The sequence below is a fragment of the Cherax quadricarinatus genome, chromosome 16 (assembly GCF_038502225.1).
Source record: "Cherax quadricarinatus isolate ZL_2023a chromosome 16, ASM3850222v1, whole genome shotgun sequence".
NCBI lineage: Eukaryota > Metazoa > Arthropoda > Malacostraca > Decapoda > Parastacidae > Cherax > Cherax quadricarinatus.
In genome coordinates, this window is record NC_091307.1 from 38,921,392 (window position 1) to 38,986,581 (window position 65,190).

Sequence of the window (65,190 nt, forward strand, 5' to 3'; positions counted from 1 at the left end):
GTCTCAGTGAAAGCCGCGAACATTGCCTTTGCCTCTGCAAGCAGTCCACGGATGAAAGGTATTTTGTTGTTTGTTGCTGGCTTTAGACCCTGTATATTTGCAAAGAAGAATGTCATTGGACTGGTTGTATTGTTGGTACTGGGGGGGGGGATTTTTTTTCCGGCATTAGTATCTGTATCTGTTGGTTTGGAGTGGAGGCCATCGACTGTGGTTCCACTCCAGGAATGACTGGATTTGGTGTACGATTTCTGCCATTTCCTGCCAGTTTTTTTTTCCTTCCTGGCACTAAAAAACCTCTCCCTCTTGAGTGGCTGTGGCTACCCAGGTTTTCCCATGACCTGGATGTTTTGTATCTTTTTGTCCCCTTTAGATGGTGTGCCTGGCAATTTAAGTTATAGCACAGTCTTTCCTGTACTGAAGAGGTACACATTTCAGGGTGAAAAAGCTTACAGGAAGGGAGTTTGCATTTTCCTGTTGTCATATGGGCACGGCATTTTCTAGGGTGGTCATAGTTGCACGTCCCGTCTGTTTTTCCAGATTTCCCATGTCTGCAGATACCAAGTGCATAGTATGTGCACAGGCTTGGTTTCCGTTTGCCTTGGGTTTCTGTGACTGTATTCCCTGTTGGTGCATGTTTACCTGTCTTATTCCTATCCTCCCTAGCACCAACAATGGAGCTCCCACCAGTTGTTTTTGGTAATATATCCTCACTATTGCTAGTGGAGTCCTCTTGTTTGCTATTTCCTGTGGTATTTCTAGTTTGCAATATTGGTTTTATCTTATCTTTGACTACACTTGTTTCCCCACTACGGCTCCTGTCCCCTATGAGGTTATTTATATGTATTCCTTCCTGCGTATAATTCCCGACTACCTGGACAAAATCTCCAGCTTCACCATTACTGTCTCCCAGGACAGCACCTCCAGTTTCACCATTACTATCTCCCAGGACAGCACCTCCAGCTTCACCATTACTGTTTCCCAGGACAGCACTATCGACCCCACATTTACTGACTACCAGGACATCACCTCCAGCCTTACAGTTTCTGACTACATGGCCAGTATCAAGGGCAGTACCATTCAGCCCAGACTTTTTATGTTCCCATCTGCTGTAGAAAGCTTCCAGGTTGTCTATGAAAGCAGCTTTGATGTTATCCTCTTTTAATACCCTTGTGATTTTAGTCCACAGATTTATTTCATTTGGGCATACCCAAAAACACTTCCCTGTTTTAATACTGCTTGTAGCTAGTTCTTGGATATCTGCACAAGGGGCATGACACCAATTTCCACAAAAATGACAATTTATCCATGTGGAAGCCCATTTGTTTGATTGACTGCAGACTACACAGAGCTTCATAATGATTTGAATGGTTGATTTACTGTAATTCTACTAGCAACCTCTTGAATACTCTATTAATAACCTCCTTAAATGAAGCTCTAGCTATTTGTATTTCTATTTCTAACTGTACTTGTATATTGGACAGCTTACCGTGTACATTCCTGATTTATATTTATTGTTTGTGTTTGATAAGGGCACCTACAACCCCATCCGTTTACAGTCTGCTTTATTGTCCAACGAATCTGTTTGAAACCAGTCAAGGGTTCAGACCAGTCAAGGGTTCAGACCAGTCGAGGGTTTGGACCAGTCGAGGGTTCGGAACCAGTCTGATCTGATCAGTGGGTCACTTATTTAAAACATACTGGTCGGTGATTTGGGCTAACACATGAAGGATCTACTGGAAATTATCTACCCGAGTAATATGTGATTTGATTGATACAAAAGTATAACTTGCGTGTTGAAGAACCGGTGATTTCTGGCAGCTCCTGCAATGACGAACGGTCGAGCCTCAACCCTTGTTTATCAGTCACTGTATCTAGCTTTTCTAGGTTTTTTTCGTCTCCACCACAATAAATGCTATATTATCACTATAGTTGACTGGTGGAAATTTTGGAGGAAGGTCGCTTTTTCTGTAGTAATAATTGCTTCTCGGTGTGTATATTGCGACCGCTGGTAACTACAGGTTATATGAAATTCACAGTATACGTCTGGTATTTCAAGAAAAAAGAAACTAATGAGAGTCACTCCACTCCACTAAGTACCATTATAATACTTGTTAGTTGCTACTACAACACTGTATTCTGCTATTCACTGGTATCACTAGATTATATGCGTGTACACTAGCAAGCCAGGAAGATTATTAAAACAGCTGACCAGTGTGGTAAGTTTCTGGCGACTTCTGGCACCTGCCTCTATAGGCTTATCACTTCATTTACAAATTCACCTGTTTTCAAATGACACTTTAGCCTTTATCATCTATATACTAGGGAGCCACTGTAGTATACACTATACACTGTGTATACACAGTGTTATCAGGGAGACTTTCTTTCCTCTGACAAAGAAAAGTTCTATTATTATTATTTTGCACACGGCAAGAGGATGTGAAAACTTAAATGAAATATTCATCTTGTTTAGAAATTTAAACACTAACTTAGTTACATTGATTAGTTTGGGTAAAGAAGAATACCTATTTATATCAATGGCTAAGAGAGGACAAATTATTGGAGCGGTGGTCACAGTAATTTCAACAGGAGCAATTATGCCTTTTGTACAGGCCAATTAGCTTTATTTACCAACCAGCTCGGTCCTTTAAACCATGATACAGCATTTACAAATTTAGCATAAGATAAACCTCGAGACAAGAAATCAGCTGGAGTCTCCTCACCAGGTATATGATAAAATGATAACATATGCTGACCCAAACTATTATACTTCTCTTGCATCTGATTAATTTCAGCGACTCTGTTTTGTATGTACACAATTTTACTGTTTCCATTACGAATCCATTGTAAGGATACCTCATTATCAGACCAAATTACAGTGTCGCTAATATTTATCTCCTGCAACTTATTTCTTATATAATTAGCTAATTTGACACCTACATAAATGGCTGTTAATTCCAACTGAGGCAAGGTACGTGATTTAATTGGAGACACTTTAGCCTTAGACATAACAAGAGAAATAACACTATTACATTGAAGGTAAGCAACTGCTCCATATGCCAGTTTTGAAGCATCACAAAAAAATGTGGAGTACATTTTTCCCATTTGGATTGGCCACCTGGCGTGGGAACTCCAACACTGGAATTTTCTCATAATCACCAATTAATTCATCCTACCTGTTAATGAATTCCTCAGGTAGAGTTTCATCCCAAGCACATTTAAGTTTCCATGCTTCCTCTTATAGTAAGGGGTGACACTAAACCTAGTGGATCAAAACATTTGGAAACTTCAGAAAGCAAAACTCTCTTAGTTAATTTATTGGGCATACTGTAATTATTAGGTTTTAACATTAACAAATCTCTCTCAGTATCCCAAGTTAATCCCAATACATTACTACATTTTGGCACTTCATCTCCAGGGTAATCTTTACTTATTTTGTTCTTCAATTTGGACGAATTACTATTCCATTCCCTCAGAGGCATATTTTCACTTTGCATTATTTTATTAGCCTCTCCATAAGTCATTAACAGTTCCTCTTCAGTTGACGTCACACCCAGGAAATTATCCACATAAAATTGTTTGTTCATTACTTTACTGAATGGACTTTCCATACGTTTAAGGTGTGCATTTATCGTCGCTTGAAGTAGGAACGGACTGGATGTAGCACTAAATAATACGCTCCTAAAGCGAAAGGTTTCCAGAAGGAAAAGCTTTACTTATGTCAGCCGTAGAGGCAAAATTCTTCACCCTAAAATTTAATAAGATATCTCCTAATTTTTCCGTCAACGACGGACCTGTCATCAAACAGTCATTTAAACTAGGTACATTTTTGTTACTCCTGGCACTACAATTAAACACAATCCTCAAAGGAGTGGTCTTAGAATCCTTCTTCACCCCGTGATGTGGTAAATAGTGACCATAAATTTTGGCTTGTTCAGGAGGTACCTCTTCTATAAATTTATTAATTAATTGTTCAGCAATTATATCATTGTAGGCAGTTAACAATTCTGGTGTCTTACTCAGTTCGCGGAGCTGAGCCTTTAACTGTCCATATGTCATTCTGTAATTAGTGGCCAATTCTGGATGGTTCAGTCTCCACGGAAGTCGTACCCAGTATTGTCCAGATTCAAATTTTACATCTCTCATGTATTGCTCCTGAGTAAAAGAATCGTCTGGACTTTCTTCACTTACATTTATTCCAATGCTGTCTAATTCCCACAATTTATGCACTAGCTCAACACCATCCTCTATGGAAGAATTATACTGGGGTACGATTTCATGAGTAAGACACACAGTTATGGTATTTGTAGTTTCCTCTAGTCATGAATTATTATTACGAGGAATCCTACCATACATTACATGGCCTCCTGCAGTCTTCAAAAGGGTGACACCACATTTCTTTACCATACCCTTTACAAAGGAGGCATAATAGTCACTACCTATCAAAATATTTATTGGGCCTACAGAATCATCACTTACATATCCGACATAGACAAGGATGTCAGCCACAGCACCGTGTCTTCCTTTGCAGATGACACCCGAATCTGCATGACAGTGTCTTCCATTGCAGACACTGCAAGGCTCCAGGCGGACATCAACCAAATCTTTCAGTGGGCTGCAGAAAACAATATGAAGTTCAACGATGAGAAATTTCAATTACTCAGATATGGTAAACATGAGGAAATTAAATCTTCATCAGAGTACAAAACAAATTCTGGCCACAAAATAGAGCGAAACACCAACGTCAAAGACCTGGGAGTGATTATGTCGGAGGATCTCACCTTCAAGGACCATAACATTGTATCAATCGCATCTGCTAGAAAAATGACAGGATGGATAATGAGAACCTTCAAAACTAGGGAGGCCAAGCCCATGATGACACTCTTCAGGTCACTTGTTCTATCTAGGCTGGAATATTGCTGCACTCTAACAGCACCTTTCAAGGCAGGTGAAATTGCCGACCTAGAAAATGTACAGAGAACTTTCACGGCGCGCATAACGGAGATAAAACACCTCAATTACTGGGAGCGCTTGAGGTTTCTAAACCTGTATTCCCTGGAACGCAGGAGGGAGAGATACATGATTATATACACCTGGAAAATCCTAGAGGGACTAGTACCGAACTTGCACACGAAAATCACTCACTACGAAAGCAAAAGACTTGGCAGACGATGCACCATCCCCCCAATGAAAAGCAGGGGTGTCACTAGCACGTTAAGAGACCATACAATAAGTGTCAGGGGACCGAGACTGTTCAACTGCCTCCCAGCACACATAAGGGGGATTACCAACAGACCCCTGGCAGTCTTCAAGCTGGCACTGGACAAGCACCTAAAGTCAGTTCCTGATCAGCCGGGCTGTGGCTCGTACGTTGGTTTGCGTGCAGCCAGCAGCAACAGCCTGGTTGATCAGGCGCTGATCCACCAGGAGGCCTGGTCACAGACCGGGCCGCGGGGGCGTTGACCCCCGAAACTCTCTCCAGGTAAACTCCAGGTAAACACCAGAAGGTGCTAAATTTACATTATGTGAAAGTCTTTCTGTAGCTTTACTAAGCCCTACTGTAGATATTTTCTCTGGAAGTCTATCTACAATTACTGCATTAACACGTTTTTTCTCATTGCCCAACCTGACAGTTACATAAACAGTGTCATACAATTGAGACCTTTTATCCGAGAGAAAACCAGATCATTTTAAAGTTGTGGGATCTCCCATCTGTACTTACATACCATCAAGACATTTACGTTTTATGAAAGTATGCTGGGATCCCTGGTCCAATAATGCAGTTACATTTTTTGATTTATGCCTTTTATCATCAATTTTTACCTGTAACACAGGTAAGGCTACTTCAGCAAAACCATCATTATTAATATTAGCAGCAATTTTTACACTAGCCACTGTTGTGTCAGGATTGTCAACATTATCATTATTATCAACATTATCATATAGACCTTTACACATGACTATATGGTGTCTTCCTTTGTGACATTGATAACAGTTGTTTAATTTGGCATGACAATCCTTTACATTGTGATTGCCTAAACACCTGATACATCTGTCAAGTTCCTCCAATCTTTCAACTTTATCATTCCATGAATTGTATGCATTGCAATTCTTAGAAAAATGAGTACCCTTGCAGAAAAGACAATCTCTCTTTTCTTTGACTGGTTTCTTATTAACTGGGCTACTCTTAGGAGGGTACTTATTCTTCTTACCTTGTTGAGAATCATTATTTCTGATTCTTGCTACTTGATATGCACCTATGCAACTATTTTTAGGAAATGAATTTTGATTATTACTATTGGGATAATTTTTCCCTTTGTGAAACTTGACAGATACCTCAGAGTTATCATGTGTTGTATCTTTAAAATGAGTTAGTTGGCTGGTTTGCAACTGAACAATTAATTCTTGTAGACCTAGTCTTATTTCCTCCAGTCCAAAATAACCCTTGTGATATTTGTTTGAGATCCATTCAAGTGTTTTACAGTTTAATTTATTCTGTACCATGGCACTCAATAACCAGTCTGATTCCTTCAGATTATATTTATTACTTAAAGTTTTGAGAGTGCTCTCCAGTTTAACTCTAAACTGCTGTAAACCTTTGTAAGTATGATCTGGAGATTTTAAACTAACAATGATATTCACTAGATCCAACCTACTTTGTTCTATATTATCATAAGTGACCTTCAACAAGTCAACTGCTTCCTTGTAAGAATCATCTACATTGGGAAAGGCTTGTATGAGTATGTCAGCATCTCCTCTTACCTGTCCTTTGAGGTAAAATAATTTAGTTACACAGGCTAGGTCACTCCTGTCATGCACAGCTGCTTTAAAAATTTACCAAAATTCCTCCCAATTTTCCCCAGGATTAAACACAGGTAAACATAATTCTGGGAATTTTGGCAAAGACATATTATTTGTTGGAGCAGACTGATTAACTGCCTGGTTTACACATTTTAATTTATTCAAGGCCTGACTTTTACAAGAAAGAATCTTTTCCTCCAATTCATAATACTGATTAATCATGAGATCTACTTCAGTCTCATCTACACAGTTTACTAATAAATCTCCTTCATATTTGTTGTAATATAATTTGCATAAATCATATCTATTCCCCAGAACATCTAAATACAATTTTAAATCATCAGTAGCCACAGTTTCTTGATTCATTAAATCCAAAAATTTATTATATGCCTTGGTTACATGACCCTTTCTAGCTTGCAGTGATGCTTTCTTTGCTCTATATTCCATATGTTTGTCTTCTACATTAATTTCCTCATTTTCAGCCATGATGCAATGTATTAAATTCAACTTTATTAATAACACTGATTACAACTTACAACACTGATACAACTTACCTTTGAATAAATCCTAGCTACTTGAGCTTAGCAATTACATGTAAGAAAATAATATAAACTTCAAATGTACATTAATACAAACCTTTAGCCAGACTCGGCTTATCAAAATTAATATTATAAAAATTAACATAATCCTTGCCAGAATTTGGCATAGCAAAATTAATATTATACACAATATAATCTTTAGCCACACTTGTCTTATCAATTACACATATACTGATATAAATCTTGGCCAGAATTGTCTATTAAATTAATATTGTAATAATTATAATCTACTACACATTAAGTAAATTTGTGAACTTAACATCCACCTCCTTCTGTCATTTCACATATAATTATTAAGTAATTACTAATTAATGACTTCACTAATTACCTCCGGTTCAAGAAGGACCAACGGACAAATTAAATGTGGAAAATTGCATTTTTTTCTGAATGTATCATTATGTACATAACAGTAAATGAACAAAGATAATTATTATTTATCAGTTAGCCAAGTAGGAATTTGGGACACCTAGGTCGCAAAAAATGTCCCCCTTCGATACCTACCACTGTCATATCCACAAGTTGCTCTGGACCTATTAATTATAAATGAAATATACATACACCAGGAATGCTGGTAAATATATAAATTTGTGGACTGTATATTAAATTAAAAAATGATTATATATAAACACATTTATATAGCAGAAGGAGAATATATCTTAATCATAACACTCACCAATTTGACTGGAGATTAATGTGTCATGTACAGGACCCCCCCTTTTGCCTACATTTATGAAAAATTTACTGGCCAGAATTTAAACATAAATTAGACAGCTTATCTGAAGTTCCTGGAGTTGTCCTGTCCTGTCGCCTGATACTCAAATTATGCAGGAATGCACATCCAACCATTTTGCCTCCTATTTGAGAGGTGTCAGCCCAAATTTAACCTCTAGAGCACGAAAAATTCTTCCCATTACTAATGTCTGTTACTCTCAATTCAAAAACAAAAATGGCGACTGTCCTTCTGCGCAGGCGCAGCTTCCCGTTTTCGATAACATAGATTTTATTAAATACAGTATGGCCATCTATTTACATATAACTACTGTATTTCTGGAAAATATATACAGTATTTTCCACAATATGTATCTGTAAGTTTTAACATAGCTAATGTTTTCACCCTGCAAATAGATGGGTGGGGGATGTCGTTTGCTTGTTAATATCTTTGTTTTAGAGGAGGATATTATGAGGCCTAGTCGATTACAGATTGCTTGAGCTTCATTAAGAATGGTGCTCATCTTCTTATGCCCTGTTGTATGGATCATGATGTCATCAGCATAGCTTATAGCTATATGTTTAGGTGAGGCAGGTACAGCATTTAGGAGAGCATTAGTCAGAATATTAAATAGCATGGGACTAAGAACTCCTCCCTGCGGTGTACCTAAAGACATCTTTAGACTCACTTCTAAAGCCTTGGTAGAGGACAGAGGATACTCTATTTGACAGGTATCCTATTATCCAGGAGAGTAAGCTACCACCAATATTCATTTTGGCTAGTTCATGTAGTATAACTGTTCTGTTCGCAATATCAAATGCAGATTTTAGATCAAGAAAAGTGGTAAAACTAGTAGAGGTGTGTGCAGTGAGAAAGGTGGAAATACAGTTCTGCACACTTTTACCTTTCACGAACCCATAGAGGTAGGGAAAAAGTTGGTGTCTGATTCTGTAGTACAGTCTGTTAAGTATCATTCTTTCAAAAGTTTTACAAAGACAACTAGTTAAGGAGATCGGTCTAAATGTATCAGGCTGTTGGGGCTTAGGGTTAGGCACAATGAGACTATTGGTACAGGAAGTAGGAAGAACACCCTCGATGTAACTGAGATTATACACTGCCAACAAAGGGTTATCAGGCACGTGCCTTAGAGTTCTGAGAATATCATAGGTTATACCATTCTCTCCAGGAGCAGTTGATCGACCGATAGTTAATGCATTATCTAATTCATACTCTCATCAATATTTTGGCTCATAAAATTAATCAGTTTCAACATTTCTTCAGAAGCACTCTCTAAATTTTTTTTCTAATATGAGATGGAAGATTTTCATGCCTGGATGTTTTGAATCAGTCATTTATGAGGTTACTTGCTTTTTCGAGAGGAAAGGGATGAGCAACATTGCCAGTCTTTTTCCTGGTTACTTTATTTATGCCTTTCCCAGCCAAACTTAAAGGGGTGGACCTATTTAATCCACTAACAAACTGTTCCCATTCCTGTTGCCTAAGTTCTTGCTTTGCTTTCTATTCCTTGCATTAGTTAGTGCAGCTAGGAACTTTCTGAACAGGTCTGGGGTTCTACATTCACGGTATGCTTTATTTATTTATTTATTTATTTATTTATTTAGTAATTTTAGCATATATACAGAGGTACAAAAAAATACAGGCAAGAGCAGCATGCCAAAGCCACTTATATGAATAGCATTACGGGCTGGCTTAAAATTAACTTAAGATTAACTAAGCAATGATGAAATCAGTGATAAAACATTATTGTAAACAGATAACTATAAAGCACAAATGAGTATTACAAAGACAGGTCATATGGTTGCATACATTGCTGTACATTCAGTCGAATGGAGTATTCTGTTAGGTAGTGTATTTAAAAAAATAACAAAGTTAGATTGGGTCCTAGGTTTAACATTTGTGTGATATTATTGTGAGTAACATATAGGATATACAATTTATAAGGTTCAGTTATTCAGTATTTATTTGGTTTTGAGTGAGTAAGTGATCTTTGAGAAGAGACTTGAATTTATAAACAGGTAGTGTTTCTTTTATATTTACAGGTAATGAATTCCAGATTTTAGGGCCTTTTATGTGCATTGAGTTTTTGCATAGCGTGAGATGGACACAAGGAACATCAAAGAGTGATCTGTGCCTTGTGTTATGGTCATGTGTTCTGTTGAGGTTGGCAAGGAGATGTTTGAGGGGAGGGTTAATATCAGAGTTAAGTGTTCTATGTATGTAATAGGTGCAATAATAAGTATGGATGTTTTGTATGGTGAGTAGGTTGAGTGTTTTGAATATTGGAGTGTGCTGCCTGTAGTGAGAATTTGTTACCATTCTAACTGCAGCCTTTTGTTGGGTAATTAGTGGTCTGAGATGGTTAATTGTTGTTGAGCCCCATGCACAAATTCCATAGGTGAGATAGGGGTAAATAAGAGAGTGATAAAGGGCCAGGAGGGCTGACTGTGGAACATAGTACCGTATCTTCGATAGTATGCCTACAGTCTTCGAAATTTTCTTAGAAATTTGTTGTATATGTGTATGAAATTTGAGTCTATTATCAAGGTGGATTCCTAAGAATTTTCCCTCTGTTAGCTTTGTGATAGGTGATCTGTTTATCGTTATGTTAAGAGGTACATCTGTAGCTCTGTTACCAAACTGAATGAAGTAGGTTTTGTCAATGTTTAGTGTAAGTTTGTTAGTCCTCATCCAGGTATTATTTTCTGTAATTCGGTGTTTACAGTATTGGCTAGCGTGACTGGGCTCGGGTGAGAGAAGACGTATGTAGTGTCATCTGCAAAAAGTGTGGGTTTGAGTAATTGCGAAGCATTTGGTAGGTCATTTATGTATAGGAGAAAGAGAAGAGGGCCAAGGACACTTCCCTGTGGGACACCAACTGTAACTGGTTGAGCGGAAGAGCTTGCCCCATTTGCGTACACATATTGGCTTCTGTTGCTGAGGTATGACTTGAGGTAGTTGAGGGAGTGCCCTCTAATACCATAGTGTGACAATTTTACGTGGAGCAAGTCATGGTCAACTGTATCAAAAGCTTTACGTAAGTCAATGAAGATCCCCAGTGGGACTTCTTTTTTCTCTATTGCAGTGTATATATGTTCTAGCATGTGTATAATAGCATCATTAGTATTTTTATTAGGCCTGAATCCAAATTGGCAGAGGTTGAGAATGTTTTGGGAGATGAGGTAGGAGTAGATTCGTTTATGAATTAATTTTTCGAAGATTTTTGAGAGAGGGTGTAAATTGGATATTGGCCTATAGTTATTCAACTCTGTTTGGTCTCCTCCTTTATGGATCGGGGTGACCCTTGCTATTTTGAGAGCTGTAGGGAAGGTGGAGGATTCAATGGATTTGTTAAAGAGTGTTGCAATGATTGGTGATAGTACTTGTGACACTTTTTTGTATATAAAGGGTGGTAAGGTATTTAAATCTCCTGCCTTGTTTTTTAGTGCGTTGATAATAAGGGAGACTTCGTATGGGTTAGTCGGAGCTAAGAACAGTGTGTTCGGGTAGTTGCCAGTGAGGTAGTCATTTGGTGGGGTATCTGAGCTTGGGATTTTATTGGCAAGGTTTTGTCCTATAGTGGAGAAGAAATCATTGAGTCTGTTTGCTGTTTCTGTTGGTGGGAGTTGGGGTTCATCTGATTTTGCTAATTTTATTTCGCTATTTCGTGATATCTTTTTTGTTCCCAGAATTTCTGATAGGGTCTTCCAGGTCTTTTTTATATCACCTCGTAAGTTGGATAATCTGTTCTCATAATACAGTTTTTTTGCCCTTCTTATCAGGCTGGTTAGGATTGACGAGTAACGTTTTGTTTGGTCTCTGGTTATGTGACCCATTCTGTACTGTTTTTCATATCGGTGTTTTGTATTTATGGATTTGAGAATGCTGGGTGTTAGCCAGGGACTGTTCAGTCTCTTAGCTGTCATCTGTTTAGTTTTTTTAGGGCAGTGCTTGTTATAGAGGTATTGGGTCTTTTTTAGAAAATTATTAAAACATTCGTCAATATCTGTATAGATTTCTAGCTCAGTGTGCCAGTCAATGTTTGTTACTGCTGTTGTGAAGTTATTAATGGCTGCCTCATTGTGAAGTCTGAAGGTGACTTTAGTAGTGTCTTCGGGTATTTTACCAAGAGTTGTTATGAGGAAAGTAGGGTAGTGGTCTGTGGTATTATCTGTAATTATGCCTGATTTTAAAGGGGATATGGTGTTGGTCCAGATGTGGTCAAGTAGGGAAACACTAGTCTCCGTAACTCTTGTAGGTTTTGTTACTGTTGGTAGCAACATGCAGTTACTCATTGTGTTTGTGAATTCAGTAACGTGTGGGTCCTGGTCTTGCAGGAGATTTATACTGAAGTCACCTGAGAGTAGTAAGTGATCTTTGTTCATGCGTGCATCAGTTATCATACTTCCTAGGTTTTGACTAAATTGGCTAATGTTTGATTGTGGAACTCTGTAGATGTTTATCACTGTGAGAGGTTTTTGTAGGTATTTGGATTTGAATTTAGCTATTATATATTCCCCATGTTCATCCCTTGCGCAAAAATTAGTGATACATTCTAGTTGGTCTGAGTAGTATATAGCTGTGCCACCCCCTTGTTGGTCTGGCCTACAGTTGTGTATGGCTGTGTAACCAGGAATGGCATAGACATCTGTAGTATCAGGCTTTAGCCAGGTTTCAGTTAGTGTAATGATGGACATATTGGCATGCAAGGAATTTAGTAATGCTAGGAGGTCATCGTAATGCTTGCTTAAAGATCTGATATTGTAGTTAAAGATAGTTATGTTGTTGTTGGCTCTGAGAAGTGCCTTTGATTGTTCTGCTGTGTAATAATTACAGTAACTGTTTGAATATTTTAAGTCATTAAATAAGAGGTTGGTATCAGGATCAATGCTTGTAATCATAGCTGCGTGTGTTAGATTGCGTAGCTGTGGATCATTAAGGTATTTACGTTGGTTTTCATTGTCATTTATAGTGGAAGGTCTATGTTTTCTTTTCCTTCCCACTTGATCTGCGAGGACAGTCTCAATAGTGGCAACTAAATCGTCATTAAATTTTTGTGTGCCAATGGGCTAGTAATTCTTATACCATTGATCCAAGTGGCTAATAAAGTTATCTCTGTGTTCTGGGTTGAGAATAAGTTTCCTCCTTTTGTATTTAGCTTCTTGATTGCTGGAGATGTGATCAAGATTGACAGTTGTGAGCCTTGGGAAGTGATCAGATAGAAGATCATCAACTAGGTGGCCTGGTGGCTAAAGCTCCCGCTTCACACACGGAGGGCCCGGGTTCGATTCCCGGCGGGTGGAAACATTCGACACGTTTCCTTACACCTGTTGTCCTGTTCACCTAGCAGCAAATAGGTACCTGGGTGTTAGTCGAATGGTGTGGGTCGCATCCTGGGGGACAAGATTAAGGACCCCAATGGAAATAAGTTAGACAGTCCTCGATGACGCACTGACTTTCTTGGGTTATCCTGGGTGGCTAACCCTCCGGGGTTAAAAATCCGAACGAAATCTTATCTTAACTATGACAGAGTCATGCATCGTATATGATGTACTAAATCCAAGGCACAGATCTAGTATGCCACCATATATGTGAGTAGGCTCAGTAGTTTACCTGGAGTTTACCTGGAGAGAGTTCCGGGGGTCAACGCCCCCGCGGCCCGGTCTGTGACCAGGCCTCCTGGTGGATCAGAGCCTGATCAACCAGGCTGTTGCTGCTGGCTGCACGCAAACCAACGTACGAGCCACAGCCCGGCTGATCAGGAACTGACTTTAGGTGCTTGTCCAGTGCCAGCTTGAAGGCTGCCAGGGGTCTGTTGGTAATCCCCCTTATGTGTGCTGGGAGGCAGTTGAACAGTCTCGGGCCCCTGACACTTATTGTATGATCTCTTAACGTGCTAGTGACACCCCTGCTTTTCATTGGGGGGATGGTGCATCGTCTGCCAAGTCTTTGCTTTCGTAGTGAGTGATTTTCGTGTGCAAGTTCGGTACTAGTCCCTCTAGGATTTTCCAGGTGTATATAATCATGTATCTCTCCCTCCTGCGTTCCAGGGAATACAGGTTTAGGAACCTCAAGCGCTCCCAGTAATTGAGATGTTTTATCTCCGTTATGCGCGCCGTGAAAGTTCTCTGTACATTTTCTAGGTCGGCAATTTCACCTGCCTTGAAAGGTGCAGTTAGTGTGCAGCAATATTCCAGCCTAGATAGAACAAGTGACCTGAAGAGTGTCATCATGGGCTTGGCCTCCCTAGTTTTGAAGGTTCTCATTATCCATCCTGTCATTTTTCTAGCAGATGCGATTGATACAATGTTATGGTCCTTGAAGGTGAGATCCTCTGACATAATCACTCCCAGGTCTTTGACGTTGTTGTTTCGCTCTATTTTGTGGCCAGAATTTGTTTTGTACTCTGATGAAGATTTAATTTCCTCATGTTTACCATATCTGAGTAATTGAAATTTCTCATCGTTGAACTTCATATTGTTTTCTGCAGCCCACTGAAAGATTTGGTTGATGTCCGCCTGGAGCCTTGCAGTGTCTGCAATGGAAGACACTGTCATGCAGATTCGGGTGTCATCTGCAAAGGAAGACACGGTGCTGTGGCTGACATCCTTGTCTATGTCGGATATGAGGATGAGGAACAAGATGGGAGCGAGTACTGTGCCTTGTGGAACAGAGCTTTTCACCGTAGCTGCCTCGGACTTTACTCTGTTGACAATTACTCTGTGTTCTGTTAGTGAGGAAATTATAGATCCATCGACCGACTTTTCCTGTTATTCCTTTAGCACGCATTTTGTGCGCTATTACGCCATGGTCACACTTGTCGAAGGCTTTTGCAAAGTTTGTATATATTATATCTGCATTCTTTTTGTCTTCTAGTGCATTTAGGACCTTGTCGTAGTGATCCAATAGTTGAGACAGACAGGAGCGACCTGTTCTAAACTCATGTTACCCTGGGTTGTGTAACTGATGGGTTTCTAGATGGGTGGTGATCTTGCTTCTTAGGACCCTTTCAAAGATTTTTATGATATGGGATGTTAGTGCTATTGGTCCCACAATTCGAACATTATCATGCTCATTTAGCAATTTCACTAGATTAGTTCCATTGGTGTTTGTTATAGACCCACCAATATTCTTATATCTGGCATTAAAATCTCCAAGAATGAGGGTAGGTTCACTATTGATGCGATCTGGTAAAGTATCAGGTCGAAGCTGGTTCGCTGGGGCATAGAGATTAAATATGTTTATGGAAAAATCGCCTGCATATACTCTGACACCATGATACTGCATGTTAACTCGACTCTGCAAGGAAAGGAGTGAATGTGGCAAGTTCTTTCTGACATACATCACACAACAGTTGGTTGACCTTAAGTTATAAGCTGCATATCCAGGCAAGTTTGGTGGAGGTGCTCCATCTTTCAGTCTACATTCCTGCAAACAAATGACATCAATATTATTGGTTGCACTAATATGACGTAAGGCAGACAACCACTTCCTGATGGAAGCAATGTTCAATGAAAAGATTGGTAATGTATCCATTGTAGTGAGTTATTACAATTTCTTGCTCAGAAGATGGTAAGACCATTATGCTTTGGCTACAGTTTGCAGACACTTAAGAGCAAATAGCATAGTTTGTACGTCCTTATCTTCAGGACCTATTTCTTTAAGCATTTTTCGGCATCTTGGCAGCTAGATCCAAGGCAACCTTTGAAGCCAAGACTCACGGGCTTCTTTCTTACAAATTGCTTGAAACTGAACGGAGAGTGCTGCACTTTTGACATCATCACCGTACTCAAGAGCATCATCCTGACTACATATATTTATTTTTTTTTTATTTTATTTAAAAACAACATACACATGATACAAGCCGACAATTAGCAAATCCAAAACCGTGACAGACAATGTCAGTACACACACAATAAACAAAAAAAACCATTTTAACATATTGATATAACGAAATTCTACCGTAAGAAACCCAACCCGTTTACGGAAAAAAAAAAAAAAAAAAAAAAAAAAAAAAAAAAAAAAAAACATACCGACAACAAAACAGAACGTCGGAGTCATAAAACATGTAGGAATAAGTCCTATAATCATGTATATATGTATATACATACACATGCACATATACACATACATGTATGTGCACATATGTTCTTACAGCACAGACTGGATTATACTAGAACAAACAAACAAACAAACAAAAAAGACTTATCACTAAAAAAAAAAACTAGACAAACTAAATACATAACATCCAAAACAGAAGTGGCAGACAATGTCAGGTACACAAAAAAACATTGTAACACATTGATATAACAAATTCTACTAAAATAACCCAACCAACCGACTTCCAAACAAACAGTCGGAGTCATTATAAAACATGTAGGAATGAGTCCTACAAACATATATATATATATATATATATATATATATACATACATATATATATATATATATATATATATATATATATATATATATATATATATATATGTATACATATACGCATGCATATACACACATACGTGTATGTGCATTTGTTCGTACAGAACAAACTGGATCATACATAGAAATAAAGCACTAAATGACTTTTCACCAAATAAACTAAAAAAATATTACATCCAATGATAGAACTATACCTAAGACATTGGTTCCCACAAACACACCTACACACACACAAAATTAATGTTACCGATTAACACTCAATATATAATATGACCTTCCAGTCAAATGAAGGGTATATATAAACCCCATCAAAAACTTTTATATTTTGGTACATAGGTCATTTTGTACCCATTCAATACGATAAAAAAGAGACATATGACAAGGATAAATCTAACATCAGATTCGAATGTATAAAACATATCCTCACAATATACATATAAATATAAACCCCCTATATAAAATGGTTCTTATAACAATAAGAGAAAAAACAGAAAATCACATACTACTTTTGACTCTGTGATTTTACAAAATTCATAAAGGTCTACATACCCCGGAGCCCCCGACGGCTCCCTGCAAAAAAAAACTTTACCCACATCTACCACCTTGCAAACCAATCAACCTTCCTCATCAGGCTTCCAATCACTCCAAGAGGACACACCACTGAAGAGACCAACCCCTTGCCTCTCACCCCGTCACCAAACGGAGTAGACGTTCAACAGTAAGCTCACGATATCCCTCCGGAAAACTAATTACCCACCTTTCCCCATATAATTGTTTGTTCCTACATGCTGTCCTATAAAAACACGCCGCCAACGCTTTTATCCTAATGTTTCCCTCCACCTCCCTCATACCCCAAGAAACATGCAAGTAATCAACTATTACGTATCTGATAGCCCTCCCCACCTCTTTGGGTACCCCTCCCATATCTAACATTAAAGCCCTGAGGGTTGATATCTGTCCCCCCCCAATAAAAAGAAAACCCTCTTCAACCACAATCTTACCACCTCCAAAGCAGAACAAAAATATACTACATGAAAAGCCGTTTCAACTTCCCCACAAAAACCGCATGATGCCTCTCTCACAAAACCCATTCGTCTTAGCACCTCTTTCGATGCTAACGTCCCCATAAGAAATCTATAAACTAATTCCCTCGCTCTTGCCGGTATTCTTAATTTACTAAATTCCACCCATATCACTCTCCAATCATATGTGGGATACACTGCCATCCCTTGCATTGATTCCTGACGACGACCCACACCCACTAACCGTTTTACCTTGAGTTTTTTAACATTGCGTACCTTTAACATAAACTGCAACATATCTTCACACTCCACTAAGTCCCTGCCACCCCACCATTTGCGGATATCCCCCATCACCTCCCCCACCCAAAGACCCCTTTCCCCCGCTGCCCGAATATACCTCTGCTTCACATATAGCGCCTTCACCCTAGACCCTAATGCCATCAATCCCAATCCTCCCTGTCTTACCGCAGTCATTACCACATCTTTACCCAACCACGCCCTCCCAAAACCCCACACATACCTTAAGGCTCTTCTTTGTAATTCCATAATATCCTGACTTCTTAAGGGGTAAATTTCCGCCACTCCCCACACCTTACTATAAATCAGCGTATTTACCACCACAACCCTTTGATGCAAGGTTACATCCCCGGCCCTTAGACTCCTGAGCCTACTCAAAGCTCTGTCCATTACCATTTCTGAATTAACCCTCCTGCTCTCCTGTACATCTGCTAAATACAAAATCCCACAAATCTTTAGCCTATCTACAGTTATCCAGCCAAACTCCTCCCCCAAGGTCCCTCCTACCCAATTGCCTACCTCCAACAACCGTGATTTCTGCTTATTAACTCTCATCCCAGTAGCATTCCCAAAAATCTCAATTACCCTTCCCACTTTACTTAAATCTTCTATCTCATTAAATAAAACAGTTGTATCATCTACATAACCAACAATATTCCCACAAAATCCACCTCTCTCCCCCATCCTTCCCATCCCACCATCAACCAGAACATAGAAAGGATTCTGCATACATGCAAAGAGTATTTGGGAGAGTGGACACCCCTGCCTTAAACCCCTCCCCATGCTTACTGAACTACCCAACCTACCATTTACCTGTACTCTCATCGATGCATTCTCATACAATGTCCTCACCCATCCAACCACCCTCCCTCCAAAACCCATTCTCACCGTACTCTCAAACAAAAAGTCCCTATCCACATAATCATAAGCTTTCTCCCAATCCAGACCTAGAATACCTCCCTTACTACTACCCTCAAGGAAATCCCGAATACGTCCATGACCTTCCCGCATACTCCTCCCCGGGATACCAAATTGTCCCCCATGTATCACCGACCCCATGACCTTCTTCAGTCTATTACCCAAAATTTTTGCAAAAACCTTGTAATCTGCACACATCAAAGATATTGCTCGGTAAGCACTCAACTCTCTTCCCCCCCTCTTCTTTGGCACCAAAACTATGACACCCGTACTTTGCGATGTGCCCAACTTCCCACTAGTTAACATATGATCCAATAGCCTAACAAAGCACTGCCTAATACACCCCCAATGTGCTCTATAAAAATCATTTGGTATACCGTCTATCCCTGGTGTTTTCCCGGTACTCATCCCGAAAACTGCCTCTTCCACCTCAACCTCACTTATACCAACCTCCAACCCCACTCTATCCTGCTCACTTAAAACGCTATGGAACCCCCCTTCAAAAATACCCTCCCAGGAACCCCCCTCCCTCCAACTCCATTTCTCCCTAAACCAACTATCAGCATAGAGACTCATACTTTCAGTATTGGATAGGACTCGACCCACTGGATACCCTCCCACCCCAGGGCTTGTCTCCAATTGTAGAATGGTGGTTACACTCTGTCGGTCCCTAAATTTACGTAAAACAAACCCAGACGGCTTATCACCCCACAATACATCCTCTAACCCCGCCCTAACCCTAATTGCATCAAACCTATCATTGTGTATTTCAGCGATCCTGCTCCGCAGACTGTCCATGTCATCCCTCCTACCACCTCCCCCAACATAACAATCTTGCAACTGTCCCTCCAGATAATTTTGCAACCCAAAACGCCACCTCGCCTCTTCCCGTCCCCTAACCTTAAAAAAATTCGCTATTCCCGGTTTTGCCTGCATTTCCCACCAATCTAACAGATCTATCTCCCTGTCCCTAGCCTCCCAAAAAGGCAACCACCACTCACTGAAAAAAGGCCCCTCCTCCTCCTCCTTAAGAAGCCTTACATTTAATTTCCAGTACCCAGAATAAATACGCACCACTCCATCCCACATCAAATCTGCTATTACCGCCCTGTGATCCGAAAACCCCACATCGAAGGTTTGCACCCTCACAACATCTATACCCTGCTTAATATAAATTCTGTCCAATCGCGCTTCATATCCCCTACGGACGAACGTGTGCTCCACTAGGTATCCCCCCCTCCCCACCACATCAACAACCCCAATATCTCGCAATACATCCCTCAGCACACTCAGCACACAACCCGCCCCTCTCGGTTCGACATCACCACTCCTAATCACACAATTCCAATCACCACCTATTACTGTTATAGCAGGCAAACCTCTCAAGTGATACAGCAATACCTCTCTGACAAAATCTACTTTTACCCTGGTATTGCTAGTTGCTGGCATGTAAACTCCTACAAAACTAGCTCGACTCTCACCCCAGACACCATCCACCCTCACGACCCTCCCACCCCCCCCTCTTCCCAGCCGAGGACACGCAAGGGGCTGGTCTCCTTTATCGCCACTGCTACCCCACCTTTCAATTGCAAACCACTGGTAACATACATCCGATATCCTTTTAACCGCAACACACAACCAGCCCTATGATTATGCTCTTGCAAAAAGCAAATATCTACATCAAACCGCCGTAAAAACCACTCCAACCAAACTTTCTTAACCTCAGTCTTAAGTCCATTGACATTAAGCGTGACACTTCTGAAAATTATAGAAGTGGCGGCTTTCCCCTATGCCGCTGGGATTTACTCGCTGCACTTTTCACATTACGTATTCCCTTACCACTCGAGTTATCCTGTGCAGTCACCTCCCCCCTCCCTCTCCCACTGTGCAACTCAGGCGCACCTCTAGCACTATGTGGCATCGGCTCCACAACCGCTGCCCATGACTTCTTCCCCGGCCTCTGCCCCGGGGTAATAACCTCGTCTATCTCTGATGCCGCAGTTCTTTTTCTAGAACTTCCACTTACACACATCTCACCCTCAGACGAATCCTCCTGGTGTACCTCCACGGCCACCACACACTCCAGCCTTTTCTTACTCAAGTCTTTCTCCACAATTTGTTGTCCCTCCAGCTCTCCAACTTCACATAAACTGAGGACACCTTCTACACCTGGCTCATCCCCATCCAAAAAATCCTTGATGACATCTGCCAGTAAACCCTCCTGAGTCGAAGCTTCCTGGACTAAAGACTCCTCAGATAACACCTTCGACTCCCCCGACTCCCCTGGGATAGTGACACACGTCTCCTCCTCCGCCACCTCCCGGTCGACCTCCTTGCTCCAGAGATCAGGCCTCCGGCCTCCAGAGGCAACAGAGCCAGGCACCAAATCACACGACTGTTGAATCACAATCGGCGTTTCCAGAATTCGAGGAGCCTGCCTCCTAGGACACTGGGCTGCCATGTGCTCATAAGAGCTGCACAGACGACATGTTTTTCTCTGACCCGCATAGTACACATAAACCTGTGTTCTACAACCGGTCATCGTTACATAGGATGGTATAGGCCTTGTTAAAGACATTTTAAGGGTGTAAGAACCTTCCGGCATTCCTTCATACGGACCATCCCTCCATACCCCCATGGTTGCAGAATGCACTGTCCCATAACTGCGAAAAAACTCCTGTAGTCCATACGCCGTAGCCTCGAAGGGTACATTCCGTACCTTCACCCATGTGTAGTACTTAGAAACATCATGTAACACAACATCCATCGCTGAATTCACACTCATGCGTTGTTCCTGGTACTGCTCGACAATTCTTGTGTAGAAGCCGGCTCTCAGAAATTTCACGAAGATTCTTGACAAACCATTAAGAGCGACGCCATATAATTCCTCGTTGGGGATACCATATGTGTCCCTGATGATGTTAGGGAGAAGTACGTTCATCGTATCTCCACTTAACGTACCACGAACCAGCTCTATGCAGATAGTATTTACTCTCCGTACTGTATGTTCAGCCATTTTGATATCCCAAAATGAGCAGCGCACGTCCACACTACTCAATGGTTGTTGATGTACTGTGGTAGCTCGCCTGAAAAACAGCAGAGGGGTGCTGGGCACAACCGCACTCCACCGTAGTCAGGCAGCGAATGACATATATTTATTAAACTTGTCAGGATCTGTTCAAGAAGCTCAATTTTTTTTCTGCAAGATTGTTATAATTTGAGGAAGGTCAGGCGAATCCAGTGCCTCTCCAGACGATGGCACTTCTAAGGTAGTTCTTTCTTCAACATCTATCACCTTAACAGGTACCATGGGTACACTAGTGTTCTCTGAAGGTACCTGTGGCATGACTGCCTCATCATTAATTGTAGGTAGGTCCTGTGCATCTGACTCATCTCCAGTTTCCAGGGGGATTTACCTGTGTGGTGTCCGTCTGACTGTTGTAGTTGTGTGTAATGGGAAAAATGACATGTCCATCCCCATATTCAGGTGTAGGCGTAGGTACCAGTAGTGGGAGATCAGTAGTTCCACATGTGCTAGCAGGGATGGCTAGTTCCTCCACAACTAGTGTGTGTGATGGCATTCTGGTATCACCAGAATCCTTTGCAGGGAGATCGGGCTCTTCTACACTTTGCAGAGGTTCAGTCTAAGATTTGGCTGGTAGACTGGATGGCCTCATCCTCAGTTACCATTAAAGGACTGTTATCAGGTTTACGTCGAATGCTGTTTGGGTTCCGACTGCAGTCCTTATGGAAAACTGTAACCCCAACTTCTTTACAGTTAATACACTTAAATTTTTGGCTGTCAGGGCCTACTGTGCATTCTCTAGTGGAATGTTTCCCAGCACATTTACCACACCAAGAATGTAGCATTTCACAGGCTACTGGAACATGGCCATGGTGCTGGCATTTGTAACACCTACGTTGAGGGGGGTAGGTACACTTCGAGGTTTAGGAAACGTAGGCCAGGCACCCAGATATTTCGGGGGAGAGGCACAGGGCCTACCTAACTGGCAATAATTTGGGATCACCTTTAAGTCTTTTAGGCTTGATGATATGCTCACTTAGAGTCAGATGGGATGGGTCCATGTAGAGAGGATATCCAAAGATTATGATACTTACCCATTTTTTAAAGTGGTGAGTGTCTGATGGAGGGCAGAGCAGCTTAATACCCTCGTAAGGTGTATTAAGTAGATCACTGATTAGTTCTTTATTCTGTTACACAAACACAAAGTTGTGTGGGTTTTTCCTATTTTGGATCCTTGCCTTAGGATGTTTCTCTACAGCTTCCATTAGTCATGCACACTTAGCAGGCATCAGGGTGTTGTCAGGGAAGTTCAGCTTAACACATTCTTCCTTTGAAGAAAGACTTCTTGCACCCTCTGTGCACCAAGGACGTTTAGTTTCACATTGCCTACGAGCCAATTGACATTGTGTTAGTGGTATTTACAGAAATGGTTGCAACTTATCTTATGTCAGACAGGCAGGCAAACATCTTGATGCCAGGATATCACAACACCGATATTCGATACATACTGCACAGGAATCAAATGCGATTTTCAGCTACATAAGGGTCTGCAATAACTCTGCAAATTGGTCAGAAGCCAGAGTCATTGTTCCTTGCTCCTTTTGGCATCAACAAGATATTGTAGAATCGGCAATTATAAAACATGATAAAAATTCATTATATAATAATAGTGGTGGCTGATGCAAATTAGATAACTTTATAATTGAAGACAGTGTACACAATCTGAAGCCGGATTCCTACCTGAACTTGTTGGATTGTCGTAAGCGCAGCTTTACACTGACAAATTGAGCATCTTTTGCTGCTCCAAATCAACCTCATGGAGCATCTTTTGCTGCTCCCAATCAACCACATGGATAAACCAAAGTTTACCTGAGGGGTACACAAATAACCCGCACATAGAAGAGAGGAGCTTACGACGACGTTTCAGTACGACTTGGACCATTTACAAAGTCACACTAACGAGAAGTAGAGTAGGACGGGTATATATAGGCAGGAAGAGGTAGTGGTGGTAGTAGTAGTAGTAGTAGTAGTAGTAGTAGTGGTGGTAGTGGTAGTGGTAGTGGTAGTGGTAGTAGTGGTAGTAGTGGTAGTAGTAGTGGCGGAGATGGAAGTAGAAATGGGGAAGTAAGGAGGAGCCAGTCAAATACAAAGAAAGGGGAGCACTGCAGGGGAGCTAGGTGCCCACAGAGGGAGAGCAAGAACACAGAGGTGGGGGGGGAATAATAAAATAAATAATGAAGGAACAGAAACACAAGACAGAAGAAAGAAAGACAACTCAGAAGAGAAAAAAAAGAAAGAGGAAAGGGAAAGAGGGAGAAGAAAAAAAAGGAGGAATCAGGTTAAGTCACGGGTGTTCTGAAGTTTGGAGCATTTTACAATGTAGTGGGAGAGGAAGGCATCTACAGAGACGAAGCCAGGACTAAGATTCATACAAGGAAGTTGTGTAATAGGGAGGATTCAACCAGACGGCGACTGTTAAAGTTGGAAGTAGGGAAGACAGTTTTAGCAGAAGACCAGTCAATAGGATGGCTATGATCTCTGACGTGACAGAACAGAGCATTGTTAGTGTCGGCAAGCCTAACACTATTTTTGTGCTCCCTAAGTCTGTCAGAAAGAGATCGGCCAGTTTCTCCGAAGTATTGAAGAGGACAGGAGGAGCAAGAAATAGAGTAGACATAAATGTAGGTATAAATGAAAGTTACTAGTATACCGCATTGTCTTCAACACTTTTCTATTCTTACGTCATTTACTTGAAAATACCCCAGGACACAATGTAACGTGGTCAACTGTTGCTGTTACTTAGTGCTGGCTCCTGGTCACGCTGCAGTGTTGTTCAAGTGTTGCAGTGTTGTGTAAGTATTGTTCAAGTGCTGCAGTGTTGTTCAAGTGTTGCAATGTTGTGCAAGTGTTGCAGTGTTTAAGTGTTGTTCAAGTGTTGCAGCATTTAAGTGTTGTTCAAGTGTTGCAGCATTTAAGTGTTGTTCAAGTGTTGCAGTGTTTAAGTGTTGTTCAAGTGTTGCAGTGTTGTTTAAGTGATGTTCAAGTGTTGCAGTGTTCAAGTGTTGCAGTGTTGTGTAAATGTTGTTCAAGTGTTGCAGTGTTGTATAAGTGTTGCAGTGTTGTGCAAGTTGTTCAAGTGTTGGAATGTTGTGTAAGTGTTGTTCAAGTGTTGAGTGTTGTTTAAGTGTTGCAGTGTTGTGTAAGTGTTGTTCATGTGTTGCAGTGTTGTGTATGTGTTGTTCAAGTGTTGCAGCGTTATGTAAGTATTGTTCAAGTGCTGCAGTGTTGTTTAAGTGTTGTTCAAGTGTTGCAGTGTTGTGCAAGTGTTGTTCAAGTGTTGCAGTGTTGTGTAAGTGTTGTTCAAGTGTTGCAGTGTTATGTAAGTGTTGTTCAAGTGTTGCAGTGTTGTGTAAGTGTTGTTCAAGTGTTGCAGTGTTGTGTAAGTGTTGTTCAAGTGTTGCAATGTTGTGTAAGTGTTGTTCAAGTGTTGTTCAAGTGTTGCAGTGTTGTGTAAGTGTTGTTCAAGTGTTGCAGTGTTATGTAAGTGTTGTTCAAGTGTTGTTCAAGTAATGCAGTGTTGTGTTGTTAAAGTGTTGCTGTGTTGTGTAAGTGTTGTTCAAGTGTTGCAGTGTTGTGTAAGTGTTGTTCAAGTGTTACAGTGTTGTGAAGTGTTGTTCAAGTGTTGCAGTGTTGTGTAAGTGTTGTTCAAGTGTTGCAGTGTTATGTAAGTATTGTTCAAGTGTTGCAGTGTTGTGTAAGTGTTGTTCAAGTGTTGCAGTGTTGTGTAAGTGTTGTTCAAGTGTTGCAGTGTTGTGTAAGTGTTGTTCATGTGTTGCAGTGTTGTGTAAGTGTTGTTCAATTGTTGTTCAAGTGTTGCAGTGTTGTGTAAGTGTTGTTCAAGTGTTGCAATGTTGTGTAAGTGTTGTTCAAGTGTTGTTCAAGTAATGCAGTGTTGTGTGTTGTTAAAGTGTTGCTGTGTTGTGTAAGTGTTGTTCAAGTGTTGCAGTGTTGTGTAAGTGTTGTTCAAGTGTTGCAGTGTTATGTAAGTGTTGTTCAAGTGTTGTTCAAGTAATGCAGTGTTGTGTGTTGTTAAAGTGTTGCTGTGTTGTGTAAGTGTTGTTCAAGTGTTGCTGTGTTGTGTAAGTGTTGTTCAAGTGTTGCAGTGTTGTGTAAGTGTTGTTCAAGTGTTGCAGTGTTGTGTAAGTGTTGTTCAAGTGTTACAGTGTTGTGTAAGTGTTGTTCAAGTGTTGCAGTGTTGTGTAAGTATTGTACAAGTGTTGCAGTGTTGTGTAAGTGTTGTTCAAGTGTTTCAGTGTTATGTAGGTGTTGTTCAAGTGTTGCAGTGTTGTGTAAGTGTTGTTCAAGTGTTGCAGTGCTGTGTAAGTGTTGTACAAGTGTTGCAGTGTTGTGTAAGTGTTGTTCAAGTGTTGCAATGTTGTGTAAGTGTTGTTCAAGTGTTGCAATGTTGTGTAAGTGTTGTTCAAGTGTTGCAATGTTGTGTAAGTGTTGTTCAAGTGTTGCAGTGCTGTGTAAGTGTTGTACAAGTGTTGCAGTGTTGTGTAAGTGTTGTTCAAGTGTTGCAGTGTTGTGTAAGTATTGTACAAGTGTTGCAGTGTTGTGTAAGTGTTGTTCAGGTGTTGCAGTGTTGTGTGTTGTTCAAGTGTTGCAGTGTTGTGTAAGTGTTGTTCAAGTGTTGCAGTGTTGTGTAAGTGTGGTTCAAGTGTTGCAGTGTTGTGTAAGTGTTGCTCAAGTGTTGCAGTGTTGTGTAAGTATTGTACAAGTATTGCAGTGTTGTACAAGTGTTGCAGTGTTGTGTAAGTGTTGTTCAAGTGTTACAGTGTTGTGTAAGTGTTGTTCAAGTGTTGCAGTGTTGTGTAAGTGTTGCTCAAGTGTTGCAGTGTTGTGTGTTGTTCAAGTGTTGCAGTGTTGTGTAAGTGTTGTACAAGTGTTGCAGTGTTGTTCAAGTGTTGCAGTGTTGTGTAAGTGTTGTACAAGTGTTGCAGTGTTGTGTAAGTGTTGTACAAGTGTTGCAGTGTTGTACAAGTGTTGCCGTGTTGTGTAAGTGTTGTTCAAGTGTTGCAGTGTTGTGTAAGTGTTGTTCAAGTGTTGCAGTGTTGTGTAAGTGTTGTACAAGTATTGCAGTGTTGTACAAGTGTTGCTGTGTTGTGTAAGTGTTGTTCAAGTGTTGCAGTGTTGTGTAAGTGTTGTTTAAGTGTTGCAGTGTTGTGTAAGTGTTGTACAAGTGTTGCTGTGTTGTGTAAGTGTTGTTCAAGTGTTGCAGTGTTGTGTAAGTGTTGTCCAAGTGTTGCAGTGTTGTGTAAGTGTTGTTCAAGTGTTGCAGTGTTGTACAAGTGTTACAGTGTTGTTCAAGTGTTGCAGTGTTGTACAAGTGTTGCAGTGTTGTACAAGTGTTGTTCAAGTGTTGCAGTGTTGTGTTAGTATTGCTCAAGTGTTTCAGTGTTGTGTTAGTGTTGTGCAAGTGTTGTGTAAGTGTTGTACAAGTGTTGTGTAAGTGTTGTTCAAGTGTTGCAGTATCGTGTAAGTATTGTTCAAGTGTTTCAGTGTTGTGTTAGTGTTGTGCAAGTGTTGCAGTGTTGTACAAGTGTTGCAGTGTTGTGTAAGTGTTGTACAAGTGTTGCATTGTTGTGTAAGTGTTGTACAAGTGTTGTACAAGTGTTGTACAAGTGTTGTGTAAGTGTTGTACAAGTGTTGCAGTGTTGTACAAGTGTTGTGTAAGTGTTGTACAAGTGTTGCAGTGTTGTACAAATGTTGCACAAGTGTTGTGTAAGTGTTGTACAAGTGTTGCAGTGTTAGTGGTGGCGCTAGTGGTGCTCAACATGGCGGCCGAGCTTGGCAGGCCAGTCTGGGAACCCCGTGATAAAGGGGCCAATAATGGCCACGACGAGCTCCTCGTCTTCGGATATTCTTGTAAACTGTTCCGCGACAACGAGAAGGCTTTGTTCCTGGATAAAGGAAAGCATCTTATCCCGTGGATGGGCAACAGTGAGCTGATGGTTGACAGGCGAGTCTTGTTGCTCTCTTATCTCACGTTTTATGTGATACTTTCCCAGCAGTGATGTCCATGTGGAAGAAACAACACTTACTTATTTCAGGACATTTAGAAATAACCCAGGACATTTAATAAATGTTCTGAATTAATAAGTGTCCTTTTCACAGTTTGTGGGCATCACCATATAATTTACAACTAGTAAGAGAGATAATATCCGTGTATTTGAGGGCTCTTGGTCCAGGGATCAGGAGGTAATTCCATTTACTTTGGATCAAACCTGATTATGTCCTATTTCCCCAGGCGCTGTGTGACCCTTGTGGGTTTAGCACTTCATAATACAGTTTTCTCACGTATAATCGTAGTTTCCTAACTCCACTTCTTCCTTTATTTGCGACTGAAAGCTACGATTGAACTAGAACATGTCGGTGGCATAATTTCCCTAAGTAATAGGTATAAAAGCTTAATAAAGTCGTAAGTCACTGACTACGTTGGGTTATCCTGGGTAACTTACACAAGGACCTCAGTGGAAATAAGCCACTTTGACTTGACTTTTTTGGGTTATCCTAGGTAATCTACACATGAGCTGCTATGTATGATAGTTTGTGTAACTGTATTAGTAAGTTTATTCAGATATAGATACACATTAATACAGTTACACAAATTATTATGTATAGCATCACGTGTCAATTACCTAGGATAACCGGTACTTAAACAGAGGTTGGCCAAATTATTAGAGCCATATGAGAAAAATAAAATATTTGTCGGTTTTTAGCATTATACATTGACTGTCCTTCAAGAATGTTGCATGAATTTTGGTAGAAGACAGTTTACTTGAATGTTTTGCACATATATTCCACACATTTAAAACTTAGTTGATCCACCTTTAGCCTTAATTGTAGGAACAATACCTTGACGGATGCTTTCTATGCAGGTATGGAAGCGAGTTTGCATGTCGTCATCATGGTTCCATACCCTTGTTAATCTTATAATTTGTGTTTTGGTTTTGATGGTCTGCTTTCATTTTTCTTCTAACTATTTCCCATATATTCTCTACTGGATCCATATCTAGTGAATTACCAGGTCACTCAAGAAGAGGAATATTTCATGAATCCTGACCCCTCAAGAAAGGTTCCTTGATGCTGGTGAGGGGCTCTTGATCTAGGGAACTGGATCTGTGCTCCAGTTCCCTGAATTAACCCTGAATACCTTCCATCCCCCCACAGGCTCTGTATAATCCTATGGGTTTAGTGCTTCCCCCTTGATTATAATAATAATAATAATAATCATGAATCATGAAATGCCTTAACAGATTTTGCTGTGTGGCATTGTTCTCCATCCTGCATAAAATGGAATGATTCTTCACCCAGAAACCAATCATGTATCTGAGGAATGATTCGAATTTCTAAAGCTCTTAGTTGATCTTGTTGCAGGATACCTTCATCAATATACAGCCTACATGTACCTTTACATAGATAACCCGCACATAGAAGAGAGGAGCTTACGACGATGTTTCGGTTCGACTTGGATCATTTACAAAGTCACACTAACAAAAAGGAGAGAAAGAGGGAGTATATATAGGCCAGCAGACAGGGACGGGACAAGAGAGGTAGTAGGAAAGGAGGAAGAGAGGTAATGGTGGAGGTAGTAGTAGTCAGTCAAATACTAAAAAAGAGGAGCACTACCAGGCCCATGGCCTACCAGACCATGAGCCACTGTGATTTGAACATTCAAATTACTCACAATATAACATATTGCTGAAAAAAAAAAATCTGTGATTATCAAATGTTGACTTGCTTACCGAGTTCTAGACATCTGCAGTGATGGTAATGTACAATGGTACTTCGAATTTCGAACAGCTCCCAACTCGAACAATTATGTAAGTGTGTTTTTGTAAGTGCTTTTTTAAGTGTATTTTTGGGGGTCTAAAACGGGCTAAGCTAATTTACATTACTCCTTATGGAAACAAATTCATTCGGTATAGGCACTCAAACAGCCTTCTGGAGTGAATTATGTTCGTAACTTGAGGTACCACTGTATTTCTTTGCATGTGATGTAGGTTCTCTTAGGCATTCTTTTCCAAAGGTGGCTGGTTTCGTCACAATTAAAAACGTGAGGAATAAATCCCTCAGTGTCTACCTAGGTTTTAAATTCCTTAACAAATTTTTCAGCCTCATCTGTTAGCACTGGTAGCCTCCCCATGCCTTATTACACTATGAATCCCACTCCTCTTTTTAAACCTATCAAACCAGCTCCTATTTGCTTTAAATTCATCACTTTTAGCACTATTTCCCAGGGTGTCTCATTGTTTTAGAAACACTGTCACTGGCTGATTGTTTTTCATTAATCCACACTAACAGAAGTTTTCCATTTCTTCATTAATCTGTGACCTTTTCACAGCAAGAATTTTCACACCTTATGCCATATCATCTCCTTTTATTTCCTCTTTACTTTTCAGTTTGGATGATATAGTGGATTTCTTCATACTACATTGAGTGGCCATGCCCGACATACGTGAACCACTTTCCCATTTCGCAATGAGTTCTTTTTTCATTTTAATTGTTGTTCTTGCTGCTTTCCTTTTAGGCATGTTTGGATTATACACTTTTTTAAGGCCACGAATGCCTATTTTCAATGCAAACATTTGAAAAACTAGAGAATGACTGGGCGAGTGATGCTTTGTTTTCATTGGACTTCGTCCAGATGGACCGTTTTGTTTAGGTCAAATGCAGTGGAACCTCAGTTTTTGAGATTAATTCATTCCAGAAAGTCTGACGATAACCGAATTGTATGAAAACTGAAGCAATATTTCCCATAAGAAATAATGTAAATCCAATTAATCCATTCCAGACACCCAAAAATATTAACAAAAAATATATTTTATAGAGAAAACGTACAGAAAACAATGATAAATATAAATGACTAATGAAATGGGTAAATGAACATTTAATATCACTTTTACCGTTATTGAAGACTCTTGTTGGCGTATGGAAGACGGCAAGGAGGGGGGAGAGAGGAGGAGAGGTTAATGTTTGGAAGGGGAATCCCCCTTCATAATTACTTCAGGTATCACAGCCCTATCTGGGATTATCCCCTTCTTTGTCTTATACTGGCAAGATCGGCCACAAGTATGCCACTTTCATACTTTGCTATGAGTTCTTTCTTGAATTCTATTGTGTTTCTCGCCTACTTTATCAAAGGGCTGGCACTCGCAACTTTCTTTGGCCCCAGGGTGGCTTATTTAGCAGTTGCACTCAATAAACTAGCACAAAAAGCAATGGATTATTAAGAAATGTTTTGGATGAACGTGCGGGGTAATGCTCACTCACCGAGAAACAAAGCCAGACTGAGTCAGAACATGTGGGATGCTTTGTGTGGGCACTGGCAGGGGGATGTGTTTGGTACGGTGGACCATTGTCAACTACGAAAACTGAGCGGATGAATGAAAACTGGGACAAAGTTTTGACGAAAAGAGTTGGCGAAAACCGAATCCTATGAAAACCAGGGCATGCAAAAACTGAGGTTCCACTGTGTTATGTCAACGTATGAATACCGAGTCAAATTTTTCTCAAAAATTGGGTGAATATTGAGTTGTAGGGATGTATGCATATTAAGGAATAATACATTCATGTATTATTCCAGTGTTTTTAGTGCTTGTAACTGCTAAATAAGCCACCATGGGCCCCAAGAAAGCTTTTAGTGCCAACCCTGTGGTAAAAAGGGTGAGAATTACAATTGAAATGAAGGAGATCATCACAATGTATGAAACGAGTGCCTGTCTTTAAGCTGGCCAGGTTGTATAACAAACCCCAATCGACCATTGCTACTATATCTTGGCCAACAGAAAGGCAATCAAGGAAGTTGTTGTTGCAAAAGGTGCAAGTATCTTTTCGAAACGCAGATCGCAAGTACTTGAAGATGTTGAGAGACTGTTATTGGTGTGGATAAACGAAAAACAGATATCAGGAGATAGCATCTCTCAAGCGAGACAATTGCATGACGATTTAATTAAAAAAATGCCGGCAACTAGTGGTGATGTGAGTGAATTTAAGGCCAGGTAAGTGTCATTTATTCTTCATTACACAATATACATATGTATACATGTATTGTGCATCTATTCTTCTGTTTGTGTGTAGGAAAATGTATATGTCATGTGGTAAAAATATTTTTTCATACTTTTGGGTGTCCTGAATGGATTAATTTGATTTCCATTATTTCTTATGGGGAAAATTAATTCAACTAATGATAATATCATCTAACGATGAGCTCTGAAACGGATTAATATCATTGGTCGAGGATCCACTTATTGGAAAGGAGAGTCCACAGTCATAGAAAAAGTACCAGGGAATAAGCCAGCAGCTAGGTGCTCATGGGACGGAATGGAGAATGACAAGGGGCAGGCTCTGTTGCAATGGTCTTGTGGTGGTTGGAGGTCTTGGGTCTCGAGAAGCTGGCAGCAGGCTAGGTCACAGGACAGGGCAGGCAGATAGGAACATCAGAAGGCAGCTCATTGGTGGTGGTATTGACATGATTAAGGGGCAGATTTGTAGAGGAGCCATTTTCAAAGTTTTTGAAGCTGCTCCTAGAGAGGTACCTGGAGTTTACCTGGAGAGGGTTTCAGGGGTCAATGCCCCCGTGGCTTGGTCTGAAACCAGGCCTCGTGGGATCAGGGTCTGACCAACCAGGTTGTTACTGCTGGCTGCACGCAAACTGATGTATGAACCACAGCCCGGTTGGTCAGGTACTGATTTAGGTACCTGTCCAGTGCCTTCTTGAAGACAGACAGGGGTCTGTTGGTAATACCCCTTATGTATGCTGGGAGGCAGTTGAACAGTCTTGGGCCCCAGACACTTATTGTGTTCTCTCAATGTACTTGTAGCACCCCTGCTTTTCATTAGAGGAATGTTGCATCTCCTACAGTGTCTTTTGCTTTCATAGGGAGTGATTTTCATTTGGAAGTTTGGTACTAATCCCTCTAGGATTTTCCAAGTGTACATTATCATGTATCTCTCCTGCCTGCACTCCAGGGAATACAGATCAAGGGCCTTCAACCGTTCCTAGTATTTTAGGTGCCTTATTGTATTTGTGTGTGCCATGGAAGTTCTTTGTACACTCCAGGTCAGCAGTTTACCCTGACTTGAAGGAGTCCCTAGTTTTGAAGGTTCTCATTATCCATCCTATCATTTTCCTAGCAGGTGTAGTAGATACATTGTTGTGGTCTTTGAAGGTGAGATCCTCTGACATTATCACTCCCAGGTGCAATACATTACTTTTTCGCTCTATTGCATGGTTAGAATTTGTCGTATACCCTGATAGTTTTAATTTTCTCAAGTTTTCCATATCTGAGTAGTTGAAATTTCTCTTCATTGAGCTTCGTAATGTTTCGAGTGGCCCCTTTGAAGATTTGGTTTATGCATGCTTGGAGTTTTACGGTGTCTTCGATGATGGTCACTGTCATGGCAATCTGGGTGTAATCTGCAAAGGAAGACGCGCAGCTATGGCTTATATCTACGTCAGATATAAGGATGCGGAATAGAATAGGAGCGAGTACTGTGCCTTGTGGAACAGAGCTTTTCACCGTAGCTGCCGCAGACTTTACTGTTTACTATTACTCTTTGTGTTCTGTTTGTCAGGAAGTTATAGATCCATCTACCAACTTTCCCTGTTATTCCTTTATCATGCATTTTGTGTGCTTTTACACCATGGTCACACTTGTCAAAAGCTTTTGCAAAGTCTGTGTATACTTCGTCTGCATTTTGTTTATCCACTACAGCATCCAGAACCTTGTCATAGTGATCCAGTAGCTGGGACAGGCAGGAGCGACCTGCTCTAAACCCGTGTTGCCCTGAGTTGTGTAACTGTTGGGTATGTAGGTGGTTGGCGATTTTGCTTCTGAGAACCCTTTCAAAGATTTTTTTGATATGGGATGTTAGTGCTATCGGTCTGTAGTTCTTTGCAATTGCTTTACTGCCACCTTTGTAGAGTGGGGCTATGTCTGTTGTTTTTAGCGAGTGTGGGATGACCCCTGTGTCCATGCTCCCTCTCCACGGAATGCTGAAGGCACACGACAGGGGCTTCTTGCAGTTCTTGATGAACATGGTGGTATAGTTTAGTTTTGTTTCCAAAGGTGAAACATAGAGGATTCATGAATTCCAGAACTTGGGTAAGTGTGAAGTGAAGAGGTGGCTCGCAAGCATACTTGACAGTTCCAGCACTGAGGCCTTTGTAGAACTTAGTGCAGGTCGTGGTGTCAGCATTAGATGGAGAAGTGTAGAATGCAAGATTTTTCCCATGAGGGTGTGCTGGAGTCATCAGTATCTTCTTCATTGGAAGTAGGTTCTTTAGGCAAGTCTCCTATGGTGCTGGCAGGTGACTGTGGGTTGGCAGGAACAGTGGAGAGGTGTATTGGTGGTGTATCAACAGGTTGGGAGGCAGTTGAGGCAGAATAAACAGTGTTGTCGGAGGTGGAAGTGGTTGTTGAAGTTTCAGGAACAGTTGCTTGCACAGAAGGAGACAGGTCTGCAGGTGCAGTGAAGTTCACGACGTTGGAAGGATCTTGAGGATGTTGGCAGGTCTGGAATATGGGAAATTGAAGGCAGGCATGTTGTTCAGACCGAGTAGTTTGTTTATGGTGGTGTTGAAACTGGCTGGGTTTGCTGCATTTGCAAGGTGTGCATACACAATGCAGTACAGCACCTTGGAAGGAGTGCCATCAGGAAGTGGAGAGAGTGAGTTGCAGGATGGAGAGGTCTGTTGAGTGGTTTGAAGAGTCTTCGTGATTGTGGTATAGGTGGGCAATCTAGAGTTGTTCTTATTTTCTTGTATTTTCTTAGTCATAACTTCTTTTTGCAGAGGGCACTTTGCTGCAATGGTATGATGGGTACCCTTGCAGTTTAAGCATGTTGGGGTAGAATTGGTGGTGGTGTAGGCTCTATAGTTGTGTCCTTCACTTCCAAAGTTGGTGCAAAATTTCCTGTTCTTGATGGGGCAGTCCTTTGTAGCGTGGTTAAATGAGTAGCAAGTCCAGCATGGAGAGGTATGTTTGAAACGTTCAGGTTTGACTTGGTTCAGGTGAATATGGTAATAAGAGAGGGCCAGTCCCTCAGCAATAGCTTGGGCAGCCATTGTGATGTCTGTGAACGTGTTCTTAATCATTGAGGAGGCATTTGGCATTTTGGTAACAGTATCCACCATGGCCCAGGCATTCTGGTCCTCGATGGATGTCTCGTGTTCTTCAGTGGAAAGGGCTGTGATGATACTGTCAAGTAGTTTGACGAGAACAGGACGTTTTGCCTTCATGTATGGAGAATTAGAGATTGTAAAACCACATTCTAGGAGAGTTTTCATGGCAGTGGAGGTGTGGAGTTTGTCGGCTTCCTTGTCATTAGTGCAGGCAATCAGGAAGACGTTCTTGAGGGACGTGATACTACAGAACTTGTCCTGCCACTTATAAGGGTGGCCGCAAGAGCAAGCTTGGACGCATCGTTGACTACCAAACTTGTTGGTTTTATTTTGACTTGATGGGACATCTTGAGTGTACAGGTGAATCCAAATGGATACAGGTTCCCCTCCTCAATGGGGATGGAAGGGAGACTTCTTGAGAGTAGATTGACTGTGACTTGCCAGTAGCAAGGTTAACAGTGGAATGAGGCCTAAGACAAGATTTTGTTTGGGGACTCTTGTCTTATTTCCTTTGGGGTCCTTTAATCTTGTCCTCCAGGATGATGCACAATGGTTGGCTAACACCTTTGTATTTACTGGTAGCTTAGCAGGAGCAGCAGGCATAGGGAAACATGCCTGTTTCCACCTGTGTTGGGGACTGAACCATTGACACTCGGTGAGTTCAGTGTGCTTTCAACCAAGCCACAGCCACTGTCTGTAAAATTGTTGGTTATGCTGGGTAACATTAGGTTAAGTTATATACAAAAACTCTTTTCCAATATCGGAATTCCTCATTGTACAGGTTGATCATCACTAATCTGGCACCATCGGGACCAGTAGGGTGCTGGATTAGTGATTTTGCCGGATTACAGGGTAGTTAAGTTAGAATACACTTAATCTAACAGCGGTATTTATGCATCACCAATTTCACCCACTTTATGCCCTATTTTTGGCCCATTCCATTGTTCCAGTGTACCTGACTCATAGCTATTTTGTTAGTATTTCTTCTATTCTCACGAATGAGTACAAGAAACTGCCTATTTACCTATTTCAACTACTGAATAAGTGGTCAGAAATCGGTAATTTGGACAATTTCAAATTTCAAAAGATGCTAATTTCAAAATAGGGTCCAGAATAAACAGTGCAGACATTCGTGGCAAAAAATAACATTTTCTCTGTTCATTAGTCGCATCTCCAGGCCCCTCTTATATTATGCTAGCTTTCCATTTTAAATTTGTATTCACACAAAAACAGATTTACTGTTACGTAGACTACTGCATTATTGTAATAGTTGTATAAATGTCAGCCCATTCATGACTGCCTATTAGGCCAGCCAGTTGGAGATGTATTGGACGGTGACATCATTTGTTTACTCTTGAACATTGACAAAAATCAAACATTTCCGGTACTTTGAGGTCAATTTCATGGTACTTTGTCGTGAAATCAATCAAAATCATATCTATTTCTGTAACATATCTTCCATTCTATCAAATGAAACCAAAAAAACGAGAATACAACCTTACAGACCATATGAAAATACACTGCAAAGTCAGTTTTACACCAAACACATGGTTGCAGTTTTCTCTCGTGCACTGCATGCTGCAGGATTTTTTTTATAGTGCACACTTACCGCACATACCTGTTCTCTCAGCCCAGATTTACTAGTCACAGCTTATGTGAGTGAGCCGAGCTCATGGCGACCGACGGTGGCTTCAAAGCCACCTTATCTTCTAAGGACAATGTACGGTGTATGTGCTTTACACAAGAAGAAGCATTTCTTTTATTTGTTGGAACCATGGCTAGGGCTAAAAGTGAACAGGTTTTAACAATAAATAGAAAAAAAGAAATTGGAATGACATGCTGCAAGTAGCACCACCAAACAGTAGCAGCAGGTCGGTGTGGCGACCCAGGAAATTTGAAATTATGCCAGCCGAAATTAGTACCAGATTACTGATGAAACCAGATTACCGATTGCCAGATTAGTGATCACCGACCTGTACTTAATACTGGGGAATTTACATAAAAAGCACCCCTGGGAGAAAGTACACATGGACTAAACATCAGAGTATAACATAATGAGTCAGGTAATAGAGCTTGATTAGAAGACTAACTGTGTTGCTTCCTTCTTAAGTTTATAGTGCAATACCTTTGTTTAGGATAAATTTCCACTTAGCAAGGGTACCTTGATGTCATTGAAAGATTCTTGATTGAAGGAATTGGAAAGAACCTCCGTTTCTTTTGGTTAGTTGTTTGCTGCCTCTTAAAAAAAAAAAGTCACTCCTACGTGAATTCAGCAGTGTAGTAGGTTGGTAGACAGCATCCGCCTAGGGAGGTACTACCATCCTGTCAGGTGAGTGTAAAATGGAAGCCTGTTGGTGTCTTTTTTTTCTGTCTCATAAGCGTGCGAGGTTTCAGGTATGTCTTGCTACTTCTACTTACACTTAAATCACACTACACATGCATGTACAAGAATATACAGTGGACCCTTGGGTAACGGCATTAACCCTTTGACTGTTTCGGCCGTGTATAAGTCTTGCGAGCCAGTGTTTTGGATGTATGTATACTCAAGAATTCTAGCAGCTTCAAATCAAGCAGGAGAAAGCTGGTAGGCTCACATGTGAGAGAATGGGTCTGTGTGGTCAGTGTGCACTGTATACAAAAATCCTACAGCACGCAGTGCATAATGAGAAAAAAAAACTTGGACCACGTTTTTGGATTAAAACGCCGACTTTGAGGTGTATTGATGGTTGTATTCTCGTTTTCTTGGTCTCATTTGATAGAATGGAAAGCATATTACAGAAATAGAGATGATTTTGATTAGTTTCACGATGAAAACTACCTTGAAATTGAGCTCAAATTAGCGGAAATTTTTTATTTTTACCGATGTTCAAGAGTAAGCAAATCACACCACACGTCCAATACACGTCAACTGGGGAGTCTAATATTCTTTCACTAGTGCACTGATATTATTTATACCATTTTTGCAATAATGCAGTAGTCTGCATAACAGTAAATCTTCGATTTTTTGTGTGAATAAAAAATCAAAATAGAGGTCAGTGGTCAAGTGTGGTCATACCGCTAAGCTCTTGGGAGTTAGCGTGGGGTGTTTCCCATACCATGGCTTGTTATAGTGCTTTAGAATACCAGGTTCATGTGTTGAAGAAGGAGATTCTACTTCAGGAGGAAAATAGGAAGCTGAAGCTTCGCATAGATGAGTTTGGGAGCGAGTGTGAGAAGGATTTAGCTGGTAAGGTAGGAATGGTCACCAGCAGTGATAGTGGCAGCCACTTTAAGTGGCAAGTGGTTCACAGTTCAGGAAGAAGGAAGATGAGAGTTAATAGAGAAGATGTGAAGGTAGGAAATCGATTCTCTGTTCTCCAAGATGAGTGTACTTCAGTGGTTAATGAGGTTGAAGGTACCACTGATTCCCCTGGTAATCAAGGTAAGAATATTTTAATAGTAGGTGATTCTCAGGTAAGATATATGGACCGTGCATTTTGTAACAGACAGAAAGGTCAGACAGAGAGCGTGTCTTCCTGGAGCTGGTGTTGGCGACATAGTCAGCAGGTTGGATAATATTATGGCAGGTAATGGGAACAAGCCCATTATCTGTCTTAGTGCTGGGGGTAATGACATTGGGAAGGGCAGGAGAGAGGAGCTGCTGGATAAGTTCAGGTCAGCCATAGAAGTAGTTAGGTCTAAGGGAGGGATCCCAGTCATATGTAGCATCTTGCCTAGAAAAGGAGTGGGCAATGAATGGATGTCTAGGGCAATTGGTATAAATCGCTGGCTAGACAGGTACTGCAAGGAACTTGCAATCCCATTCATTGATAACTGGGACCTTTTCTTTGGCAAACGTGATATGTATGCAAGGGATGGGGTTCATCTCTCTGGGGATGGAGTGGTTGCATTAGCCAATTAAATCGAGAGGATAATTGATGACTTGTCTAGGAATTTAAACTGATAGATTATAGAGGTATGGGTGTTTGTGGGGAAACAATCAGGCTGCAGCATTAGGGTTAAAAACAGCAGTTATTACTGGGATACCTCAGGGATATGTTTAAAACACAATATTCAGAATAAAGTTGCTAGTAATGGCAAATCAGTTGATCAACAGAGAGAGATAGTAGAGGGCAACGAGTGACTAGCTCCCTTAAGGTTTACTATACAAATACAGTGGACCCCCGGTATTCGATATTAATCCGTTCCTGAGAGCTCATCAAATACTGATAATATCCAAAACCGAATCAATTTTCCTCATAAGAAATAATGGAAATCAAATTAATCTGTGCAAGACACCCAAAAGTATGAAAAAAAAAATTTTTACTACATGAAATATTAAGTTTAATGCAATTGAATAATTACAATAACAATAAAATAATTGGCACTTACCTTTAACCCCTTCAGGGTCCAAGGCTCAAATCTGAAGTGGTGCCCCAGTGTCCAAGAATTTAAAAAAAAAAAAATGTTATTTTTTCTTATGAAATGGTAGATAATCTTTTTGTGAAGGTAATAAAACAAAAAGTATGAAATTTGATGGAAAATTGACGAAATTATGCTCTCGCGAATTTTGATGTGTCAGCGATATTTACGAATCGGCAATTTTGCCGACTTTGACTCCCAGTTTAGGCCAATTACATTATTCCAGTCAACCAAATTCTTAGCTATTTCACTAGTATTACTTCTATTCTATCGATTGAGCACAAGAAATTGCCAAGTCAACTGTTTCAACTACAAAATAAAGTGATCGGAAATTGTTAATTTGACCAATTTAACACAAAGTTCAAAATATTCCAATTTCAATATAGGGTCCAGAATAAACAATGTAGGTATTCCTGGCACTAAACTAACATTTCCTCTGTTCATTAGTTACGTTTTGAGGCTTTACAAATAAATTCCATTTTGATTTTTTATTCACATAATGAATTTTTATTCACACCAAAAAATAGAAGATTTACTGTTATGCAATACTGTAATAATTGTATAAGTATCATCACCATATTTGTGAATGTATATTAGACTCGCCAGCTGGTGTGTATTAGATATGTGAGGTCGTTTGTTTACTCTTGAATATCGGCAAAAATTTAACATTTCTGCTGCTATGAGCTCAGTTTCAAGCAATTTCCAGTGCTAAAACCAATCAAAATCATTCTATTTCTGTAATATATCTTCCATTCTATCAAATGAGACCAAGAAATCGCAAATACAACTATAAAAAACATACGAAAAAACACTGCAAAGTCGCTGTTTTAATCGAAAAATCGTGATTTCAGTTTTTTTTTCTCTCATTATACACAGTGTGCTGCAGGATCTGTTTTATGTGGTGCACACATACCACATAGATGTATTCTTTCATATCGAGGCCCAAATGTACCACTCAGTTTATCAGAGTGAGCTGAGCTCATGACGTAGATCTACGGTTTGGACCCTGAACGTAAAGCCGTAGATCTACGGGACGGACCCTGAAAGGGTTAATGAAGATCTGGTGATGATTGATGGGATGGGAGGAGGGGAGAGGTGTTAGTGTTTAGAAGGGGAATCCCCTTCCATTAGGACTTAAGGTAACAAGTCCTTTTCCGGGGTTACTTCCCTTATTCTTTTAATGCCACTAGGACCAGCTTGAGAGTCACTGGACTTCTGTCGCACAACATAACTGGCAGCCTCACCATGCCTAATCACACTATGTATGCCACTACGATTCTTAAATCTTTCAAACCAACCTTTGCTGGCCTTAAATTCACTCACATCACCACTAGTTGCAGGCAATTTCTTTACCAAATCGTCTTGCAACTGCCTAGCCTTTTCACAAATGATCGCTTGAGAGATGCTATCTCCTGCTATCTGTTTTTCATTTACCCACACCAATAACAATCTCTCAACATTTTCTAACACTTGCGGTTGCTGTTTCGTAATCACAGTTGCACCTTTTGCAAGAACAGCTTCCTTGATTGCCGTTTTCCTGGTCACTATAGTAGAAATGGTTGATTAGGGTTTATTATACAACCTGACCAGCTCCGACACACGCACTCCACTTTCGTACTTTGCAATTATCTCTTTCTTCATTTCATAAGTCATTAGCGATTTTTTTCTCGAAGGGTTGGCACTAGAAGCTTTCTTGGGGCCCATGGTGACTTATTTTGCAGAAACAATCACCAAACACAGTGATAATATGGATAATATGGAATGTACCGAATGTATCCTTAGATGCACGCACACTGGCTGGCTTGTAAACACTAGCACACATGGGGCAGTTCAGACTACACATGGACAGGTCTCGTACGAATCGTATCGAATACCGGGTTTTCAATTGAATACCGAGGAAATTTTTTTTGCGTTAAAATGCATCGAAAACCGGATTTATCGAATACCGATGACATCGAATACCGGGGGTCCACTGTAGTAGGAGTCTATGAAATAAGATGGATGAGCTAAAATTACTTGCAAGTGTAGGTAATATAGATATTATTGGTATAACAGAGACCTGGTTCAACCTGAAAGATAGAGAAATGCCTTCTGAATGCAACATACAGGGTTATAAACTATTCCACACTGATAGGGTCAACAGGAAAGGTGGTGGTGTGGCGATGTATGTCAGAGAAAATTTAAATTGTTGTCTTAAACAGGATATAAGATTAGAAACATCGAACACAGAATCGGTTTGGCTTCAGTTTCTCGAGGGTCGTGACAAATTAATTTTGGGTGTGATTTACAGGCCCCCAAACCTTGATAGGGAGTGCAGTCAACTGTTATTGGACGAAATTCATAAGGCATCTAGATATGAAAATGTTGTGATAATATGAGATTTTAACTTTAGACAAATTGATTGGAACAATATGACAGGAAATCTTGAGTCTAGTGACTTTCTTGATACGGTTCAGGATTGCTTTTTAGAACAGGTTGTGACAGAACCAACTAGAGGAAACAATCTGCTTGACATGGTTCTTGCCAACAAAGATTCACTAATTAATAGTCTTGAGGTTAATGATGAGCTTGGGGAAAGTGATCACAAATCACTTAGTTTCAATATATTGTGGAATTACCCAGATAACTGCAATCAAATCTCTGTCCCAGATTTTCGCTTGGCCGACTTAATGGGACTGAAAAATTACTTGGGTGGGCTAAATTGGGATGTCCTAACTATGGGTCAGGTAGGTGATCTTGGTTGCCAATATGAAGTTTTTCAGAGCATAGTTCTAGCTGCCCAGACAACTTTTGTTCCGAGGAAGGAAATTAGATCTAACAAAAATGATCCCAAATGGATGAACAATAGATTAAAACATCTCATTGGTCAAAAGAGAGGCATATATAGGCATATCAAAAGAGGGGATGGGCAGTTAAGAAATCAATATATTCAATTAGAGAGAGAAATAAAGAAAGAAATAAGAAAGGCAAAGAGATTATGAGGCTAAGGTCGCAAGGGATTCAAAGACTAACCCAAAAGGGTTCTTTCAGGTATACAGAAATAAGATTAGGGAAATAAGAGTAACTCTGGTCAGATCACTGACAGTGATAAGGATATGTGTGAAATTCTAAATACCTACTTCCTCTCAGTTTTCACCCAGGAAAATACTAGCGATATTCCTGAAATAATAGATTACGTAGAACAGGATGATAATAAACTATGTACGATTGCGGTAACTAGTGACATGGTCCTCAGACAAATAGAGAAACTAAAACCTAACAAATCCCCAGGTCCTGATGAACTGTTTGCATAGGTGTTAAAGGAATGTAAAGGGGAACTTAGCATACCTTTGGCTAATCTTTTTAACATATCACTAAAAACTGGCATAGTGCCTGATAAGTGGAAAATGGCAAATGTAATACCTATTTACAAGGCAGGTGACAGGTCCTTGGCTTCGAACTGTAGACCAATAAGCCTTACCTCCATAGTGGGAAAATTTATGGAATCAATAATTGCCGAAGCAATTCGTAGCCATCTTGACAGGCACAGATTGATTAATGATTCTCAACACGGTTTTACAAAGGGGCGTTCCTGTCTTACGAATTTACTACCTTTTTTCACTAAGGTGTTTGAGGAGGTAGATCATGATAATGAACATGATATTGTGTATATGGACTTCAGTAAGGCTTTCGATAGAGTTCCACACCAGAGGCTATTGAGGAAACTTAGGGCACACGGAATAGGAGGAGAAGTTTTTTCCTGGGTAGAGGTATGGCTGACATATAGACAGCAGAGAGTTTGCATAAATGGGGAGAAATCAGAATGGGGGCACGTCACAAGCGGTGTTCCTCAGGGGTCAGTGTTGGGCCCGTTGTTGTTCACAATTTACATAAACGACATAGATGAGGGAATAAATAGCGACATAAGCAAATTTGCTGATGACACCAAAATAGGCCGTCCAATTCATTCTAATGTGGACATTAGAGCACTCCAGGATGATTTGAATAGACTGATGCAATGGTCGGAGAAATGGCAGATGCAGTTTAATATTTACAAATGCAAAGTTCTAAATGTTGGACAGTTAAATAACCATGCCACATATAAACTAAATAATGTAGATCTTAATACAGTGGACCCTCGACTAACGCTATTAATCCGTTCCTGAGAGATCATCGTTAGTCAAAATAATCATTAGTCAAGTTAATTTTCCCCATAAGAAATAATGGAAATCAAATTAATCCGTGCAAGACACCCAAAAGTATTGAAAAAAAAAATTTTAACACATGAAATATTAATTTTAATACACACAAACTGAAGAAGACATGCACAGTTACATGACACTTACCTTTATTGAAGATCTGGTGATGATTGATAGGATGGGAAGAGTGGAGTGTGTTGATGGTCTTAGTGTTTAGAAGGGGAATCCCCTTCCATTAGGACTTGAGGTGGCAAGTCCTTTTTCGGGGTTACTTCCCTTCTTCTTCTAATGGCACTAGGACCAGCTTGAGAGTCACTGGACCTCTGTCGCACAACATATCTGCCCATAGAGGCCTGTACCTCCCGTTCCTTTATGACATTCCTAAAGTGTTTCACAACATTGTCAGTGTCACCATTAAACACTTGTTCAGGTTTCAGCCCTTCACTGTCTATGTACTCCTTGAATTCCTGCACATATTTTTCAGCTGCTTTTTTGTCCAAACTGGCAGCCTCACCATGCCTTATCACACTGTATGCCACTACAATTCTTAAATCTCTCAAACCAACCTTTGCTGGCCTTAAATTCACTCTCATCACCACTAGTTGCTGGCATTTTTCTAATTAAATCGTCATGCAACTTCCTAGCCTTTTCACATATGCTATCTCCTGCTATCTGTTTTTCGTTTATCCATACCAATAACAGTCTCTCAACATCTTTTATCACTTGCGATCTCAGTTTCGAAAACATAGTTGCACCTTTGGCAAGAACAGCTTCCTTGATTGCCGTTTTCTTGGCCACAATAGTAGCGATGGTTGATTGGGGTTTTGTGTACAGCCTGGCCAGCTCGGAGACATGCACTCCACTTTCATACTTAGCAATGATCTCTTTCTTCATATCCATAGTAATTCTCACCCTTTTTGCTGTAGGGTTGGCACTAGAAGCTTTCTTGGGGCCCATGGTGACTTATTTTGCAGGTGCAATCACTAAAAAGGCTGTGATAATATGAAATGTTCCGATTGTATGCTTGGAAGCGACCGCGGTGCCTGGCTGGCTTGTAAACACTGGCCAGAAGTGGACGAGTCTCAGACGGAAGGAATAGTGTTGGTCGAGTTTTTTAGCGCTAATCGAGGCAAAATTTTTGCGATAAAATGTATCGCTAGTCAGATTTATCGTTAATCGATGAAATCGCTGGTCGAGGGTCCACTGTACTACCAATTGCGAAAAGGATTTAGGAGTTCTGGTTAGCAGTAACCTAAAACCAAGACAACAGTGCATTAGTGTTTGCAATAAAGCTAACAGAATTCTTGGCTTCATATGTAGAAGTATAAATAATAGAAGTCCTCAGGTTGTTCTTCAACTCTATATATCCTTGGTTAGGTCTCATGTAGACTATGCTGCTCATTTCTGGTCACCGTATTACAGAATGGATATAAATGCTCTGGAAAACGTGCAAAGGAGGATGACAAAGATGATCCCATGTATCAGAAATCTTCCCTATGAGGATAGACTGAGGGCCCTGAATCTGCACTCTTTCGAAAGGCGTTGAATTAGGGGGGGATATGATCGAGGTGTATAAATGAAAAACAGGAATAAATAAAGGGGATGTAAATAGTGTGCTGAAAATTTCCAGCCAAGACAGGACTCGCAGCAATGGTTTCAAGTTGGAAAAATTCAGATTCAGGAAGGATATAGAAAAGTACTGGTTTGGTAATAGAGTTGTGGATGAGTGGAACAAGCTCCCAAGTACAGTTATTGAGGCTAAAACATTGTGTAGTTTTAAAAATAGGTTAGATAAATACATGAGTGGGTGTGGGTGGGTGTGAGTTGGACCTGACTAGCTTGTGCTGCTGGGTCTGGTACAGTGCTCCATCCTTGAGTGGGGATGACCAGACTGGATGGGTCATTGGGATAATCCGGGGGGTGGGTCATTGGTCTAATCCGGTGGAGGGGACATGGACCTGCTCCGCATGGGTCAGTAGGCCTGTTGCAGTGTTCATTCTTTCTTATGGTCTTATGCAAGCAAGAGTAATATAAGAGGGGCTTGGAGACGTGACTGATGAACAGAGAATGTTATTTTAGTGCCAAGAATGTCTGCATTGTTTATTCTGGACCCTATTTTGAAATTGGCATCTTTTTTAATTTACGTGAAATTGGCCAAATTGCCAATTTCTGACCACTTTTTGGGTAGTTGAAATTGGTAAATGGGCAGTTTCTTGTACTCGGTTGATAGAAAAAATGGAGTTCTAAAGAAATAGCTATGACTTTGGTTGACTGGAACAAGGAAATTGGCCGAAAATAGGGATCAAAGTCGGCGAAATCGCCGATACGTATATGTTGCCGAGATCGCTAACTTCGCAGGAGCATAATTTCAGAAGTTTCCAATCAAATTTCGTGCTTTTGGTGTCATTACTGTCGGGAAAAGATTCTCTTATAATTTCATAAGAATTTTTTTTTTTTTTTTTTTTTTTTTTTTTACAAAAATTTTGTGACACCGGGAGACACTTCAGGATTTGTGGTTGCGACAGTCAAAGGGTTAATCCACTCCAGAGAGCTTGCCTTTAACCAATTTTGCCATTAGCCGAATTAATTTTCCCCGTGAGAAATAATGGAAATCCAATTAATCTGTTTCAGACAGCCAAAAGTATCAACAAAAAAATATTTTTTTTAAAGATTAAATATAGATATACATACAGAAAGCAATGACAATTAAATAGAAAGCACTAATAAAATTGATAAATGAACATTTAACATCATACTTACCTTTATTGACTCTTGTTGGTGTATGGAAGACAAGTAGGAGGCAAGAGGAAGGCGAGTTTATTATGCTTCAATATGACGCTAATATCATCTTTCCGGCTTATTTATCTATCACAATTCATCTAATATGATATAATAAACAATATTAATAACATAGAAACCTGATATATGCTTTAGAGTGAATAAAATGTCATAATGTATGTGAGGAGTAAGTGGTGGTGGTGTTGGGTTTATAAGGGCCACTGAGAGAAGCCGAACATTGTGGTGGTGGAGGCAGCAGCAGAACCCACCACCACTATTCACACTTAAACAATGTATGTAATTTATAAATAAGAAATATTTACATTTTAATTTTTATATAAGAAATATTTACATTTTAATTTATAAATAAGAAATATTTACATTTTAATTTATAAATAAGAAATATTTACATTTTAATTTATAAATAAGTAAGTTTATTCAGGTATACACAAATACAGTTACGTACATAGATTATCATACATCATAAAAGGACCCCAATGGAAATAAGTCACTCTGTCTGACTTTTTTGGGTTATCCTAGGTTCTCTACACATATGCTGCTATGTAAGATAATTCTATGTAACTGTATTTGTGTATACCTGAATAAACTTACTTACATAGCAGCATATGTGTAAAGTACCTAGGATAACCCAAAAAAGTCAGGGTGACTTGTGTATTTCCATTGGGGACCCTTTTATATTTACACTTATAAAAGTTTAAGTATGAAAATAAATATATTTACACTTACCTTGGAGATGTTAGTTTAATTAGTTTGATGGAGGAGATGCTGGCAGAGGTTTAGGGTGGTGGAAGATAGCAGGCCGGCGTATGTTCAGTGGTCCTATACACATCCAAGAACATTGGACAGTTACTTTCGTGTCGTTTTTCTATCGCTTACTTGCTTAACTTACTTGCTATACTGTTAATTCTACACTTTATCACTGGCTGGCACTATAGCCTTTATCGATACCTGCTGCTTTAGTATCGTACATATCATAGAATCACTGAATCACTAAAGAAGGCACATTCTCCCCTCTCTCTTCCTCCTCCACTTTGTTACTTTGCTACGAGTTTTTTCTTGAATTCTATTGTGCTTCTTTCCTTCTTTACCACAGAAGCTTTCTTTTGGCCCATGGTGGCTTATTTAGCAGTTACAAGCACTAAAAACAATGGAATAATACAAAATATATCGCATGTATGCATGGAATCGTCTCACTGGCTTGTAAATAATGGCACACTACCTGTACATGGGCTCAGGCCGCACGGACACGTTCGGGGCGAATGTCCTTAACCGAGTTCTCGGGCATTAGCCGAGCCAAGATTTTGACGCAAAAACATGCCACAATCCGATTTTGGCGTTAGCCGATGCCGCCACTCCCCGAGGGGCCACTGTATGTATATACACACCCCTCTGGGTTTTCTTCTGTTTTTCTTACTAGCTCTTGTCCTTGTTTATTTCCTCTTATCTCCATGGGAAGGTGGAACAGAATTCTTCCTCCGTAAGCCATGTTTGTCATAAGAGGTGACTAAAATGCTGGGAGCAATGGGCTAGTAACCCCTTCTCCTGTATACAGTATATTACTAGAGTTAAAAAGAGAAACTTTTGTTTTTCATTTTGAGCCACCCTGCTTTGGTGGGATATGGCCGGTTTGTTGAAAGAAAGATTTATTTTTTATATAAAATATAGTAGGTTGGTAGACAGCAACCACCCAGGGAAGTACTACCGTCCTGCCAGATGACTGTGAAACAGAAACCTGTAACTGTTTTGCATGATGGTAGGATTGCTTGTTTCTTTTTCTGTCTCATAAACATGCTAGATAACAGGGATATCTTGCTACTCCTACTTACACTTTGGTCACACTTCACAGACACGCACATGCATATATATATACATACATCTAGGTTTTTCTCCTTTTTCTAAATAGCTCTTGTTCCTCTTTATTTCTTCGATTGTCCATGGGGAAGTGGAAAAGAATCTTTCCTCCGTAAGCCATGCGTGTCGTATGAGGCGACTAAAATGCCGGGAGCAATGGGCTAGTAACCCCTTCTCCTGTAGACATTTACTAAAAAAGAGAAGAAGAAAAACTTTATAAAACTGGGATGCTTAAATGTGCGTGGATGTAGTGTGGATGACAAGAAACAGATGATTGCTGATGTTATGAATGAAAAGAAGTTGGATGTCCTGGCCCTAAGCGAAACAAAGCTGAAGGGGGTAGGGGAGTTTCGGTGGGGGGAAATAAATGGGATTAAATCTGGAGTATCTGAGAGAGTTAGAGCAAAGGAAGGGATAGCAGTAATGTTGAATGATCAGTTATGGAAGGAGAAAAGAGAATATGAATGTGTAAATTTAAGAATTATGTGGATTAAAGTAAAGGTTGGATGCGAGAAGTGGGTCATAATAAGCGTGTATGCACCTGGAGAAGAGAGGAATGCAGAAGAGAGAGAGAGATTTTGGGAGATGTTAAGTGAATGTATAGGAGCCTTTGAACCAAGTGAGAGAGTAATTGTGGTAGGGGACCTGAATGCTAAAGTAGGAGAAACTTTTAGAGAGGGTGTGGTAGGTAAGTTTGGGGTGCCAGGTGTAAATGATAATGGGAGCCCTTTGATTGAACTTTGTATAGAAAGGGGTTTAGTTATAGGTAATACATATTTTAAGAAAAAGAGGATAAATAAGTACAGTATACAAGATATGATGTAGGGCGAAATGACAGTAGTTTGTTGGATTATGTATTGGTAGATAAAAGACTGTTGAGTAGACTTCAGGATGTACATGTTTATAGAGGGGCCACAGATATATCAGATCACTTTCTAGTTGTAGCTACACTGAGAGTAAAAGGTAGATGGGATACAAGGAGAATAGAAGCATCAGGGAAGAGAGAGGTGATGGTTTATAAACTAAAAAAGGAGGCAGTTAGGGTAAGATATAAACAGCTATTGGAGGATAGATGGGCTAATGAGAGCATAGGCAATGGGATCGAAGAGGTATGGGGTAGGTTTAAAAATGTAGTGTTAGAGTGTTCAGCAGAAGTTTGTGGTTACAGGAAAGTGGGTGCGGGAGGGAAGAGGAGCGATTGGTGGAATGATGATGTGAAGAGAGTAGTAAGGGAGAAAAAGTTAGCATATGAGAAGTTTTTACAAAGTAGAAGTGATGCAAGGAGGGAAGAGTATATGGAGAAAAAGAGAGAGGTTCAGAGAGTGGTGAAGCAATGTAGAAAGAGAGCAAATGAGAGAGTGGGTGAGATGTTATCAACAAATTTTGTTGAAAATAAGAAAAAGTTTTGGAGTGAGATTAACAAGTTAAGAAAGCCTAGAGAACAAATGGATTTGTCAGTTAAAAATAGGAGAGGAGAGTTATTAAATGGAGAGTTAGACGTATTGGGAAGATGGAGGGAATATTTTGAGGAATTGTTAAATGTTGATGAAGATAGGGAAGCTGTGATTTCGTGTATAGGGCAAGGAGGAACAACATCTTGTAGGAGTGAGGAAGAGCCAGTTGTGAGTGTGGGGGAAGTTCGTGAGGCAGTAGGTAAAATGAAAGGGGGTAAGGCAGCCGGGATTGATGGAATAAAGATAGAAATGTTAAAAGCAGGTGGGGATATAGTTTTGGAGTGGTTGGTGCAATTATTTAATAAATGTATGGAAGAGGGTAAGGTACCTAGGGATTGGCAGAGAGCATGCATAGTTCCTTTGTATAAAGGCAAAGGGGATAAAATAGAGTGCAAAAATTATAGGGGGATAAGTCTGTTGAGTATACCTGGCAAAGTGTATGGTAGAGTTATTATTGAAAGAATTAAGAGTAAGACGGAGAATAGGATAGCAGATGAACAAGGAGGCTTTAGGAAAGGTAGGGGGTGTGTGGACCAGGTGTTTACAGTGAAACATATAAGTGAACAGTATTTAGATAAGGCTTAAGAGGTCTTTGTGGCATTTATGGATTTGGAAAAGGCGTATGACAGGGTGGATAGGGGGGCAATGTGGCAGATGTTGCAGGTGTATGGTGTAGGAGGTAGGTTACTGAAAGCAGTGAAGAGTTTTTACGAGGATAGTGAGGCTCAAGTTAGAGTATGTAGGAAAGAGGGAAATTATTTCCCAGTAAAAGTAGGCCTTAGACAAGGATGTGTGATGTCACCATGGTTGTTTAATATATTTATAGATGGGGTTGTAAGAGAAGTAAATGCGAGGGTCTTGGCAAGAGGCGTTGAGTTAAAAGATAATCATACATAAAGTGGGAGTTGTCACAGTTGCTCTTTGCTGATGACACTGTGCTTTTGGGAGATTCTGAAGAGAAGTTGCAGAGATTGGTGGATGAATTTGGTAGGGTGTGCAAAAGAAGAAAATTGAAAGTGAATACAGGAAAGAGTAAGGTTATGAGGATAACAAAAAGATTAGGTGATGAAAGATTGGATATCAGATTGGAGGGAGAGAGTATGGAGGAGGTGAATGTATTCAGATATTTGGGAGTGGACGTGTCAACGGATGGGTCTATGAAAGATGAGGTGAATCATAGAATTGATGAGGGGAAAAGGGTGAGTGGTGCACTTAGGAGTCTGTGGAGACAAAGAACTTTGTCCTTGGAGGCAAAGAGGGGAATGTATGAGAGTATAGTTTTACCAACGCTCTTATATGAGTGTGAAGCATGGGTGATGAATGTTGCAGCGAGGAGAAGGCTGGAGGCAGTGGAGATGTCATGTCTGAGGGCAATGTGTGGTGTGAATATAATGCAGAGAATTCGTAGTTTGGAAGTTAGGAGGAGGTGCGGGATTACCGAAACTGTTGTCCAGAGGGCTGAGGAAGGGTTGTTGAGGTGGTTCGGACATGTAGAGAGAATGGAGCGAAACATAATGACTTCAAGAGTGTGTCAGTCTGTAGTGGAAGGAAGGCGGGGTAGGGGTCAGCCTAGGAAAAGTTGGAGGGAGGGGGTAAAGGAGGTTTCGTGTGCGAGGGGCTTGGACTTCCAGCAGGCATGCGTGAGCGTGTTTGATAGGAGTGAATGGAGACAAATGGTTTTTAATACTTGACGTGCTGTTGGAGTGTGAGCAAAGTAACATTTATGAAGGGGTTCAGGGAAACCGGCAGGCTGGACTTGAGTCCTGGAGATGGGAAGTACAGTGCCTGCACTCTGAAGGAGGGGTGTTTATGTTGCAGTTTAAAAAACTGTAGTGTAAAGCACTCTTCTGGCAAGACAGTGATGGAGTGAATGATGGTGAAAGTTTTTCTTTTTCGGGCCACCCTGCCTTGGTGGGAATCGGCCAGTGTGATAATAAAAAATAAAAAAAATTCAGATTTTTTGCTACAGTTTTGCAGTGGCAATTACACTTGCTTTCTTGGGTTATCCTAGTTTTTTTTTTACACAAATCTATTGTATAAGCTAAGAGCTACCTCAACTCATTTCAGTGCCCAGCCCTGTTTAAGGCATACTCCCACCCCTAAGGATGTGACCCAAAACAGTCTACTAACATCCATGAACCTACTTATTGATAAGTGAAAAGGGACAGCAGATGTAAAGAAACATGCCTAGCATTTCCATCTGTGCTAGGTATTGAATCACAGGCACTTGGTATGAGAGCTGCCAGCTGAGCCATGAGCCCTACTAATATATTTTTGTAGTATGTAATTTGTTTAATGCTAATATTGTAGAAATTTAAGTCTTGGTGGAAAAAATGGCATACATATACAGTGGACCCCCAGCTTACGATATTATTTCATTCCAGAAGTATGTTCATGTGCCATTACTGAACGAATTTGTTCCCATAAGGAATATTGTGAATTAGATTAGTCCATTTCAGACCCCCAAACATACACATACAAATGCACTTACATAAATACACTTACATAATTGGTCGCATTGGGAGCTGATCGTAAACCGGGGGTCAACTGTATATAGACGATACTGACAAGTTGTTGGAAAAACTACAAACACTAGAACATTTTATTGAAATGTTTTGATCCTGGGATGTTAGCCACTTTAAATGTGCATATGGGTAAGAAGAAATGAGCTTGTATATATTGCTAGGAAAGCACCTGAGTGGCAGAGGTGATTGAAAGATCTTGAGTAACTTTAAAATTAGTTGGACAAATGTCTTAATATAAATCAGAGAGATTTATCCTATAGATAATTTCATATTTACAGATATGATGTCCGTGGTGCTGTGTGTGATCTGACTGAAGTTGAGGCAAGTAGCAAAGGAGACCAGTTGGAAGAGATGACAGAGGAGGAACGAGCAGAAGAAGAAAGATGTGACTATGAACGCTATTTTGCGCTCTATCATGATGAGTATCAGTATCAAGCTTACCAAGGTAAGTAAACATATATAGTGTATTCATGAACTAAAATACTGTATTTCCAGAATTTTTCATGCAAATTTTAATTTTTTTTCCTATAATATGGGAAAGGCTTATGTCTTCAGTGATTTGTCATTAAAGTCTTAATGACAAGCATAGTACAGTATTTTTATTAGAACACAACTGTTGCTGAAATTTGGCAAGTTTCCAGGAAGATAGTTTTTAATATTGTACATACTGTTTGTAGGATTGCATGATCTAAATATATCCTAATGAAGCTAGAAAGAAACATTTTAATTAGTAGTACAGTATATCTGAATATTGCAGATTGTGCCAGGTTTCATTGTTTTTGTTCAAAGTGATAATGAAGTTTAATATAATTTCTTGCTAACCTGTTTAGGATTTTATTTTTACCTTTCTCTCCATTCAATTTAATGTGTGCTTAATACGTGACTTTTCAGGTGTCTCTTGAATGGGTATGTTGCGAGACCAATTTTTGGTCCTTTTATCAAACATGCAATATTTCTCATAAGTATTTTTTCATTGAACTAGATTATTATGCAGTTTTTAAGGTATATTAATTTTCTTTCACTCAGATGAGGAAGCAAAGAGATTAATGGCAGAACTTGGTTCTGATGTATATGCCTACAGTCAAGTAGGTTTCAACTATGATGGACAAGTACCAGTGAGTGAGGCAGTTGGCTTGACTGAAGAGCATGGTGCTGAACAACTTCAGGATGAAAACCATCAAACTGTAGATAAAGAAGAACAAACTACCGGGTATTTTCCAGAGGCTGATGAGGATACATTTATCCCTCCTCCTGAACTCAGTGTTCCACAAGGAATGGTAGTGGTAAGTCTTTGAAGGTTTTTGATACAGAGACTTTGACTACACATTGCATAAACAGGTTGATATACATCACTAATCCGGCATCATCGGGACCTATGGGGTGCCAGATAAGTGATTTTGCTGGATTACAGCGTGGTTAGGTTAGAATACACTTAATGGCGATTCTTACACATTGGTGATTTAACCTAATTTAGGTCCTATTTTTGGCCTATTCCATTGTTTGTCTACCAAACTCATAGCTATTTAGCTAATATTCCTTCTATTCTGTCAATTGAATACATACAAGAAACCACCCATTTACTTATCAGCCCAGCTAATCAATCACTGACTTCAAGTGTCTGTTTGGCACCTTCTTGAAGACAGCCAGGGGTCTAATGTTAATCCCCCTTATGTATTGTGGGAGGCAGTTCAACAGTCTTGGGCCCGAGACACTGACTGTGTTTTCTCTTAGCATACTCTTGGTGCCCTGCTTTTCATTGGGGGAATGTTGCATCTCCTGCCCAGTCATTTACTCTTGTAGGGAGTGATTTTCGTGTGCAAATTCATGACTAGCCCCTCAGATTTTCCAAGAATATATATTATCATGTATCTTTCTTGCCTGCATTTCAGGGAATACAAGTCAAGGGACTTCAACCATTCCCAGTAATTTAGGTGCTTTATCGTACTTAGGCGTACCCTTCCAGATCTGCAATTTCACTTTCAAAACTGGGGATGCCAATCCCTAGTTTTGAAGGTTCTCATTATCCATCCTATCATTTTTATAGCCAGTGTGTTAGATACAATGTTATTATCTTTGAAAATGAGATCCTCTGACATTATCACTCCCAGGTCCTTCACATTAGTTTTTTGCTCTGTTGTGTAGTAAGGTATTGACTGATGTCTCTCACATCTGATTTTCAGTGCTTGAGAAACCACAATGTACAATGATTCATCTTTATTTTTGCTTAAACTTGACATACCAGCATGAAACTGGGTGTAACGTCAATAAATATTTGGTGTAATCTAGCAAATTCTTAATGTGCAACTTGAATTTCTGGAAGGTAATTGGTCTAGTGCTAAATCTGCTAATGAAACGCTGTATAGGAAAGGGCAAATTTTTTTAATTAAATCCGTCAGACTTTTCGAAGCCCCAACAGAAGATATTGCCAGCCCTAATGACATTTACTAGTGCTGTAAATAATTTTTTTTATATTTTCCCCTCATAAATAGTGTAATTATCATAATTTTTGGTAGTTAGACTGCATTCAAGTATTTTCATAAAATCAGAACTACAGTGGACCCCCGGTTATTGGCCGTAATCAGTTCCAGAAGGTTGGTCTAAATCCGAAATGGCCAAAAACCGAAGTAATATTTCCCCATAAGAAATAATGTAAATCAAATTAATCCGTTCCAGACACCCAAAAATATTAACAAAAAATACATTTTTTAAAGAATACTTATAGTTTTACATACAGAAAACAATGAGAAAGAAATATAAAACAGTAGTAATTTTAATAATAAATGAACATTACATACCTTTCTGGAAAAAGGAGGGGAGAGGGAGGAGAGCTTATTGTTTGGAAGGAGAATCCCCCTCAGTAAGGACTTGAGGTATCAATGCCCTCTCTGGGGTTACTTCCTTTCCGGTTTTTACTGGCACTAGGACCAGCTTGAGTCACTGTACCCTTGTCGCACAAAAAAATCTGTCCAGAGAGGCCTGTTTCTAGCGTCTCTGTAAAATTGGCCTAAAATGGGATAAGACATTGTCATTGAACATGTTGCAGACACGGCTTGAAACAGTTTTGTCGGGGTGATAATTCTCTGAAAAACTTTGCACCTCACTCCACTTTGTACAAATGTCCTTAATCACTGAAGAAGGCACATTCTCTCCCCTCTCTTCCTCCTCTGAAGCAATGTCCTCAGCTGCAGTCTGTTGCTGTTCCTATTCCTATTGAAGTTGTTGCAGCTCTTCAGTGGTTAGCTCTTCCCTGTGGTCATCCACCAACTCTTCTATATCCTGGCCACTCACATCCAACCTCATGGACTTCCCCATTGAAGCAATAGATTCCACAAAAGGTGTAGGGTCATCAGGGTCAGCCTCAAACCCTTCAAAATCCTTGTCGAGGATGCATTCTGGCCACAGTTTTCTCCAAGCAGAGTTCAAAAGTCCTGGAAGTCACTCCCTGTCAAGCCTTATCTATAAGGCTTATGCAATGGAAGATATTGAAGTGATTCTTCAGAACTCTCTTAGGGTCAGTTTAGTGTCCGAGGTCACTTCAAAGCACCTTTGAAACATTGCTTTGGTGTGCAGTTTTTTGAAGTTTGAAATGACCTGCTGGTCCATGGGCTGGATGAGAGGAATGGTATTAGGGGATAGTGTGATGAACTTACACTCCTCAAACAATAGGTCTTCCAAGTCTGGAGGATGAGCAGGAGCATTGTCCAGTACCAGGAGGCACTTAAGTGGCATTTTGTTTTCCAGGAGGTATTTTTTCACACTTGGGCCAAACACTTCGTTGACCCACTCAGTGAAAATTTGCCTTGTGACCCATGCCTTATTGTTAGCCCTCCACATCACACATAATTTACTCTTCATGATATTGTTTTTCTTGAACACTGGGATTTTCAGAGTGATACACAAGTAAAGGCTTCACTTTGAAATCCCCACTAGCATTACCACGGAACAAAAGAGTTAGCCTTTCCTTCATAGGCTTGTGTCCTGCCAGTGCCTTTTCCTCCTGTGTGATGTAGATCCTCTCTGGCATTTTCTTCCAAAAAAGGCCTGTTTCATTACAATTGAACACTTGCTGGGGAGGAATCCTTCAGCTTCTACGTAATCCTTGAATTCATGCACGAATTCTTCAGTCGCATGTTTGTCCAAGCTTGCAGCATCACCATGCCTTGCAACACTGTGTATGCCACTACTCTTCTTGAATCTGTCGAACCAACCTTTGCTGGCCTTAAATTCATTAACAGCAACAATCGTTCCAGGCATTTTCTTTAAGAGATCCACATGCAGTTGCCTTGCCTTCTCGCGAATTATCTCCTCCGAAACACTATCTCCCACTAATTGTTTTTGGTTGATCCACACCAACAACTCCACATCCTCAATTGTTTGAGACCTCTGTTTTGTTAGCATATTTGCACCTTTCACAACATCAGCTGCCTTGATTTCTGCTCCTCCACACGTACACCACTTTTATATTTTGCGATAACTTCTTTCTTGAATTTTATCGTGTTTCTCACCTTCTTTACCAAAAGGCTGGCACTCTGAACTTTTCTTTGGCCCCATGGTGGCTTATTTCACAGTTGCAATCAGTTAACAAGCCCCAAAAACAATGGATGAAAGCACAGAGTATTCCTACCCCAACAAGAGAGACGCACAGGCCGAGTGTGATATGCGTGAGGAAGTGGGTTGCTGGCGGGTGGACGCGTCTCATACCAGCGATTTCTGAGCAGATGGCTGATATCCGGGGGGGGGGAGATTTTGCTGAAAAAGTGTTTGATTTCCGAATTGGCCGATTTCTACACTGGCCTATATCCGGGGGTCCACTGTATATTAACCCTTTGAGGGTTTCGGACGTACTAGTACGGCTTACGACCCAGGGTTTTTGACGTACTAGTACGCCTAAATTCTAGCGCCCTCAAATCTAGTGGGAGAAAGCTGGTAGGCCTTCATATGAAAGAATGGGTCTATGTGGTCAGTGTGCACAGTCTAAAAAAAATCCTGCAGCACACAGTGCATAATGAGAAAAAAAAAACTGACCATTTTTTTGGAATAAAACAGCAACTTTGGACTGTATTTTCGTATGGTATTTATTGTTGTATTCTAGTTTTCTTGGTCTCATTTTATAGAATGGAAGACATATTACAGAAATTGAGATGATTTTGACTGGTTTTACAATGAAATATACCTTGAAATTGAGCTCAAAGTAGCAAAAATGTTCGATTTTTACCAAATTTCAAAAGTAAACAAATCGTGCCAAGCGTGCAATACACGTCAACTGGTGAGTCTAATATTCTTTCACAAGTGCACCAATAATATTTATACCATTTTTTACACTAATGCAGTAGTCTGCTTAACAGTAAATCTTATATTTTTTGTGAGAATAAAAATTCAAAGTGGAAAGCAAAAGAATATAAGAGGGGCCTTGAGACGTGACTAATGACCAGAGGAAATGTCATTTTAGTGCCAGGAATGTCTTTCTTGTTTATTCTGGACCCTATTCGGAAATTGGCATCTTTTGAAATTTGTGTGAAATTGGCAAAATTGCTAAATTCTGACCACTGTACTGGATAGTTGAATTTCATAAATAGGTGGTTTCTTGCACCCATTCGATAGAAAAAATGGAGTTCTAGCGAAATATTCATGTTTTTTGTCGACTAGTACAGTGGAATTGGCCGAAAATGGGGCTCAAAGTGGGCAAAATCGCCGAGACCGCTAACTTTGCGAGAGCATAATTCCGTAAGTTTTCCATCAAATTTCAAACTTTTGGTGTCCTTATGATCGGGAAAAGATTCTCTATCTTTTCATAAGAGAAAATAATTTTTTTTTTTTTTAAATTTGGCCGACCCTGAGAACGAGTTTCGGAGAGGGCCTGTCGACCCTCAAAGGGTTAATTAACATGTCCAAAATGCTTATTATTTTTTGCAACTTCTTTCACATTTGACAAACGGCTTTTCTTCCTCAGCCAGAGACAGTGAAACAAAACAAGATTATTGTGAAGACATCAAAGTTCATTGTTACTCAGGGAGGACAGATGGAAATTGTGATAAAGACCAAACAAGCTGGCAACCCTATGTTTAGCTTCTTATCATTTGATAATCCACTTAATGCTTATTATAAGCACATGGTGGCAATGATCAAGAATGGCAGGTAAGCCTTTTCCCCCTACTTAAAAATTAATTTCTCTATTTACACTTGTGATAATGAATCCTTCATATTAATCTTTTTTTTTTTTTTTTGTAATGGGGTTATTCACTTGGTTTCTTAATTTGCTAACTACTGTTTTAAGGGAATCTTACAACATTATTGTAATTCAGCTTTGCTGTATGTACCGTATAATTTTTATTAATACAAAATTAATTTCTTTAAGGTATCGTCCTGCTGATGAAGTTGAACGGGTAAAGTCTAGAAGAGAGAGTGATGGAAATGGGGGTCAGTATCTACACCCAAGTCTTTCAGCAGGCATTAAACCAGATCTTGCTCCAGGGACCCCTACTCCTGTTCACAGACCATCTGCAGACTGTGCATACTCAAAGTTAATTCACAAAATTAAGGAAAAACAAAAAAATACAGCAGTAGTAGAACGTATTGACTCCCCAGCTCCAACTTCTCCCAGTGTTCCTATTCCTACTGCTGTGTCCACACCCATTGCCACACCAGCAACAGTAGTCCTTGAACCACAAAATCAGGATAAAAAGAAAGTCCTGTCAGATATCACACCTGTTGGATCACCCAAAATTACAAGCTTAGTTGATTATCCTTCATTCAACCGAACCAAAGAATGTGATTCTGACGATGACCTAGATGGCAAATCTGAAAGTTTGACAAGTAATACTGAAAGCACTAGTGAATATAGCAGTATAAAGTGGCCTCCACCAGATGTCCAAATGGTAATTGACAAGATGGCAAGCTACATAATAAAGAATGGAGCAGATTTTGAAGCTATGGTGCGCAGCAGAGGTGAGTAGCTTGACATGTTGATATAACTGCATTTCTTCTTTTTGTTTTTAGTGAGCTATATGGGAAAAGGGGTTACTAGCCCATTGCTCCCAGCATTTTAGTTGACTTTTACAACACGCATGGCTTACGGAGGAAAGATTCTCATTCCACTCCCTCATGGATATGAAAAGAAAAGTAATACGAACAAGAACTATTAAGATAAAATCAAAGAAAACTCAGATGAGTATACATGAATGTGTACATGCATGTGTAGTGTAACCTAAGTGTAAGTAGAAGTAGCAAGACGTAACTGAAATCTTCCGTGCTTATGAGATGGAAAAAAAGATACCACCATTCCTACCATCATGTAAAACAATTACAGACTTCCGTTTTACACTCACTTGGTAGGATGGTGGTACCTCCCTGGGTGGTTGCTGTCTACCAACCTACTACATCATAAAAGAGGTGTTTGGGATATTGGCAGATTGGAGTGACTATCTAAACTGTTGTATCTATGCACCTCTGCAAAGACTGATCATTTATGAAAAATTGCAAAACTGTCAGCTCTTAAGGGAAAAATTTAAGGGAAAGGGTTGTCACTCACATAGGTCTCTTTGGATGAAGTTGGTTCCTTAGCTGTGAAGCTGTTTTAAAAATGTATTTAGCACTGATACACATTACAGATTTAGTACTGTTATTAAGAATAACACAAAGTTGGAGTTGTCATAGTTGCTTTTTGTTGATGATGATGCGCTTTTGGGGATTCCGAAGAGAAGTTGCAGAGGTTGGTGACGGTTTGGAGGGGTATGTAAAAGAAGGAAATTGAAAGTGAACATAGGAAAGAGTAGGGTGATGAGGATAGAAAAAAAATTAGGTAATGAAGAATTGGATTTCAGATTGGAGGGAGGGAGTATGGAAGAAGTGAAGGTATTCAGATATTTGAGAGTGGACTTGTCAGCAGCTGGGTCTGCGAAGATGGCGTGAATCATACAATTGATTAGGGGGAAAAGGTGAGTGGTGCATTGAAGCAAAGAGGGAAATGTATGAGATTATAGTTATACCAAATCTTATATGGGTGTGAAGCATGGGTGGTGAATGTTGCAACAGGTAGAAGACTGGAGGCAATGGGGATATGGTTTTTATGACTTGATGTGCTGTTAAAGCGTGAGCAGGGTAACAATTATGAAGGAATTTAGGGAAACCGGTAAACTGAGTTTGAGTCTTGGCATGCAGTGCCTGTACTCTGGAGGAGGACTGATACAGTTATTTAACTGTAGTGTAGGTGTGCCTCTGACAAAACAGTGATGGAGTGAATGATGAAAGTGTTTCTTCTTTTTTGGGTCACCCTGCCTTGGTAGTGTTAATAAAAAATAAAATAATTATTTAAGAGAATACAATGAGGTGCTGTATTGTTTTCTTGTTGAATTTTTCCAAGTAAAATGGTAGCAATTAATAAACTTGTATTTCTTACAGATGATCCCAGATTCAGCTTCCTCAAAACAGAGCACGAGTACTATCCCTATTACCGATGTAAGATTCGCCTGTACAATGAAGTATATGGAGATATTTTCAAGGAGGGAGGAGAGGTGAGGATATGTATTTATTCAGTGTTTAAATTTATTAGGGATGGACCATGGTATCTGTTTCAGCCATTTTTACTGTATTGGTGAAAAATTTTCAATACAGCCTCTCCTCACTTAGTGACGTACTCATTTACTGACATCTCAAACTTACGCCACGCTCTCTGACCAGTATGCATACCTAAATAATGTATATTAGAGCTGCCTGTATTCTGTTTACTACAATAAACAGTACATTATTGTATAAACATTTAAAAATTTACCAGAAATGGTGTAACTGGTGCAAAGGTGACCTTAAAACATCAAAGAAGGTTGACACAAATTCACTACAGTTATAATAAGCTCCTCACTTAGTGATGAATTTGTTTACTGATGTGGTTTAAGGAACGGAACTCCATCATTAAGTGAGGAGAGGCTGCATTAATTAATAAATAAATAAATAAATAAATAAAAAAATATATATATATATGTGGTGTAAATATTATGCAGAAAATTCGGAGTGTGGAAATTAGGAGAAGGTGTGGAGTTAATAAAAGTATTAGTCAGAGGGCAGAAGAGGGGTTGTTGAGGTGGTTTGATCATTTAGAGAGAATGGATCAAAGTAGAATGACATGGAAAGTATATAAATCTATAGGGGAAGGAAGGCGGGGTAGGGGTCGTCCTCGAAAGGGTTGGAGAGAGGGGGTAAAGGAGGTTTTGTGGGCAGGGGCTTGGACTTCCAGCAAGCGTGCGTGAGCGTGTTAGATAGGAGTGAATGGAGACGAATGGTACTTGGGACCTGACGATCTGTTGGAGTGTGAGCAGGGTAATATTTAGTGAAGGGATTCAGGGAAACCGGTTATTTTCATATAGTCGGACTTGAGTCCTGGAAATGGGAAGTACAATGCCTGCACTTTGGGGGAGGGGTTTGGGATATTGGCAGTTTGGAGGGATATGTTGTGTGTCTTCATATGTGTATGCTTCTGGACTGTTGTATTCTGTGCACCTCTGCAAAAACGGTGATAATGTGCGAGTGGTGAAAGTGTTGAATGATGATGAAAGTATTTTCTTTTTGGGGATTTTCTTTCTTTTTTTTTTTTTGGGTCACCCTGCCTCGGTGGGAAACGGCCGACTTGTTGAAAAAAAAAAAAAAAAATCTCCAAAAAGAAAATACTTTCATCATCATGCAACACTTTCACCACACTCACACATTATCACTGTTTTTGCAGAGGTGCTCAGAATACAACAGTTTAGAAGCATACACATATAAAGATACACAACATATCCCTCCAAACTGCCAATATCCCAAATCCCTCCTTTAATGTGCAGGCATTGTACTTCCCATTTCCAGGACTCGAGTCCGACTATAAGAAAATAACCGGTTTCCCTGAATCCCTTCACTAAATATTACCCTGCTCACACTCCAACAGATCGTCAGGTCCCAAGTATCATTCGTCTCCATTCACTCCTATCTAACACGCTCATGCACCCTTGCTGGAAGTCCAAGCCCCTCACCCACAAAACCTCCTTTACCCCCTCTTTCCAACCCTTTCGAGGACGACCCCTACCCCTCTTTCCTTCCCCTATTGATTTATATGCTTTCCATGTCATTCTACTTTGATCCATTCTCTCTAAATGACCAAACCACCTCAACAACCCTTCTTCTGCCCTCTGACTAATGCTTTTATTAACTCCACACCTTCTCCTAATTTCCACACTCCGAATTTTCTGCATAATATTTACACCACACATTGCCCTTAGACAGGACATCTCCACTGCCTCCAACCGTCTCCTCGCTGCTGCATTTACCACCCAAGCTTCACATCCATATAAGAGTGTTGGTACTACTATACTTTCATACATTCCCTTCTTTGCCTCCATAGATAACGTTTTTTGACTCCACATATACCTCAACGCACCACTCACCTTTTTTCCCTCATCAATTCTATGATTAACCTCATCCTTCATAAATCCATCCGCCGACATGTCAACTCCCAAGTATCTGAAAACATTCACTTCTTCCATACTCCTCCCCAATTTGATATCCAATTTTTCTTTATCTAAATCATTTGATACCCTCATCACCTTACTCTTTTCTATGTTCACTTTCAACTTTCTACCTTTACACACATTCTCAAACTCATCCACTAACCTTTGCAATTTTTCTTTAGAATCTCCCATAAGCACAGTATCATCAGCAAAAAGTAACTGTGTCAATTCCCATTTTGAATTTGATTCCCCATAATTTAATCCCACCCCTCTCCCGAACACCCTAGCATTTACTTCTTTTACAACCCCATCTATAAATATATTAAACAACCATGGTGACATTACACATCCCTGTCTAAGACCTACTTTTACTGGGAAGTAGTCTCCCTCTCTTCTACACACCCTAACCTGAGCCTCACTACCCTCATAAAAGCTCTTTACAGCATTTAGTAACTTACCACCTATTCCATAAACTTGCAACATCTGCCACATTGCTCCTCTATCCACTCTATCATATGCCTTTTCTAAATCCATAAATGCAATAAAAACTTCCCTACCTTTATCTAAATACTGTTCACATATATGCTTCAATGTAAACACTTCATCTACACATCCCCTACCCACTCTGAAGCCTCCTTGCTCATCCGCAATTCTACATTCTGTCTTACCTCTAATTCTTTCAATTATAACTCTACCGTATACTTTTCCTGGTATACTCAGTAAACTTATTCCTCTATAATTTTTACAATCTCTTTTGTCCCCTTTCCCTTTATATAAAGGAACTATGCACGCTCTCTGCCAATCCCTAGGTACCTTCCCCTCTTTCATACATTTATTAAACAAAAGTACCAACCACTCCAACACTATATCCCCCCCTGCTTTTAACATTTCTGTCATGACCCCATCAGTTCCAGCTGCTTTACCCCCTTTCATTCTATGTAATGCCTCACGTACCTCCACCACACTTATATTCTGCTCTTCTTCACTCCTAAAAGATGGTATACCTCTCTGGCCAGTGCATGAAATTACCGCCTCCCTTTCTTCCTCAACATTTAAAAGTTCCTCAAAATATTCTCGCCATCTACCTAATACCTCCCTCTCCCCATCTACTAACTCCCCTACTCTGTTTTTAACTGACAAATCCATACTTTCCCTAGGCTTTCTTAACTTGTTTAACTCACTCCAAAATTTTTTCTTATTTTCATTAAAATTTCTTGACAGTGCCTCTCCCACTCTTTCATCTGCTCTCCTTTTGCACTCTCTCACCACTCTCTTCACCTTTCTTTTACTCTCCATATACTCTGCTCTTCTTATAACACTTCTGCTTTGTAAAAACCTCTCGTAAGCTACCTTTTTCTCTTTTATCACACCCTTTACTTCATCATTCCACCAATCGCTCCTCTTTCCTCCTGCCCCCTCCCTCCTATAACCACAAACTTCTGCCCCACATTCTAATACTGCATTTTTAAAACTATTCCAACCCTCTTCAACCCCCCCACTACTCATCTTTGCACTAGCCCACCTTTCTGCCAATAGTCACTTATATCTCGCCCGAACTTCCTCCTCCCTTAGTTTATACACTTTCACCTCCCTCTTACTTGTTGTTGCCACCTTCCTCTTTTCCCATCTACCTTTTACTCTAACTGTAGCTACAACTAAATAATGATCTGATATATCAGTTGCCCCTCTATAAACATGTACATCCTGGAGCCTACCCATCAACCTTTTATCCACCAACACACGATCTAACAAACTACTTTCATTACGTGCTACATCATACCTTGTATATTTATTTATCCTCTTTTTCATAAAATATGTATTACTTATTACCAAATTTCTTTCTACACATAGCTCAATTAAAGGCTCCCCATTTACATTTACCCTTGGCACCCCAAATTTACCTACTATTTTTTTTTTTTTTTATTATCACACTGGCCGATTCCCACCAAGGCAGGGTGGCCCGAAAAAGAAAAACTTTCACCATCATTCACTCCATCACTGTCTTGCCAGAAGGGTGCTTTACACTCCAGTTTTTAAACTGCAACATTAACACCCCTCCTTCAGAGTGCAGGCACTGTACTTCCCATCTCCAGGACTCAAGTCCGGCCTGCCGGTTTCCCTGAATCCCTTCATAAATGTTACTTTGCTCACACTCCAGCAGCACGTCAAGTATTAAAAACCATTTGTGTCCATTCACTCCTATCAAACACGCTCACGCATGCCTGCTGGAAGTCCAAGCCCCTCGCACACAAAACCTCCTTTACCCCCTCCCTCCAACCTCTCCTAGGCCGACCCCTACGCCGCCTTCCTTCCACTACAGAGTGATACACTCTTGAAGTCATTCTGTTTCACTCCATTCTCTCTACATGTCCGAACCACCTCAACAACCCTTCCTCAGCCCTCTGGACAACAGTTTTGGTAATCCCGCACCACCTCCTAACTTCCAAACTACGAATTCTCTGCATTATATTCACACCACACATTGCCCTCAGACAT

At 40.1% G+C, this 65,190-nt stretch overlaps 1 protein-coding gene across 1 annotated transcript; it reads left to right on the top strand.

Annotated features, from left to right (window-relative positions):
* Positions 1–27,651: 27,651 nt before the first annotated feature.
* On the top strand, positions 27,652–60,732 carry su(w[a]) (suppressor of white-apricot; the record flags this gene model as incomplete). Its single annotated transcript, XM_070085562.1, is given in 6 exon segments — positions 27,652–27,847; positions 52,501–52,667; positions 53,249–53,505; positions 58,173–58,357; positions 58,578–59,167; positions 60,620–60,732. Coding segments are annotated over 6 exon segments (1,497 nt in total), but the record flags the coding sequence as incomplete, so codon positions are not given.
* Positions 60,733–65,190: the final 4,458 nt, after the last annotated feature.